The sequence below is a fragment of the Peromyscus eremicus genome, chromosome 4 (assembly GCF_949786415.1).
Source record: "Peromyscus eremicus chromosome 4, PerEre_H2_v1, whole genome shotgun sequence".
In the NCBI taxonomy this organism is placed as follows: Eukaryota; Metazoa; Chordata; class Mammalia; order Rodentia; family Cricetidae; genus Peromyscus; species Peromyscus eremicus.
Genome location: NC_081419.1, coordinates 16,357,106 through 16,429,194, shown reverse-complemented (window position 1 = coordinate 16,429,194; position 72,089 = coordinate 16,357,106). Strand labels below are relative to the sequence as shown.

Sequence of the window (72,089 nt, the reverse complement as noted above, 5' to 3'; positions counted from 1 at the left end):
CAACCTGCTCCCTTCCCCACATAATAATGGAATTGCTTTGCTGGTGCCCCTTAAGTACATCACTGCCACCAGTGTGAGTGCTAGACAGTCTCTAAAGGCACAAACTCCAGGGTCTTATTTAACTGGGAGAGCTTTTCCTGTCAAGAGCCTTCTCTTTTCCCTCATAACAGCATGAACACAAAGCAATGTACTCAGAGTCCTGGTAAAGACCAATTCACCTTTTCCACTGTAACACTCTAGATAAAGTGATGTGTTCATGGGGAGGGTGGTTATTAAGGGAGAGGGCATAGGAGAACACAGGTATATGAAGAAGTAAAGGAGAATGATGGAGAAAATGGGGTTTAGTTAAGGAGATAGATGGGAGAGTGTGGCCTCATAAAGTAGCTCAGCTGTGAGACCAAACTGTTTTTTATAAATCTTTCTTTTAAAACACCTTTGTATTCATTCTGTCTATATGGGTGTTTTGCTTGCATGTATGTCTGTGTCCTACACACAAGCCAGTGCCCACAGAGATAAGAAGAGGGTATCAGATCCCCTAGAGCCAAGGTTACAGATGGTTGTAAGCTATCACATGGGTGCTGGAAACTAAACCCTGGGTCTTCTGCAGGAATAACAAATAATTTTAACTGAGCTATGTCTCCAGCCCTGAGACCAAACTTTAAAATCCAAATCCAGCAAACACAAACATTCTTAAAAGGTATTAAATTTTCTTTTAGTTTTGGAGGTTTGTCATGCTAAGTTTTGTCAACTTCATACAGACCTAGACATACCTGGGAAGAGGGAAACTCAGTTGAGGAAGCATCTTCATTGATTGGCCTGTGGGCATGTCTGAGGGGCAAATCTTGCCTGCTGATTGATGTGGGAGGACCCAGCCTGCTGTGGATGGTGTCATCCCTAGACAGGTGGGCCTGGGCAATATTAGAAAAGTGGTTGGGCAAACCAGCAGAAACAAGCCAGTGAACAGCATTCTTCTGTGGTCACTGCTTCAGCTCCCACATGGATTCCTTCTTTGGCTTCTCTTGACTGTGGACTACAATCTACAATCCAAATAAATCAACTCACCCTAGACATGGAACTCATGTCAGACCAAAGTAGCAACTGCACCCAAGTCCAACTTCATGAACCGCATTTTCAACTGGAGTTATCAACAGGGCTGTGGCTGAGGGGGTACACAAAGAAGAAGGGAAGACTCAAAAACAGCTGCATCACTGAACAGTCACCCCAACACAGTTGAAGACTGCAACCTTGCAGCTCTCTGCATAGCTTGAAGGCACCTGTCAAGTCCTAGAACCTCCTTCTGGCAGCTCAGCTGCTCAGAGTCCCCTGCCTTCACAGAGCACCTGCCTTCACTCTTTCCAGGCTCCATGAGTGTTTGGGAGTCAGGCCCCTGTCCAAAGTCCCCTGGGGGTCCTCACTTCTCAGTTCTCTTCCATTCTGTGCCACACCACTATGTAAATACATTGTCCTGCTGCTGTGTACATGTGTAACTGTGTGTGCCTGTATATACTGAATGTGCCTGTGTGTCTGTGTAGCTGCAGGAGATTACACATGAATATATGTTTATGTGTTAATGTGCACAAATGTCTGTGTGTGCTGGTATTTCTGCCTGCTTGATTGAATTTGTGCCAGTGTGGTGATCTGTAGATAGAGTTTTCTTGTCCTGCCAGCCAGCTCCCAAATAACCACACAGAGACTTAATATTGGTTACAAATGATCAGCCAATAGTTTAGGCTTATTTTTAGCTAATTCTTAAAACTTACATTAACCCATATATTATCCATGGTCTATCCTCTGTGGCATGGTCATAGATTTTCTCATTACAGCATGCTCATCTCCTGCTTCCTCTGTGTCAGGCTGGCAACTCCCAAGACTTGACCCTTCTTCTTCCCAGTGGCCTCCTAGTCTGGCTTTCCTGCCCAATCTCTTTCTGCCCAGTTATAGGCCTGACAGCTCTTTATGAACCAATGAGAGTAATGCATATTTACAGTGTACAAAGATTGTTCCACAGTGTTTTCCCCTTTTTGTCTAATAAAAAGGAAATTTTTAACTTTAAAAAAGCAAAATGTATACAACAAAAACAATTGTCCAGTGAGAATTAAAGTTACAATATCCAGTCCATTTGTATTTGGCAAATTTAAAGAAAATATTCTATTATCTATCTAAATATATCTTTTTAACCTTGAAAACAAACCTAATATGGCTACAAGTTTGATTATTATAATGACTACTAACCTACATTTTTTTTCCAAGAATAAAAGTTCTTTATTGAAGCCGGGCAGTGGTGGCGCACGCCTTTAATCCCAGCACTTGGGAGGCAGAGGCAGGTGGATCTCTGTGAGTTCAAGGCCAGACTGGTCTACAGAGTGAGTTCCAGGAAAGGAGCAAAGCTACACAGAGAAACCCTGTCTCGAAAAACCAAAAAAAAAAAAAAAAGTTCTTTATTGTCTTCAGAGCTGTAGTGATAGGGCTGGGACGCTAGGATTACTTAGGTGGGACTTCCCAGCACCCAACTGTAGAGTTGGATGGCGATTGTAGAGGAGGATGGCCCCTTTGGCTGAAGGGCAGAGTTGTGTCCACATCTCCGTCTCCTGCAGTCTCTGGACCCTCTGTGTCTCCACAAAGATGATTTCTGTAGACTCGTGGGCCTCAGGTCCCCCATTCATGTAGTAACTCCTGATCTCCTCTGAAGTTAGGCTGCATCTCATCACATATCTCCTGTAGGGCACTGGAGAAGAGTTCCTGGACCATCAGTTCCCCAGGGAGGTCCTTGTGTTGGGGGCTGCCACCAGAGCACAGGGCCTGAAGTTCAGGGTGCCCACTGGGCACGTCCACCAGCCCAGGTGCCTTGGCCACCTGCTGAGAGCGGCGCAGGAAGACAAGGAAGTCATCAGCTGTGGCCAATGTGGCACCCACCCCCAGTGGGTCTGCCAGATAGGCTTGCTTGTCACCCCAATCTGTAGCTCCCTGTTGTCGCAGCCAGGAGGCTGAGCTGGACCAGTTGGTGTCCAGGAAGTCCCGGTAGGAAGTTAGACCCAGGTGCAGGAGCAGCTGTGGCCCACGTGAGCTGGATGCCAGTGTGGCTGAGTGAAGGCGGAACTTGGGGGCATCAAAGATCCAGGGTTGGGTCTGTAGCCGGGTCTCCCAGATGGCAGTAATGGTCTTGTCTCCTCCAGGCAGTGGACGACAGTCATGAGCTGGGCTCAGCTCTACTGCTACCTGCTCCTGGGACAGTCCCCCAAGAGGGCACAGCAGCAAGAGGGACACCTCGGGGTCCATACTAACCTACAATTTTAATTATACGTTACATTTTTAATGAGTTACATAGGCACAATACCCCAAACAAGAGTAGAAACATACATTTACTATAGCAAAAATAACTTTAAATTTGTATCAATAAACCAAAATCCATACCAATGTAAAATATTTTTGAGATTAATAGTTGTTTTTTGGATTAAAGCAGATTCAATAATCTACACTTTTTTCTAATCATTCCTATATCATAGCCACCTTTTTTCATTTAGAAAGATCTTTGAATTTAACTCTTTTGTTTAGCTTTTTTCCTGACTATGACCAATAACAACTTGTAACCAATCCCCCTTAAATGATAAGAAACACCCATAACTCATCTTTTGGGAATGTTGGGGTTGTTTTTTCTAGACTGCTTCCAGTTGTCTGTCAGGGAGGGGGGGTGCACTGGCATCTTTGGAAGAGCTTTGAGAAAATCAGGATAACTGTTAAGTACTAGCTAGAGTAGTCTGTGAGACTAGACCATCTCAGCCAGAAACTTTGAAGCTGTTCTGGATGCAGAACTCTGAAGAAACTACAACAAAGGTGCCCTGTGATGTTAGAATATCTGGGCCATCTGTTTTAATTAATGTCTGGACCCCTCGCTCTGAAAATACATAAATTTTTAAAGTTATCAAACATATCTTTATTAATACAAGTATAGACTGTATGTTGTACAGAATTTACCCAAAGATAAATTTTTGTTTTATATTTGAGCAGGTAAAAGATACATTACATGTTCTGTAGTTTTCTAGGCTTATTTCTTTATGTCTATAGCCAGGATTTTCAGAGGGTCTTTCCCAATCAAACCTGACCCATATCAACCTGGAATGAATCCACAGCCTCTCATTTCCTGTGGAAATAAAAGCATAATCTCTTCCCCAAAGCAACACATCTTTTGACTTCCATTTTGAAGTCAAGACATTTTTAAAATATATAGGTTGGTTTAACTAGCAGCTCTTATAATCCAATGTCTCTTAACAGCTATCATTCCTTCATCAGCAGTCAAACTATTCAAAGACAACACAATAACATACAGGACCCAGACTCTCTGTGTATTGCCCATCTTTACATGGCTTGTTATATTTTTTATTACTTTATTTCTTTTTAAGAATTTTACTACATTATATTTTAATTATTTTTTAACCTATGACGGTATATATCCTTTTTCTTTTCTCTCCCAAGCCTATGTACATTTTTAAACACAATGTAACCTGTTCAGAGGTTTCTTTTGTCTGGATCTGTCTTTACTGAGCATCTGTATTGTTCTCTGATCACATGAGATGACTCTTAAACTGCCATGTCAACTGCTGGCACTGTTCAGCTTCGTGTATGGCAGTAGTGAATGGTAGCTGATAATACAATCCTCTACATAAGAGACTTCAGAAACTCCACAAGTAAAGTCTAGGAACTAGTAAACACTTTCACAAAAGCATTAGGTTACAAATTCAATGAATAAAAACCAGCAGCTTTCCACATACCAAGAGGGGTTATATGGAGAGAGAAATCAAGGAAATGCTCCAGTTAGCATTGGCTTCCAAATGATAAATAAAATACCCTGAAATAAACCCAGCTAACAGAGTTAAAGGCCTCAAAAATGAAATTTTCTGTAGAGTGAAGAATGAACATTTTGAATCACAAAGGGAAAACAATTGAAGAAGAAATTGGAATGTGGAGAGCTTCCTTGTACATCGATGGCAAAATTGATACTGGGATAATGTCCGTATTATGAAAGCAATCTACAGGTTCCTTGGAATCTCAATCACAGTTACAGCATCTTTGCTCACCAAAATGAAAAATGCAGTTCTAAACCATAAATAATAAAATTCCAAACAGTCCAATCAACAAATGGACTATGACATGAACAGACAGCTTTCAAGAATAGAAATAATAATGGCAAGTAACCACATTTTAAAGTGCACTGATGAGGAGATTATGGCTTTTATTTTGTTAAATGCAGATGACATGCCTGTCAAATGCCTTTTAAATGCTTCTGTTTATGCCCATAGATCACAGTCTGCTGTCAGCATCACTCTAGTGAGACAGTTATTTGTGATGTGGATGGTGGTTACTACAACTCATAAGTGATCAAACTGCTGAGACTTAGTGTTGGTGTGCTACAGTGGCCCAGTGATCATCAAGAAATGAAAGAAAACCAGATGTCTTTCTCATACCTTCCTGTTCAGTGGATAGTACAGAAGACAGGCCAGAGAGAATGGGAGAGCCTCAGAAAGGGGTGGAGTTCAATGAGCTATTTCCTCTAGAGGGAAATATTCTCTCTCTCTCTCTCTCTCTCTCTCTCTATATATATATATATATATATATATATATATATATATATATATATATGTGTGTGTGTGTGTGTGTGTGTGTGTGTGTGTGTGTGTGTGTATACATATATATATTTAAATATATTTAATATATATTAATAAATATATATTTAATAATATCATTATCTCTTCTAAGCACCTCCCCATCTCCCCTTTGCTGCCCCATCCACCCCTACTCTGTTTCTATTCACAAAGGGAAAGTCTCCCAAGAGTATCAACAAAACATGCCCTATCAAGTTGCAGTAAGACCATGCACCTCCTCTCTTATTAAGGCTGGACAAAGTAACCAAGTATAAGGAATAGTGTCCTAAAAGTCAACAAAAGAGTCAGAGGCAGCCCATGCCATCTGTTAGAAGATCCACAAGAAGACAAAGCAACACAACTGTAATATATATGCAGAGGGCCAAGAACAATCCCCTATAGGATCCCTGGTTGTCCATTGAGTCTCTAATCCCCTATGAGCCCAGGTTAGTTGATTCTGTGGGTTTTCTCATGGTGCTGTTGACCTCTCTGGCTCCTACAATCCTTCCTCTCCCTCTTCCACATGATTCCCCAAGCTCCGCCTAATGTTTGGCTGTGGGTCTCTGAATTTATTTCCATCAATTGCTGGATGAAACCTCTCTGATGACAATTGGGCTAGGCACAAATCTATGAGTAGAGCAGAATGTCTTCAGGCATTGTTATATTGACTTTTTTTTATTTTTTGTGAGTTGTTTTTGGTTCTATCCTAGGTCTCTGGCCATTCAGCTTATGAGTCATGGCTCTTCAAGTAGTGTTAGGGGTGGGCTTATTTTCATGACCTGGGTCTCAGGCTGGCCCAGTCATTGTTTTGCTATCCCTACAATTTTTGCACCACCCTTATACCCCAGCACATTCCAAGGGCAGAACAGACTGTAAGTCAAAGGTTATGTGGCTGAGAGTCACAATCCCTCCACTGGAAGACTTGCCTGGTTACAGAAGATGGCCAGTTTAGGCTACATATCTGATATTGCTAGGAGTCTTAACTGGGGTCATCCTTGTAGATTCCTGGAAATTTCCTTTATACTAGGTTTCTACTTTACCCTGAAATACCTCCCTTTTCCAGTCATCTCTTTCAATATTCTCCCCCTTCATTCCACCCCACATGATCCCTCATGTTCCCCTCCCTACCTACTTCCAGTCCATGTACAAAATCTATTTTATTTCCCCTTACCAGGAAGATCCAAGCAACTCCACCCTTGAGCCCTTCTTGTTAGCTAGCCTCTGTGGGTCTGTGAATTGTAACATCATCATCATTTACTTTGCTGCTAATATCCACTTATGAATGAGTACATACTATATTTGTCTTTCTGGTTCTAGGTTACTTCACTCAGGATGATTTTTTTTCTAGTTCCATCCATTTGACTTCAAATTTCTGATGTCATTGTTTTTAATAGCTGAGTAATACTCCATTGTATAACTGTGCCATAATTTCTTTATCCATTCCTCAGTTGAGGAATATCTAGGTTATATCCAGGTTCTGGCTATTACAAATAAAGTTGCTATGAACATAGTTGACCAAGTGTCCTTGTGGTTTGATTGAGCATCCTTTGGGTATATGTCCAAGAGTGGTATAGCTAGGTCTTGTTGCAGATTTGATTCCAAGTTTTCTGAGAAACCACCACACTGACTTCCAAAGTAGCTATAAAAGTTTGCACTCCCATCAGCAAGGGAGGAGTGTTCCCCTTGCCCCACATCCTCTCTAGCATGAGCTATCACTTGTGTTTGTGATCTTAGCCATTCTGACAAGTGTAAGATGGAATCTCAGAGTCCTTTTGATTTGCATTTCCCTGGAGGCTAAGTATGTTGAACATTTCTTTAACCATTTCTCGGCCATTTGATATTCTTCTGTTGAGAATTCTTTGTTTAGACCTGTGCCCTATTTTTAATTGTATTTTTGATGTCTAGTTTCTTGAGTTCTTTATATATTTTATAAATAAGCCCTCTGTCAGATGTGGGGTTTGTGGAGATCTTTTCCCATTGTGTAAGCTGCTGTTTTGACCTATTGATGGTATCTGTTGCCTTACAGAAGCACTTCACTTGTTTAGTTAGTGTTATCCCAAGGTATTTGATATTATTTGTGGCTATTGTAAAGGGTGATGTTTCTCTGACTTCTTTCTCAGCCCTTTTATCATTTGTATATCGGAGGCTACTTATTTTTTTGAGTTGATCTTTTATCCTGCCACTTTACTGAAGGAGTTTATCAGCTGTAGGAGTTCCCTGGTAGAATTTTTGGGGTCACTTATGTACACTATCATATCATTTGCAAATAGTGAAAGTTTGACTTCTTTCTTTCCAATTTGTATCCCTTTGATCTCCTTTTGTTGTCTTATTGCTCTAGCCAGAACTTCTAGTACTATATTGAATAAATATGGGGAGAGTGGACAGCCTTGTTTTGTTCCTGATTTTAGTGGTATCACTTTGAGTTTCTCTCCATTTAATTTGATGGTGGCTGTTGGCTTGCTGTAAAATGCCTTTATTATGTTTAGGAATGTTCATTGTATTCCTGATCTCTCTAAGATTTTTATCATGAAGGGGTGTTGGATTTTGTCAAAGGCTTTTTCAGCATCTAATGAGATGATCATGTGTTGTTGTTTTTTTCTTTCAGTTGGTTTATATGGTGTATTATATTTACAGATTTTCGTATGTTGAACCATCCTTGCATCCCTGGGATGAATCCTACTTGGTCGTGATGAATAATTTTTTTGATGTATTCTTGGATTCAGTTTGCCAATATTTTGCTGAGTATTTTTGCATCAATGTTCATGAGGGAGATTGGTTTGTAATTCTCTTTCTTTGTTGCATCTTTTTGTGGTTTGGGTATCAGGGTAATTGTAGCCTCATAAAAAGAGTTTGGTAGTGTTCCTTATGTTTCTATTGTGTGGAACAAAATTTGAAGAGTATTGGTATTAGTTCTTCTTTGAAAGTCTGGTAGAATTCTGCACTGAAACCATCTGGTCCTGGGCTTTTTTTGGTTGGGAGACTTTTGATGACTGTTTCTATTTCTTTAGGGGTTATTGGTCTATTTAAATGGTTTATCTGTTCTTGATTTAATTCTGGTATGTGATATTTATCCAGAAAATTGTCCATTTCTTCCAGATTTTCCATTTTTGTGGAGTACAGGTTTTTGAAGTATGATCTGATTATTCTCTGGATTTCCTCATTGTCTGTTGTTATATCTCCCTTTTCATTTCTGATTTTGTTAATTTGGATGCTCTCTCTTTGCCTTTTGGTTAATTTGGCTAGGGGTTTGTCTATCTTGTTGATTTTTTCAAAGAACCAACTCTTTGTTTCATTGATTTTTTTGTATTGTTCTCTTGTTTTCTATTTTGTTGATTTCAGCCCTCAATTTGATTATTTCCTGATGTCTATTTCTCCTGGGTGAGTTTGTTTCTTTTTGTTCTAGAGCTTTCATTTGTACTGTTAGTTCATTGGTATGGGATTTGGCGGTTTGTGTTCCTGGAGTTGTATCCATGCCAGTGGATGTCCACATGCTTCAGAAGAGAATTTGACATTGCTGTTGCTGTTGTTGCTGTTATAGCAGTGGCGGCCACCACTGCTACTTTTTCTGGGATTACCATTTCATAATTGCTTACTACAGCTAGCACAGTGGAGACCCTGACAACAAAAGTAGCTACCACAGTTAGTTAATCTTTCATTTTATTGGGCATGATAAATTTAATTCAATAGTTATATACATTTTGATTGGCTTTGAAAATTATACATTTATAAACTCAAGTTCCATTTGCTTTTGGAATACCATCTTACAAGGACTCCAATTTGCAGTAAGGCTCGTTAAGGAAGGGAATGACTCAAGTGCCTTTAGCCTACTGGCTATGGGTGGGATACGACCTCTGTTGGTCTTTTCTGTGTTGAACACACAGATTGCAAGCCCAGTGCCATTTTGAGATCTTTGGCAGCAGTTAGGTCTGCAGCTCACACATGATTGAGCCTGTAAGATAATGAGTATTCAGAGACGGGTAATGTTTGGGAGGCGCTCACCAACCTAAGACAGAGTGCCTGTGTGGCCTGGGCAAGTGTCTTTATGATGGGTAAGGTGACCTGCTGACATCCCACACAACCTAAGTCAGAAGCTCGTTTTTTAGTAAAAGGGGGACCTGTAGGGTCCTGGCCCCTGTTTTGGGTAACTGTTGCCTTGCTTGCTGACCTTGACATACTCCCTATGCTAATTCCCTGCCAGGTTCCACCTTCCTGAATGGTTAAGGGAAGTTCCTTGTCTGTGTATCCTGCATAATGGACATTAACAGCTTAGATACAAGATTGTAAAACATCGGTAGCGAACTTCTGCCCTCCAGGGTTCTCCCATTGTGCTGTAAGCCTGTATTTAAGACCTCTTCCCTCCTTCAATAAACAACATTCAGAATTAAATAAAAAAAAAGAACTTCAGTTTCACGAGGTCCTATTTATTAGTTGTTGACTTATGCCTGCCATATTGGTGTTCTGTTCAGGAAGTTAGCTCCTGTGCCAGTGTGTTCAGTGGTGTTTCCCACTTTCTCTTCTATCATGTTCAGTGTATTGCATTTATGTTGAGATCTTTGATCCACTTGGACTTGAATTTTGTACAGGATGGTAGATAAGGTTCTGTTCATATTTTTCTATATGCTGACATCCAGTCAGATCAGCACCATTTGTTGAAGATACTTTCTTTTTTCCATTGTATAATTTTGGCTTCTTTGTCAAAAAGCAGATGTCTGTAGATGTATATATTTACTTTTGTTGCTTTGATTGGATTCCATTGATCCACCTGTCTGTTTTTATGTCAACACCATGAAGTTATTATTGCTATAGCTCTGTAGTACTGCTTGAAATCAGGAAGGGTGATACCTCCAGATATTCTTCTATTGTGTAGGATTGTTTCAGCTTTCTGAGTTTTTGTTTGTTTGTTTTTCCATACAAAGTTGAGTAGTGTTTTTTCAAGGTCTGTAAAGAATTGTGTTGGGATTTTAAGGTAAATTGCATTAAGTCTCTAGATGCTCTTGGTAAAATGACCATTTTTACTATGTTAATCCTACAAATCCTTGAGCATGAGAGATCTTTCCATCTTCTGATATCTTCTCCAATTCTTTCCTCAAAGACTTAAAGTTCTTGTCATACAGGTCTTTTGCTTCCTTGGTTGGAGTTACACCAAGATATTTTATATTGTTTGTGGCTATTGTAAAGGGTGTTGTGGGCTATTTTTTTTTTGGATTTTTGGTTTTTTTTGTTTTGTTTTGTTTTGTTTTTTACTCTTTGGGGGCCAGCCACCCAGTTCCCTAAGAAATACACTAAGACTTATTCTTACTTATGAATGCCTGGCTTTAACTTAGCTTGTTTCTAGCCAGCTTTTTCTAACTTAAATTATCCAATTTCTCTTTAACTACATTTTGGCTCTGGTATTTTTACCATATATATATATATATATATATATATATATATATATATATATATATATATGTCTTTTTTTCCTTCTTACTCCAAGGCAGGCTGAATGACTGAGTGGCTGGCCCCTAGTGTCCTCCCTTCTTTCTCCTTTTCTTGCTCATTCCCCTTCTTCTCTAGATTTGTTCTCCTATTTATTTTCTGCCCATCAGTCTCACCTGTTTCTCTCTCCTGCCTGGCTATTGGCCATTTAGCTCTTTATTAGACCAATCAGGTGTTTTGGACAGGCAAAGTAACACAGCTTTACAGAGTTAAACAAATGCAACCTAAAATAATGCAACACATCCTTGCATCATTAAACAAATATTCCACAGCATAAACAAATGTAACACATCTTAAACTAATATCCCTTGGGGTGTTGATTCTCTGCTTTCTTTCTCATCCTATTTATCGTTTGTATGTGGGAGTGCTACTGATTTTTCCCCTTAATCTTATATCCAGCCACTTTGCTGAAGGTGTTTGTCAGCTGTAGGATTTTCCTGGTAGAATCTTTGGGACTATTTATGTATACTCTCATATCATCTATAAACAGCAATATTTTGACTTCTTCTTTTCTACCTTGTATCCTTTTGATCTCTCTTATTGTTCTAGCTAGAACTTCAAGTACTATATTGAATAGGTATGGAGAGAGTGGACAACCTTGTCTTGTTCCTGATTTTAGTAGAATTGGTTTGATTTTTCCCTCCATTTAATTTGATATTGGCTATTGGCTTGCTGTATATTGCCTTTATTATGTTTAGGTATGTCCCTTGTATTCCTGATCTCTCCAAGACTTTTATCAAGAAGGGGTGTTGGATTTTGTCAAAGGCTTTTCAGCATCTAACAAGATGATCATATGTTTTGTTTTATTTCAGTTTGTTTAGATGGTAGATCACATTGACAAATTTATATATGTTGAACCACCCCTGCAGCTCTGAATTAAGCCTACTTGATTATGGTGGATGATCTTGTTAATGTGTTCTTGATGTAGGTTTGTGAACATTTTATTGAGAATTTTTGCATCAATGTTCATGAGTGAAATTGGTCTGTAATTTTCTTTCCTTGTTGAGTCATTACATTTGGGTATCAGGGTGACTGGGGCCTCATAAAATCAATTGTAAATCTCCATCTGTTTCTATTTTGTGGAATAATTTGAAGAGTATTGATATTAGCTCTTCTTTTGAAAGTCTGGTAGAATTCTGCACTGAAACCATTTGGATTTGGGCTTTTTTTGGTTGAGAGACTACTGAAGAATGCTTCTATTTCCTTGGGGGTCATACGTATATTTAAATTATTTATTTGATCCTGATTAAAATTTGGTAGGTCATATTTATAGAGAAAATTGTCCATTCTTTTAGATTTTCCAATTTTATGGAGTACAGGTTTTCTAAATATGACATAATTTTCCTCAGTGTCTGTTGTTATGTGCCCCCTTTCATTTCTAATTTTCTTAATTTGGATAGTCTTTCTCTGCCCTTCAGTTATTTTGGATAAGGGTTTGTCAATCTTGTTGTTTTTCTCAAAGAACCAACTTTGTATTTCATTGATTCATTGTATTGTTCTCTTTGTTTTTAATTTATTGATTTCATCCCTCAGTTTGATTATTTCCTGTTGTCTACTCCTATGGGGTGTATTTGCTTCTCTTTGTTCTAAGTTTTCAAGCATGCTATTAAGTTGCTAGTATGAGATCTCTATGAGGACACTTGGTACTATGAACTTTCCTCCTAGTACTACTTTCATTGTGTCCAATAAGTTTGGGTAGGTTGTGCATTCATTTTCACTGAATTTCAGGAAGTCTTTAACTTATTTCTTATTTCTTTCTTGACTCAGTGGTAACTCAGTAGAGAGTTGTTCAGTTTCCATGAGTTTGTAGGGTTTCTGTTGTTACTGTCATTGTTGAAATCCAGCTTTAATCCATGGTGGTCTGATAGGATGAAGGGGGTTATACATTTTCTTGTATCTGTTGAGACTTGCTTTGTTACCTAGTATGTGGTCAGTTTTGGAGAATGTTCAAAGAGGTGCTGAAAAGAAAGTGTGTGTGTGTGTGTGTGTGTGTGTGTGTGTGTGTGCGTGTGTGTGTGTATGTGTGTGTGTGTTTGGGTGGAATGTTCTGTAGATATCTGTTAGAGCCATATGGTTGGCATCATAACATCTATTGGTGCCAGTTTTTCTCTGTTTAGTATTTGTCTGGATGATCTGTCCATTGGTGAGAATGGGATATTGAAGTCTCCCGCTATCCATGTATGGGGGTCAATGTGTGATTAAAGCTTTAGTAGTGTTTTCTTTGCAAATGTTGGTACCCTTATGTTTGGGGCATAGAAGTTGAGACTTGAGATGTCATCTTGGTGGATCTTTCCTTTGATGAGTATGAAGTGTCTTTCTCCATTTATTTTGATTAACTTTGGTTGGAAGTCTATTTTGTTACATGTTAGAATTCCTACACAAGCTTGCTTCTTGGGTCCATTTACTTGGAAAATAATTTCCCAACCCTTTACTTGAGGTAATGTCTGTCTTTGATGTTGAAGTGTGTTTCTTTTATGCAGCAGAATGAAGGATCCTTTTTTGCATACATTCTGTTAGCCTCTATCTTTTTATTGAGGAATTGAGGCCATTGATATTAAGAGATATTAATGACCAATGATTGCTAATTCCAGTTATTTTGTTGTTGGTGGTGGTAGTAGTGGTAGTGTGTCTTTATGTGTGTGTGTATCTGTCTATCTGTCTGTCTTGGTCTTTATGTGTTTTTCACTTCTTTTGATTTTGCTGATGTAAGACTATTCTTTCCTGTGTATTCATGGGTGTGGTTAACCTCCTTAGGATTGGAGTTTTTCTTCTAATACTTTCTATAGGGCTGGATTTGTGGATAGGTAATGTTTAAATTGACTTTGACATGGAATATTTTGTTTTTCTCCATCTATGATGATTGAAAGTTTTGCTGGGTATAGTAGTCTGAGTTGGCATTTATGGTCTTCATGGGTCCACATAACATCTGCCCAGAATGAATTTAGGGTCTCTACTGAGAAGTTAGGTGAAATCCTAATAGGTGTATATTAATATGTTATTGCCTTTTTCCTTTGCAGCTTTCAATATTCTTTCTTTGTTCTGTCTGTTTAGTGTTTTGATTATTATGTAGTGGTGGGAGGGGACAACTTTCTTTTCTGGTCCAATCTATTTGGTGTTCTGTAAGCTTCTTGTACCTCTATAGGCATTTTTTTTGTTCATTTGTTTTTTGTTTGTTTGTTTGTTTTGTTTTTTTAGGTTGGGAAAATTTTCTTCAATGATTTTAATAAATATATTCTCTGGGATTTTGAGCTGGGATTCTCTTCCTTCTTCTATTCCTATTATTTATAGGTTTGGTCTTTTCATAGAGGCCCAGGTGTTAGGAACTTTTTAAATTAACATTTTCTTTGACTGCTATATCAGCTTCTTCTATCGTATCTCCAATGCCCAAGATTTGCTTTTCTGTATGTTATATTCTGTTGGTGATACTTGAGTCTGTTGTTTCTGGTTGCTTACCTATATTTTCCATCTTCAGGATTCCCTCAGTTTGTGTTTTCTTTATTGTTTCTATTTCCATTTTCAGGTCTTAATGGTTTTATTCGTTTCCTTCACCTGTTTGTGTTTTCTTGGATTTGTTTTTTTTCTTTTTTATCTTCTTTCTTCTTCTTTTCTTTTTCTTTTTTCTTTCTTTTTTTGTTTGTTTTGTTTTGTTTTTTGTTTTTTTGAGGCAGGCTTTCTCTGTGTAACACCTCTGGCTGTCCTGGAATTGGCTTTGGAGACAAGGCTGCCTTGAATAGGAGATCCACCTGCCTCTGCCTCATGAGTACTGGGATTGAAGGTATGCATCACCACTGACAGGTTCCTGGATTTCTTTAATCAATTTGTTCATTCCCTCTTTAATAGCTGCTGTTATCTTCTTAAGATTGAATTTAAGGTCATTTTCTTGTGCTTCCACTGTGTTGTAATATCCAGGGCTCAATCTAATAGGATAGCTGGTTTCTGGTGGTACCACATTGCCCTAGGTGTTGTTGATTGTGTTCTTTTGCTAGCCTCTAGTCATCAGGGTTTGGAGTTATTATCAGGTTAGGTGCTGATTGATAAGTTTATCTTTGTTGGATGGATGCTTGATGAATATTTTCCACATTGCTTTCTGTTTCCTCTTGGGTCTTCTAGTCTGAGTAGCATGTGGTTCTGGTGACCAGCAAGTCTTCATGTCCAGTACTATGTGTCTGCTGGGGTAATCATGGCCTCTTTAGCCTCTGGGATTCTGGGCACTCACTTTTCTTTTGAGGTACTGGGGTTCTGGATACCAGTGTGGTCTCTGCTGTTCCAGGTACCTGGGATTCCTAGGTTCCTAATACCAGTGTGGCCTCCAGTAGAGCTGGAGTCTTCTGCAAGGGGTTGTGGGCAGGATATGGATCCCAAAGGAGGAGGTGCTATTGGCAACTGCTGGGAATGGCTTAACAGGTATTTGTGGGCTGTGGGAGGTGTCTTAACTGGGGTTGCTAGTACTGGCAAGGCCTCCAGGAGAGTCTTCTGCCAGGGGTTGTGGGCTAGGATGGAAATATTCTCTTATGGAGAGAAGAGGGACATACTCACAAAACTCATAAGAAAATTATAAAAACTCACAAGAATTTAGAAAACCCATGGCTCTTTCTGCAAGATCATAGAGCTATAACAATTACTGAAATAGAGGAGACTTCACTGCAGTTATCTTAGTGACACAGACTCCGTGGGACTCATTGGTGCTATAGCGAGTGTACTGAAGATGGAGCTCACTCAGGCACCTGTGCTTGTGAAAGTAGCGTCACAAATTCCTCCAAGAATCTCACTGGTATTGCAAGCTGGACAGGGGTAGTTATTTTTTCAAGTCTGTTATGACTGCCCTGTTAGGGTTAAACAGACATTGTCCACAGGGAAGTCATGCAACAATGAAACAGGCTCAAGAGGCAAAATTGGGGCAGCACAGATCAGTAGTTTAAGGTTTATGGAGAGCATGTCCATAAAGGACAACACAGAGGTTTGGCTGACATAACCATACTGTGTGTTTAGTATGCTAGCAACCTGGGTTAATAGTACATTGAAATTAATATTTTAAAAAATCCATATAAAACTCAAGTGTAGCATATGACTGTTGAAACACAGTCCAAGAACATAATCATGTGAGGAGATTTTTTAGTGCTGGTGAGAAAACTCCAAAAAATGTAGACAATGGTCTTGTGATTTCAGTTTCTTCAAAAACAAGGAATTATTCTTGGATTATGCTTGAGTTCCCTTCCCAGGCATAACATATAGGAATGAGTTTACTTCAGATTATTCATTAAAACTGGATATTGTTATTCGTTTATATGCCTGTGTGGATAAACTTTTTTTTCCATGTGTGGCTTATCCACCACCTGTGGCTTGCCCTTGTGATTATACAATTTACTCATGTGACTCCTTTTAACCTTCAGACTATAAATTGTCGAGTGCTCTAAAAAAAAGTTGACTGTTGCATGAGATTTCAGTCCATCGCATTTATTGGCCCCACTCTTCCAGGTCCTGTTACCTCTAATGCAGTAAACATATCACCACTAAAACTAAAATTAATAATGATTTCTACAGATATCTGTGATACTTCTCATAAACAAATCTGGACTTTGCAACTCAGATTTTTGCCCTATTGCTTCAGTGCTTCATAACCCCTTTACTTTCCTGACATTGTTGAAAGACTTCCACTTCTTTCATTTAAAAAATTAATTGAAATATTACGTCAGTTTCCCTTTCCTACAACTACCTCCATCCCCACATACCCTCTCAAATTGATGGCCTTTGTTATTTGATTATTATCATTACATACACATATGAGGGTGTACATAAATATATAAATACAACTGCTGAGTCTGGTTGGTGTTGCTTTGCTGTATATGATATTGGAGCTGATGGCTTTGTAATGGATAACACAATTGGGAACTCATCTCATGGAAAGACTAATTCATCCTCTCCCAGCTGTCAATAGTTGCCTGAAGTTCTCTGTCTAGGGGTGGGACCCCATGAGATTACCCCCTTCAACATTAGCGTGCCTATTGGTATCATCATTGTTCAAGTGTTGTTTTCTTACATTGTTGTATGAAGATGTTTTCCCCTTCCATATTTTCTGTGATCCTGCAGAGTGGGGTGCTGTGCTTGTTAGTTTTGGTACTGGCTAACCCTTGCCTCCAATGTATCCAACCACCTCAGGCTCCACCAGCCACTTGAAAGGGGTTACTTCCTTTCAGAATGACCTATGGTCTTCAGCAATAATCACATCCAGGTAGAGAGGGATAAGGAAAAGACAATATGTGTATGTGGGAGCTGAAGAGCTCCTGAATTTGGAACAACCAACAGCCTCTCAGGGAAAGATGATGCCATATGCTCATCCTCCAGAAATCTATGTACCATTGAGATGGAAGTTTATAGGTCTGCCTTTATTACTCAAAGTACATGGCCACTCCTCCCTCACTTTAGCCCCCATATCCCCATGAGGCAGTCTCTTCACAGATTTTGTACACTGGACAAATTACATAGAAGGCAAAGTGTGTCAAAGTGACTAGTGGGGCTGTAGCTCATACTGTCTTGCTTATCTTTAGGGGTAATAATGGAGGATCCAGCAATCCTCTTCCCTCCACCCCTCCCCCTGCTCCCAGTCACTAACTGATGGGTCCCAGACAAAATTTGATTAAGTCTCCAACAGAGCAAGATCCCTATGGGAACCTGCACACATATGAAGATGTGATTCTATTTCTCAAGTCCTGCCCAATCCAGTAGCTTGCCAAATTCTCCTGCCCCCTTGTCAGACATCTTTTGAAACCAACTAGGATGGTAGCTTTTCAAATGAACTTCTATAACAATAATTCTAAACCTTCCTAATGTTGTAACCCTTTAATATAGTTCCATGTGTTGAGGAACCATAAATTATTTTCATTGCTACTTCATAATTGTTATTTAGCTACCATTAAAAATTGTAATGTGGCCGGGTGGTGGTGGCATATGCCTTTAATCCCAGTACTCGGGAGGCAGAAGCAAGTGGATCTTTGTGAGTTCAAGGCCAGCCTGGTCTACAGAGCAAGATCCACGAAAGGCACAAAGCTACACAGAGAAACCCTGTCTCGTAAAACCAAAAAAAAAAAAAAAAAAAAAAAAAAAAAAAAAAAAAACATTGTAATGTAAATAACTGTATTTTCTGATGGTTTTAGGTGACTCCTCTGAAAGGGTTTTTTGACCCCCAAATTGGTCACATCCCCCAGGATGCAAACCACTGTTCTAGTACATCCTGTGTCCTACAGGACTGTGAGATACCATAGTTCTTAGGGTCTGACAGCTGCTGGGTCTCAGAGTTCCTCAATCTTGTGCTAGAGCTTTGGGAAGCTTACAGAAGACTTCATGTGCTGATCCAGAATGGCTGCTCACTACTTTACTTGGATTCAGATGGGGTTGGGGTGGGACAGAGGACTCTAACAGGAGGTTGGTCCAGTAGGTAGTACAGATCCAGGATGAGAGGGAGTGTATGTCTCACTGTGGTCTAAGGAGAAGAGTACTCCAAGAAAGACAGTGCTATGTGTTGTTGGCAGAGTAGGCATATAACTTGCAGTTCTGGGGTACAGTTATGACAGAAAGAGAAATAGAACTGCGGGACCCTTCTTTCTATCATGAGAGTAGCACTAGGTGAGTAGCTACATGGGAAACAGATGCCAGTCAGAGAACTTCCTTCCTAGAGTTACGGTGAAGTCACTGCTAGTTCCCAGACACAAACCTGGTCCACCTTGACCAGCAAGATTGTTAAGTATCTTTGGTGGGTGTGTGGGGTTGGTGATGAGCCAAAGTGGAGACCATGGTAGAGGAAGGACTCTGGGGAAAGAAAGGACATACTTCCCAGGTGTTTTGGGAGTTGTGCTTGGGGCCACATCCTGATGTGGATGTTCATGCCTAGACAGGCAGGGACTCTCCAGCCTGGGTAGCAGCCAGGGCCAGAATATTTCTTCCCCATGGGCAGAGGACAGAAAGGTGGAGAGGTCATTAATGTACAGCTCTACAGGGAGCAGTGGCACAAGGACAGGAACACTGCCCAGTATGAGGAGTTTCACCCTGAGGATAGGGTCAAGTCAAGAGAGTAGGAGGAGAAAAAATGAGCATGGATTGAGAAACTGTAGATGAAGATGAGATCTAAAGCATAGTAGCTTACTAGGGCTCTGAGAGGACAGAAAAAGACTGGACAGAGAGGAATTGAGTGTGAGGATGGAACTGAAGCTGTGTAGACAGAAGTTTGTTATAGAGAAATTAAGTAAATGGACATAAAAAAAAAACTAGTGTACATAGATTTTTTTTTTCCTCAGATAACCTCACACTGGATGTAGTGTCTTCCCCAGAACTCTGGGAAGGATTTTTTCAGGGCAGGCCCCTGGGAAAATTCCAATAACAGAGACCTTAGGTTGTCAAAGTCACTGAAGAGTTGAGAGACAGACTAGTGGCCCTAGACTCCAGGATCCTTCCTGCTTAGGGTATGATCCTGATAGATAGATATACTATCTCCTTATACCTGCCTGCATGCTTCTACCTTGTTCCTTTCTCTCTAGCCATGCAACTCTGCCTTACCATCTACAGAAACTCTGCCTTGTTCTCTTCTCCTCTGGCCATGTGACTCTGCCTGACCAGGAATCCTGCCTCCCCTTCACTATCACCTGGATCTGCAAAAACCACTTTGTTCTGAGTCAAATGCTCTGGAATGCCATTTGGCCAGTCTGGGGAAGGAAAGTCTGAGCTTCATTTGCACAAGAAACAAAGCTATGCATCTACAGTCCATCTGTCTCCTAGGCTCTGTAGAGGTGTTACCTAGTAGATCAGCAGTAGGTCTGAGAGGCTTATATTGTTTGCCATTTGGCCTAGTAGTATATGAGTACACAAGAAATTCATAGCAAGAAACAGCTGAATATTAAAAGCTGAATATCATCAATTATTCCTTGATATTTGACTTTCCTCTAGAATTTCCTTGACCCTTCTAGGTATAGCTTTATTATATACAGCTGACTCTCTATTAAAATACTTGTTAGGTCCCAACCATACAAACTGTTATTCATTCAGGACATCTTAGACCCCAGGAAATGGTACTTGGCAGATCACTACTTAGAACCTACATCCTGTGTGGTTGTGCACTGGGAGCCATATCTGCAGTTGTCCCTAACAGTCACTGTCCAGCTGAACCTTCTCCCTCAGATCTTGAACACTGTACAGGCACCACAATGTGTCCAGATCATAGATATCAATCAAATGTACCATGCTAAGTATTATAGTCCCTGGTGACAACATGTAGCTGCTGCATATCCCTCTGGTTTCTGGTAGTGGAGAACATACAGGAAATGGGGTATCTGGGATCCTACATATGAATTCTCCCACATAGACTTTATACTCAAATCATTTGCATTCACTGTAGAAAATGTAGTGGTCCATCACTGGCAGCTCATAGAAGTATATGAGATATGAGCTCCAAACTATAGATGAACAGAGAAAGTGGGTCTGTAGTGTATTGTTCCAGACACATCATTCTGACCACACTAAGACACAGTCTAGAAGATGTCAGCAATGACCCATGAACTTGGGTCAGAGAGGTCACCCAGGAACCTCTCATGAAGATAAGCAGAGCAGAACTGTTCCAATTCCAGGAGTTAGTCTCTGTAAGGTAGGACCACATGAAGCCAACTAGACTCTGACAGCTAAGGTTAAACAGCCTCTTGACAGAAGCACCTGGGAGATGTACCTTTGGCCAATGCCTGGGGTGCATTATCTTGACTATAACAACTGATGTGGAAAGACCCATTTTAACTGTGGTGGAACTATCCACTAGGCAGCCAACTCTGGATTGTGCAAAATGGAGAAAGCCACCTGAGCACTGGCATGCATAAATATCTCATTCTCCTCTTCTGGCTGTAGATGTAATATAACCAGCTGATTCAAGTGCCAGGTGCCTTAAATTCCCTGCTATGATAGACTGTAATGTACCTTGAACAGTGAACTAAAACAAATCTCCTTTCCCTAATCCTTCAAACAAAGTGTTTTATCACAGCAATAGAAAAATTTCAGACAAGGAGAAAAAAGCACTGCATTAGCTAGGCTTCTCTCTTTTCTCCATCAGGAATTCAACCTGGATGTACTCACCATTAAGCCTGCAACACAAGTAACACACCAGAAGCCTTGCAGAGCCCACACCTGTCCTCTACACAGCTTGCATCATAAGTCAGTGACCTCCATATCCCATATCAATGGCAGCTGCGATTTCAAATAGTTGCTGTGATGGTGTCCTTTACATTAAGAATCTGCTTGTCATTAACACTAAGAGCATAGATGAGAGTGAAGGAAAAGCAAGGAAGATTCCTGGTGGTGACATTCACATAGAAATGATCATGACCTCCATGTTTCCCTTTTTCAGGACTCTCACTACAAAAGGGAATTCTTCCATAGGGCTCTTCCACCCTCTGTTGTTTAAGTCATTCACTGGCCTTCCTGTACCAGTTTCCTGAGACCTATAACAAACAGCCCTGAGTACACCCGAATCTAGGCCATGTTCTCCTCCAGGCTCCAGCGCATGGACAGGGGCCTGAATAAAACATTCCGGAGCCCAGACTGCAGCCACTAACATAGACTGGCCCTATTTCTAAGTCCTGTGTTCATTAAAGTGTGCCTGAAAACTCATGTTTCAGTTAGGCAGAAGGTGTATGTTCCAAAAGCCCCCAAAGTCTTTAGTTCTATATCAAGGTATGAAAGTCCATGTTCCAGAGAAGCATTCTGGTTCTTGTGTGTCAGAGCAACCAGATCGCTTCAGTGTTAGAGCTATGCTAGCCAGGAGAGCTCATGCCTGCTGGTAGAACAGCAGAAGAGACAGCAGAGATTTAGAGAGCAGATAAGACTCCAGGTTGAGGTGCAGTGTTTAAGGCCAAACTCAGAGGACGTAACAGCTCATGAGTGCTAGATCCAGCTCTCAGGATCTATACAATACTCAACCCTTCCATCTACCCCTGTCCACTATCCCTATCTCTTTCTTGACCTTGTCTTCTGAAAAGAGGGACAGGTCATCCTGGGCCTGTAGCACAGCTACCAGGATAAACAGTCTGACAGTCAGGAGCAGGCTCTTCATTTTAGTCTCTGTCCTCTAGAGAAGGCACATCATTTGAGTGACATGATGAGGCTATGCTGTTTCCTCAGAGAATGCCCTTTACGGCCACAAATGGCATGACCACACCCCTCCTAGCCAAGTTCATATCCATTGCAGTCTTGGAGATTATTGTCGTTGAGATCTGGTGATTGTTCTGTGCAAACTGCAGATAAAAGACACAATTCCCTGTAATATCTGCACCTTCCAAGGTTACCACAAACAAATAACCCACTACACTTGGTAAAATAATTTGGTACATGAGTAGAGAACAAACATGAGGGATGGGATGGCCACGGCCTCCTTCTGTTACTCTTGCATCCCTGTGTTTGATCTCTAGCTACCCTTGTCTTCCTTGGCCATCTTATCTAGAAGCTGGCTTCTTTTTCATTGAAGCTGAGGAAAGAACTGAGCTTCTTAACCACTTACAATCCTGCCAGTACGCTGAGTGCAAGCTCTGCACTAAGAGCCCACCACATTGCCTTACGCTACTGGCTATGCACCTACTCTTGCCAGGAGTCATAGCCGGGGTCATCGTTGTAGACTCATGGAAGTTTACCTTGTACTGGGCTTCTACTTGACTCTGTAAAGTCCCCTTTCCAGTCACCTTTCTCAGCACTCTCTCCCTCCACCCGTGTCCCCAACCTGATACCTCAAGTTCCCAGTACAACCAGGAGATATCCTCTATTTCTCTGTCCGAAGAGATTCATGCATCCCTTCTTAGGTTTTTCTTTTTAGCTAGCCTCTCTGGGTCTGAGAATTGTAGCATAGTTATCCTTTACTTTATAGTTAATATCCACTTATGAGTGAGTTAATACAATGTTTGTCTTTCTGAGTCTGGGTAACCAAACTCAGAATGATTTTTTTTCTAGTTCTATCTCTTTGCCTTCAAATTTCCTGATGTCATTGTTTTTAACAGCTGGGTAGTACTCCACTGTTTTTCTGTTTCCGTTCTTCTGCTGAGAGACATCTAGGTTGTTTCCAGGTTCCAACCATTCAAATAAAGGTGCTATGAACATAGTTATCCAAGTGTCCTTGTGGTATGATTGAGCATTCTTTGGGCACGTGTCCAAGAGTGGTATCATTGGGTCTTGAAGTAGATTGATTTTTCTGAGAAACCACCATATTGATTTCCCAAGTGGCTTTACAAGTTCTCACTCCCACCATCAATGGAGGAGTGTTCCCTTGCTCCACATACTCTCCAGCATAAACTGTCATTTGTGTTTTTGATCTTAGCCATTCTGACAGTTGTAAGATGGAATCTCAGCATTCTTTTGATTTGCATTTCCCAAATGGCTTAGGATAATGAACATTTCTTTAAGTGTTTCTTAGTCATTTGAGATTCTTCTGTTGAGAATTCTGTTTAGGTCAGTACCACATTTTTAATTTGATTATTTGGCTTTTTGATGTCTATCTTCTTTAGTTATTTACATATTTTAGAGATAAGCCCTCTGTCAGATAGGAGGTTGGTGAAGATCTTTTCCCATTCTGATAGCTGTAAGGCATTTATTTTCATGAACCTCCACTTTTCTGGTGGCAGTTCCTGCAGGGATTCCCAGCTTCACAGTTATAGCCTTCATTGTTTCTGGTCATGCCCTTCACTACCATTGACTTTTAACCTCATCTTGGCCACCCCTTCTCTGTCTTGCTAATTACTATGTACCTCACTGTAGGCTGAAGTTTCTGTCCCACCAGCAGCTGCCAAATAAACGCACAGAGGCTTATATTAATTACAAATGCTCAGCCAATAGCTCAGGCTTGTTACTAGCTAACTCTTACATTTTAAATTAACCCATATTCTTTATCTATGTTACATGGCTTGGTGTCTTTTTCTGTATGGCATGCCCATCTCACTTCTCTCTGCTTCTCTTGTGACTCCAGACTCTCCCCTTCTTCTCCCAGCACCCTCTGTATCTCGCTCTCTGCCCTATACTTCTACCTGTTTGGATTTTGGCTAGTCAGCTCCTTTATTAAACCAATCACAATGTACAAATCTTTACAGTGTACAAAAATATTATTCCACAGCACCTCACTGCAAGGGACAAAGTCTGGACTTCCCCCAGTATTTGCAGATGAAGAGTTTTTTATATCACCTCCTATAGCACCATGCAGAAGCCTGGAATTGAGGTGTGTCCTAGTTTGGTTTCTATTGATGTGGTAAAACACCCTGTCTCAAAGCAACTAGTGAATAAAGGGTTTATTTCAATTTACAGTTCATAATCCATCATCCAGGGAAGTCATGGCATGCAAAGACCATTTAGGAGTGCAGCTTACTGACTTGCTCCTTATAGCTTGCTCATTCTGCTTTCTTAAAGCACCAAGGGCTACTAGTCCAGTGGCAGCATTGCTCACAGTCAGCTGGAGAATTTCACATCAACCACCAATTAAGAAAATACACTACAGGCTTGGCCTTGTCTCAACTGAAGTTCACTCTTCCCAAAAGATTCTAGCTTGTATCAAGTAGATATAAAATTAGCTAAAATGGGATTCATCTAAAACTCCTTGAGGGTAGTAGAGTATGAATATCAATAACACTTGGAAGATAAACTGCATTGTGTGTTCTAGAGATTGTTTTCCTAAACACAATTATTTTAGTCATTTTAGATCCACTAATTTTATGTGTGTGAATCTTTTTCCTATGTGTATTTATGTGTCCCACATGGTTGCCCAGTACATGAGGAAGTCAAAGGAAGGCATCAGATGCCCTTGGAACTGGAGTTAGAGTCAGTTGTGAGCTTCCATATGGGTACTATGAAGGGAGCTGAAGTCCTCTACAAGAGCTAAACATGCTCTTAACAGAAAAGCCATCTCTCTAGCCCCTCACTAATTATTTTAGAAGTTCTGTTTCCATAACTCTGAATGATCAGCTGTAGAATAAACTCATTTTAAAGCCTAAGCTCATCAGTACAAGAAATGCACTGTAGTTGAAGTAGAAGATGACTGACCCTCTTGGGCCTCTTGCACTTGTTGAATATAGTACATGTCACAGTAATCATAGCTCCCACTTCTGGTGCCTGTATCTCTCTTTTCTGTCTTTCCAGTGACACACTTTGGTGAAGCTCAGATGTTCTGTGAATTACTATAGCTAATTAAGGCAGTTCCTAATTAAATAAAAGAAGCTTGGTGTGGAGGAGCACACCAACAATTCCAACACTGGGAGGCAGAGGCAGCAGGATCAGGAGTTCAGTGCCAGCTGCAGATGAATACTATTTTTATGCTATCCTCAGTTACATTGGATTCTGTCTTTAAAAAAAGATCAGTTTAATGATTAAAGCAGAAAAATTCTGAGTCATGTCAAATATTCAGTGCTGGAAAACCATCTGACAAGATTCTGGTTCAGAACTCTTAGAAGAAGAGTCTCTTCCTATGTTGATGAAGAGTTTCTACAAAAGATCTGCAGCCTGTGTCATTCCTTCTGTGCAATACAGCACCCTCTGCAGCCTCTAGGACAAGTGAGTATGTCTACTCTCCCTGTGTACATGTATATCAATGCAAAAAATTCCAACTACAGATTTAGGGTTAAAGAGAGAATAAAAGATATACAGGAAGAAATAAGACCCTATATGTGGATGGTGGGATTGTGTCTGTGGAAGGATCCAATGAGTCTAAAACAGAATTTGAAATGGCAAATGACTTAACCAAGGTTCCCGGAGGTAACACCTTCCCCTCCATGGTGGAACCAGCCACATAGAAGAGATCCCACCCCAAAATGGTTTCTTCCTTTGATTTCCTGCTACCCTCAGTTAGTGTCTCTAGCTCTCCTTACACTCCATTGTTAAGGGTTCATTGTATTCACTATCCCTGCTCAGTCTACTGTGTGCTCCTATCTCCTGATTACTTTAGTATATTTTATTACAAGTATGGCACATGCTACAAGGAACCCCAAATGTAACAAGCTGAACAAGTTGAAAGGTTTTAGATTAAATGGAATGGTCTGAGTTGTTGTGGAATATTATTTTAAGATGTGTTTATAAACATTTGTTTATACTATGGAGAATTTGTTTAATGATCCAAAGATGTGTTAGATTCTTTTATGTTGCATTCATTTAACTCCATGAAGCTGTGTTACTTTGCCTGTGTAAACCATCTGATTGGTCTAATAAAGAGCTGAAAGGTCAATAGCTTAGCAGGGAAGGATAGGTGGGGCTTGCAGGCAGAAAGAATAAAATAAGAGGAGAAATTTGGGCTGCCCCAGTTTCCAGCTAGCAGGGAAGACTGCTGTGGGCAGGTTTCCCCACCAATAATACCCCACATAGGACCCTGCAATCTACGAGGCCCACTCCCTACCCCAAACCCACCCATCACCCTGTGACCTCAATAGCTTCCTGAAACACAGAAACCACCAGCTCTGATTGGACCAAGAAGTGAGTGATTCTTCTCCCACCCAGAGAGTTCTGCCTCTGGGATCTAGGCCCTAGGGTACAACCCATGCCCCAGAACCCCCACCCATTGCTGCCTCAGTTGCCAGCCAGCAGGAGGCTTCCCCACAAACACCCTCCATTGGACCCTGCAATCTATAAGACCCACTCCCTATCCCATATCCACCCATCCCCATACAACTTCAGCAGCTTCCTGAGACACAGAATCTGCCAGCTCCAATTAGACCAAGAGCTACAATTAGACCAATAATGGCCCCCTGAAACACAGACACAGCAAGCACAGATTGGACCAAGAGCAGCTCCCTCAAACACAGACACCTCTGACAAGTACTGGAGGAAGAGATGGGTAGACACCAGTGCAAAAATACATACAACAACATAAAGAGCAATATGGCACCACCAGAACCTAGCAGTTCTTCAATAGTAAGACCTGAACATCACAACATAGAAGAAGTAGAAGAAAGAGACCTTAAAAATAATTTTATGAAGATGATAGAGGCCTTTAAAGAGGAAATGAAAAATCCTCTTAAAGAAATTGTGGAAAAGGTGCCAAAGCTACACAGAGCAACCCTGTCTCGTTTAAAAGAAAGAAAGAAAGAAAGAAAGAAAGAAAGAAAGAAAGAAAGAAAGAAAGAAAGAAAGAAAGAAATTGGGGGGGAGAGCAAAAAATTGGGGAAAAAAATAATTCCCTTAAAGAAAACCAAGAATAAGAGGAGAAGTTTGGGAAGAGAAGTTCAAGGAGCAAGAAAAGCAGAGAGGACACCAGGGGCCAGTCACCCAGCTACACAGCAAGCCATGAAATAGGAAGTAAAGAACGGTGTACAGAATAGAGAAATATAAAAGCCCAGAGGCAAGCCCTGAACCCAGAACCAAAGAAACACACCCTGACCCTGAAACCAGAGTCAGAGAAACACACTTTGTCCCTAGAATCAGAGACAGTGAAAGAAATATACCCTGGTCCTAAAATTAGAGCCAAAAGGCTAAAAAGGACCAATGAAAGAAACACAGTTTGACCCTGAAATCAGAGCCAACTCTGTCCCTCACCAATCCCTGAGCAGGAAAACTAACCAAATTCTGGGCAGAAAATCTTCTCCCTGGAGAAACACTGCCCCTAGGAAGCCCTATATAAGCCCCTCTGCCTGTTCAGTTGTGGATTGTGCTTTCCCTGCCGAAGCAACCACCCTCCTGGACTCCTTCCCAAATAAATCTCTTTCTTAAAAGAGTCTTGGGTGAAGATCTTCATCCCCTGGCACAGAACAGAAAAACATTGCTGAGATGTCCCTTAGGGGAGCTGAGCAAGGCTGAACAGAAAAAGTAACAACTTTTCTGTAGAGCTGGAGGAGATTGCTACATTTCTGCTGGGGTTTCCCCTTCAGCAGAGTGAAGCAGAAGAAGCAACATCTTGGCCTGAGAGAAGAAGCAGCAGAGCTCTCTCTGCTGGGAAGCCCCTTAAGGAAAGTGAGAGGTGGAGCAAAGCTCAGCTGTAACGGCTTTCTCTAGAAGAGCAGGATTGCTATATATCCTGCAGGAAGACCATCTGCCACCCACCACACCCCAGCCTCAGGTATCACCTGACTTTGCGACAAATCAGGATACCTTTTCGACAAATCAGGATACCTTTTCCTCCAGAGATGAGCTGTCTATTGTGGCTACAGCCTCCAGAGCTGTCCTATTGTGGCTCCACCATCCAGAGCTGTCCTATTGAAGCTCTAGGTATACCCTGGCTTCCCAACAAGTCAGGATACCTTTCCTACCAGAGCTGAGCTGTCCTATTGTGGCTCCAGCCTCCAAAGTTGTCATATTGCAGCTCCAGGTAAAGCCTGAGTTCCTGACAAGTCAGTATACCTGTCCCTCCAGAGCTATAACACTTGCACTATGCAGACCACATTTCCCTGCAGCCTACAGATACTAGCAGGCACTGTACCAGGACTATGTGGGTGAGGCTATGACAGGCTCCCTGAGCACTGCCTGCTCTCCCACAGCTCATGCTCTCTCCCCGACTTGTTATGATATATTACTTGGGGACCCTGAGGGTATCCTGTGCTCTTAGGGAACCAAGTTGGTATGCTGGACAGATGCAGCGGCGAGCTGGCAGGTGACCCACTCCATGCGGGCATGGTGGTGGGGTGGTGGGTGGACATTCACAACCCAGACACTATATCCATGCAGAAATGGTTTATTATAACAGAGAGATGAAGAGAAGAAAGAAGAGAGAAAGAGAGAGGGAAAGAGGGAGAGAGGGAGAAAGAGGTGCACACCTCATGGGAATGAAGGGAGAGAGAGAAAAGGGTGGAATTCTTCATTAAGGAGGCTTCTTATTCAGGATGCAGGGCAGCCCCAACGGGAAGGATCAGAATATTAATACCGCTAATCTCCCATTCCCCTCCCTTGGGCTCCCTGATGCTATCTGGGGATGAAATAGCTGGTCTTTAGGTGTCCTGAGTCAGGGAAATGACAGACACTTAGAAATTAGAGACTTCAGACATCAACGGACAAATCTCCCCAACCTCAAAGGAATACACCTAAGTTGCCTTTCCTTCACACCTCCCCCATGGCTTCTAGATGTCTTCCTCACTTCCCCACAGTGCATGATCTCCCTGCCCTGCCTTCTTCCCTTCCTCAAAAGCCATAATGTTGGCTTCCTTGATTTTCCAGGTTGACTGAAATCCCCACTCTTTCTTAACTACCAAAATCTCTAAGGTCAAACAACTCTCCTGCCCTCAAGGAACGTTGTCTACATCCTGTACTTTATCATTTTAGAGATCCTTCAGAAGTTCCAAGAATTTAGAAAATTTACCAACCACAGAAGAAAAGGTAGGACACCACGCTCTACTTTGCATGTTGTTGGAAAATATTTTCAGTGTCTCACTAACACACAAAGAATAAAAGTCAACTTATCAAGGCAATTTCTTTTTGGAAAAGAATGTTCCACCACACACAGAGAGCAAGCACACCAGGCAGGAAGTTCACATGTTTTTGTGGTAACACAGTTCATGACTCTCCCTTATCCCACTGGTGGGAGCCAGACCTTAGAATTGATGTGATTGGCTAATTCACATTTTAGCTAATTCATAATTGCTGAAAAAGGGAAGGGATGATAGGAAGCTGTCTCAGGAGTGTGTCCAGAGCTTGTCAGACAGTAAATACATGAGGTGTCAAGATGGGGGAGGTTTATGGAATATTGGCCATTGGCACTTTATCCACCTCTAGTAGAGGAAAAAAGAATCTTGCCATGTGTATTGACAGACAAAGAACTCATGTGAATCTCCATGAGTTCCAGGACATCCTGGTCTAGTAGCAAATTCCAGTCAAGCCAGGGATACATAGGGATCCTGTCACAGAAAAAACAAAATTCTCATAATGTGAGAAATGGAAAACCAGCTATGCACACAGAAGACTTCAGGACCCAGAAATCATTTTGGAACAAGATAAATGGGGTTTAAAATAATTAAGAACATCAGAGCAAGGTATGGTGACATGCTTGTAATCCCAGCATTCTGGGGGTAGAGGCAGGAGGATAGGAGTTCAAGGCCATCCTTGGCCACATAGTAAGGCTGAAACCAGCTGAAGCTACTAGAGATTCTGCCTCAATAAAAAAAAAAAGCAACAATACACACCAGTACCATCCCCCCCCTCAAAAAAAAAAAAAAACAATGTAAAATTTGAGGCTGGGAACTGAGTTTGATCCCAATATTGAAAAAAAAGTATCAACATTTTTATATTGGAAATTTCAAATGGAAACTAGAGTATAAAAACAATGTAGTGGACCTAACACTCAGCAAGTTCAATCATGTGTCTCTAGGAGAGAACCTGGACTTCAGTTCTGACTTCAGCAACCATGAGGCCCCGAGTTCAATCCTAAGTACCTCAAAAAAGAAAAAAGGAAAGGAAAATGAAAAACCTCCTATATCATCTAGAAATACATTTATTCCCAGAATGGAAAACTAGGTATTCCCAAATGAACCAAAAATGAGCAGAGGTGATGGTCACAGGGTGCTGATCTGCCAATTTGGGCTGAACAGGAGCTAAGTACCTCTGTAGCCTGCAGGCTGTGACTCTCCCTGCCCTCTGCCTATTCCTAAGGGCACTGGCCATCTGTCAAGCCTCCCAGCAGAGGAAGGCACATGCCTGTGTGAGGATGCTCAGGCCTTCAGGTAATTGCATGACAGAGTTTCTCCCATATTCTGAAGGCTCTGGCTACCATTTCCCTGAATAGGAGATTAGGGACACAGTGGGAGCTGAAGGCAGCTGTCACTCCAAGGGCCCAGTGTGTGGTGAGGCAAGTGATACTGGGTGCTGGACTCTGAGTAGGGGAGAGGGTGACACTTCAGAAATGATGTGTCCCTGGATATAGGTCTGGCCTCCCCAGTAGGAATTCAGCTATCGGTTCCTGATTGCTTGATGGTTCTTGGGCACAGCCACATATCTCAGCTTCTTCATGATGGAGGGCCAGCCTAGCAGCTTCTGGTCCCACACATACTCTGGGGACAACACCTTTGTAGGCTTGTGGTATAGCAGGTACTTGTTCAGATGGCTCTCATCATGCCACACGGCCTCAATGCCATTGGCCTTGTCCTGCACCATAGCCTCATGACAGGCCTTGGTGAGATGGTGCACCTCCAACACTGAGCCCCCAAAGAAGCCCCCTGCATAGTAAAAGTCACCCTCATCCCGGGGGATGTAGGCCTGGGACTGTGGCCGGCGCTCATAGGTAAAGGCCTCTCGGCTGCTCCTGTAGAAGCCAGGATGCAGGGTACCAAAGAGTGCTGAGAGAATCTCCACACCCACGTGGTCACTGAACTTCATGTCCACATCTGCACACACCAGGTAATCCACCTCATGCAGAAAGCGCTCCTCTGAGAAGTGGCTGATCATCTCCATTCTGTGCATGGACACATCCTGCCAGCGGGTGTAGTTGCGCACAGTTAGCACCACCAGCTTCCGTCCTGCACCCAGGGGCACCTGCGGCACATCAGCTGGACGGTCAGTGAAGACATAGTAGGTGACCTTGTGTCCCACCATGAAGTGCTGCTCTGCTGTCTCCAGAAAAAGCTTCAGGAACACCACATACCTGTGAGGGAGGACAAAGGGGTATGGAGAGCCTTAGTGCAGCTAGGTCAAGACTTGCCAGGGCAGGTCCAGGCTGCAGAATCCATGGCTACCTGGAGGCTTGAAGCAGCGGCATCCCCCACTGTACCCCTGTCCTGACCAGTCTGCAGGCTGTACCTCACCTCACCCTTCTTTACTGCAGAAGGGTACAACATCAGCACCACATCTTAGCAAGAAATGCTGAGGCAGAGGCCTGGAAGGTTTCAGCCAGGCAGCAGGGCTGACTTCAGATGCCCTGCAGGTATCTCTTGTCTTGGCAGTCCCCTAAGCAGGCCAACTCTCCATGTGTCTGTCGCCCCCCCGCCCCCCAATAATGTCAGCTCCATTCTAAGACATTCCACACCTCACACCCTTGAATTGTCCTGAGCAGAGCCTGTGCTCACAGGGCCCCACTTTCTAAACCCTGGTGGAACTGGATGGATCCTCAAGGGCCTGGTACCTGCACCCCTCCTTTGTGGCACTCTCCAGGGCCTTGTCTCAGGAAGGGAAGGGGTCTCTATATCTCAGACTTTCCTCCTCAGAAGCTTGAAGGTGCTGTGGACAACCACTCAGTAACACAATCATGTCTCTAAGGGTCTTCCCCCATGTACTCCACCAGAGCAAGAATCAGTCTCACAGAGTAGGCAAGGAAGGGGAGACAAGAACCCTAGAAAGAAAGCCAAGCCTAAGCCAAACCCCTAAGCAAAGAGCTTCTGTCTTAGTTACAGTTTTTATTGCTGCGAAGAGACACCATGACCATGGCAACACTTATAAAGGAAAACATTTAATTGAGGTGGCAGCTTACAGTTTCAAGGTTCGGTCCATTATCATCATGGTGAGGAGCATGGCAGGCTGACTTAGTGCTACAGCCAAGAGTCCTACATCTTGCAGGTAACAGGAAGTCAACTGAGACACTTGGTAGTATCCTGATCATAGGAAACCTTAAAGCCTGTCCCCACAGTGACACGTTTTCTCCAACAAGGCCATATCCACTCCAACAAAGCCACACTTCCTAATAGTGCCACTCATTTTGGGGGCCATTTTCTTTCAAACCACCACATTCCACTCCCTGATTCCCAAAGGCTTGTAGCCATATCATAATACAAAAATTCATTCAGTCTAACTTCAAAAATCCCCATACTCTATCACAGTCTCAAACTTGTTTCAAAGTCCAAAGTCTCTTCTGAGACTCACAGCATTCTCTTAACTATAATCTCCTATAAAATCAAAATCAAAAAACAGATCACATACTTCTAATATATAATGGCACAGGATGTCCATTACCATTCCAAAACTTAGGGAAGAGAGCATTGTGAGGAAATACTGGACCAAAGCAAGACCAAAAACAAGCTAGACAAACTCCAAACTCTGCATTTCCATGTCTAATGTCAAAATGCTCTTCAGATCTACAACTAAGTTCAGTTTTGTGAACTGCAACGTATTTCTTTCTCTTGGGCTGGTTCCACTCCCTATTAGAAACTCTCCTCAGCAAGTCTCCTACAACTCTGGTATCTCTAACATCTTGGGTTCTCCAAGGCACTCCAGGCTTCAACTTCACAGCTTCACAAAATGGCCTCTCTACTAGGCCTCCATTCAGGACTGACTCCCTGGGCATATGCCTGGCCACGGTGGCTTTCTTTATGTGCAGAGGCAAATTCCATAATCTCTTTCTCCTATCCTTAACTCTAAAGTCAGAACCAAGTGGCCAAAGCTGCCAACCTCTGCTATTTATTGGGGCTAGAACATGGCCGCCTCATTCAATTACATCTTCACCAGCATTCTGTCCTTCACTGCCTAAACTTGGATGTTCTGAAACTTGCTCTGTAGTCCAAGCTGGCCTCAAACTCAGAGATCCTCCACCCTCTGCCTTCTCAATACTGGTATTAAAGGTATGCACCGCCACAGCTGGTTCTAAGCTTTTCTTTAGTTTCTTTCCACAAGTTGGAAACTTAGCTCAGTGGGATCTTGTCCTTGTTCTTAATCTGTTTATATCCTTGAACAGAGGGATTAGCTCCATTCCACTTCCTGGTACTCTTTTTCTCCAAAAATTGTACATTTTGTATTTTTTCTTGTTCAGCTTGCTTCTTTTCATAATATATCTTCATTATAGTTAACACTAATAACAATACAATAGAGTCTATACTAAGCTGTTTTGAGATTTCTTCTGCCAGTGGAATTGATCCAAAACTCTTCACTTTAGCCTCAGGCAGACTCCTCTGAAAAGCGCAAAAGGCAGCCACTTTCTTCAACAAAATATCACAAGACCAGCCTCTAGTCCACATGCTAATATTCTTCTCCTCTGAAACATCTTGATCCCCAAAGTTTATTAAATCAATTCAGCACCACTGTCTTCTATGCTCCTGATACTTGGGCCCGTTAAGCAGCACTTAAAGCATTCCACTGCTTTCCTAATCCAAACTCCCAAAGTCCATATTACTCCAAACCAAAACATGGTCAGGTCTATCACAATACCACAGTCTCTGATACCAACTTCTGTCTTACAGTTTTTATTGCTAAAAAGAGACACCATGACCATGGCAACACTTTTTTTTAATTAAGAAAATTTTTTCCATTTATTTTACATACCCATCAAAGATCCCCCTCTTCTCTTCTCCTATCCCCAGCCTTCCCCTCCCAACCGACCCCCCAATACTCCCCACAAGAAGGCCAGGGCCTCCCATGGGGAGGCATATCCAATACAGGCAAGTCCAAGACCTTCCCCCTGCCTCAAGGCTGCACGAGGTGTCCCATCATAGGTAGTGGGCTCCAAAAAGCCCATTCATGTACCAGGGATGGATTCTGATCCTACCACCAGGGGGCCCCCCAAGCAGATCAAGCTACACAACTGTCTCCCCACGCAGAGGGCCTAGTCCAGTAGGCCCTAGTCTATGCAGGCTCCACAGCCATTGATCTAACTTTCATGAGTTCCCACTAGTTTGGTTTGGTCATCTCTGCAGGTTTCCTCAACATAATCCTGATGCACTTGCTCATAGAATCCCTCTTCTCTCTCTTTGACTGGACTCCTGGAGCTCTGCCTGGTATTTGGTTGTGGATCTCTGCATCTGCTTCCATCAATCTTAGGAGAAAAGCTCTGTGATGACAGTTATGTTATTCACCCCGGTCTGATCACTGGGGTAAGCCAGTTCAGTTCAGGCACACTCTCCACTATTTCTAGTAGTCCAAGCTGGGGTCATCCTTGGGGATTCCTGGCAACTTCCCTAGCACTGGGTTTCTCTATGTCCATGATATCTCTCTCTATCATGGTATCTCTTTCATTGCTTTCCCACTCCATCACTGTTCCAACTCAACCTTCCCTTTCCATTATTTTCTCATCCTCTATGCCCTACCCTCTATTTCCCTACCCTCATTCCCAGTTTACTGATGGAGACCTCATCTATTTCCCCTTCCCAGGGTGATCCATGCATCCCTCTTTGGGTCTTCCTTATTAGCTAGCTTCTCTGGAGTTGTGGGTTGTTGTCTGGTTATCCTTTGCTTTACATCTAGTATCCACTTAGAGTGAGTACATACCATGTCTGTCCTTCTAAGTCTGGGTTACCTCACACAGGATGATATTTTCTAGTTCTATCCATTTGCCTACAAATTTCATAATGTCATTGTTTTTCTCTGCTGAGTAGTATTCCATTGTGTATATGTGCCACATTTTCTTAATCCATTCTTTAGTTGAGAGACATCTAGGTTGTTTCCAGGTTCTGTTTATTATGAATAATGCTGCTATAAACATAGTTGAGTATGTGTCCCTGTGGTATGATTGAGCATTTCTTGGGTATATGCCCAAGAGTGGTATAGCTGGGTCTTGAGGAAGATTAAGTCCCAATTCTCTGAGAAACCGCCACACTGACACACTGATTTCCAAAGTGGCTGTACAAGTTTGCACTCCCACCAACAGTGGAGGAGTATTCCCCCTTGCTCCACATCCTCTCCAGCATAAGCTGTCTTCAGTGTTTTTGATCTTAGCCATTCTGACAGGTGTAAGATGGTATTTCAGAGTCATTTTGATTTGCATCTCCCTGATGACTAAGGGTGCTGAGCAATTCCTTAAATGTCTTTCGGCCATTTGAATTCTTCCTTTGAGAATTCTGTTTAGCTCTATAGCTCATTTTATAATTGGATTGTTTATTATTTTGATGTCTAGTTTCTTGAGTTCTTTCTACATTTTGGACATCAGCCATCAGATGTGGGGTTGGTGAAAATCTTTTCCCATTCTGTAGGCTGTCATTTTTTCTTATTTACTGTGTCCTTTGGACCATAGCAACACTTTTAAAGGAAAACATTTAACTGAGGTGGCAGCTTACGTTTTCAGAGGTTCAATCCATTACCATCATGCTGGGGAGCATGGCAGGCAGACTTGGTGCTGGAGCCAAGAGTCCTACATCTTGCAGGCAACAGGAAGTCAACTGACACTCTGGGCAGTATCCTGAGCATAGGAAACCTCATAGCCCACCGCCACAGTGACACACTTCCTCCAACAAGGCCATACTCACTCCAACAAAGCTACACCTGCTAATAGTGACACTCACTTTGGGGGCCATTTTCTTTCAAACCACCACAGGTTCTATGTCCTCTCCCAGCCCAAGAAGTTTTCACCTGTTTCAGGGCTGTTCCTCTATTCATGGCCACCATGTGCCCCCACCACGGAAACAAGGATCCCCATCACCTGACACATGTCCCAAGCTTCTCCAATTCAATGTCAGAAACAGGCAAGCAGCTGTTTTCCCTGTGCAAAGGTGACAAGGGGACTCCCAGCTAGTTCCCTCAGAGGCCTTCTTCCCACAGACAGAGCACCTACCCACTCCTGGCAGGGCTCTTGCTCATGTACCCAGCAGCACCCAGACAAGGTAATGTTTGTGTTCTGTTATTGCGAAGTCCTTTATCCCTAGGAACTCCAGGTATTCTCAAGATGCCTAAGATCCCTCCAGCTACGCTCCAAACCTCTCTCAAGTCTGATTGGTACAAAGGCCTCAGAGCTATCCTTGGCTCTGCACCAAGTACCACACCCAGTACGGCAGGGAAAGATAAAGCTCCTCCTTTCTCATATGCAAACAGCACAAATGACATCTCTCAGCCCCCCACAGCCTTCCACACTGTAAATCTTCCCTGTCCTGCTCCCCACAGGCTTTCACAGGGAAAGTTTCTGGTCTGTGGCCTAGAGTCAGCCTGACCCAGAGTCTCAAGGCTTCATGGGTCTGCTACTCCCTGCCCCAGGGCTGAGGTTAAAGGTTTGACCCAACCCTTGCTGTCCACCTGTCCTCCATCTGAGCACACATCTGTTGTGGAATATCACTTTAACTATGCAAATATCTGTTACATTTGTTTATGATGCCTTTGTTCAATTATGTAAGATTTGTTACATGTGTTACCTTGCCTGCCTAAGGCACAGATTGGTCTAATAAAAAGCTGAGCAGCCAATAGCTATGCAGAAGAAGGATAAGTGGAGCTGGTGAGCAGAGAGAATAAATAGGAGAGAATAATAGGAGGAAGAGAGAACTAGGGAGAAAGAGAGGGACATGCCCAGGCCCGGAAGCCAAGCAACAAGAAGTAAGTAAGATATACAGAAACAGAGAGAGAGAGAGAGAGAGAGAGAGAGAGAGAGAGAGAGAGAGAGAGAGAGAAAGGTTAAAAAAAAGACCCAAGAAAAAACATAAAGAGAAACAGATGAAAATAAGAGATAAGCTAAGGTCATGCATTTGAAACTAATAATAAGTGTCCATGTAATGTTTTGAAAGGTGATTGGTGGCCCAAAAGAGAAAGCCTGATACACACATCAGTGGCCACAGCTCTGATGGTATTCTGTCCCTAACTGCCACCATTGGGGATGAGTATACCCACCTGAAGTGTGTGCTGGGGGATAGAAATGGCACATGGCTAAGAGCACAGAGGAAAGGGCAGCTGGCCTAGGGCTCCGGCTGGTGGCAGAGCTGGTTTCATTCACCTGTGAGCCCAGCAGAGATCAGGAAAATAACAGAGTGAACCAACCCCACCCCCACACATATTAAATACAAGAATGGCACTTGGTATGCCTGGCCTCTACCTTGACCATTGTATGTGTGCATAAGTGCATGTGTGAGTGTGCCCATTATATATAGTCATGTTTACTTGTCTGTGTGCCTGTGTGGAAGCCAGAACTTGACTTCAGTTGTCTGCTTCTGTCATTCCTATTTGTTATTTGGATCCACTTGTCTCTCCCCTCCACCCACAGTGCTGGGATGACAGGGGCATGCCACCATGCACAGCCTTTACATGGGTGTTAGGAATCAAACTCAGGTCCTCTGAAGCAAGTGCTTTACCCACTAGCCATCACTCCAGCACCCACTGCTTACTTTTTGATGGCAAACACGGTCAGTCCAACTGTGATGTTGTGAAGCCTGAACTGCTCATTCAGTATGTCGATGTTGAAGGTCCCCTCCCAGATGATGGGAGCCAGCCAAGGAGTCAGGACAAGAACATCTTTCCTACTACATGGGGACAAAGCCACAGTCCACATGTGACCAAACATGCCTGCAGGAACCCTTCGCAGATTCCACACCCTCAGCTGCCCCAGGGCTGCCCACCCTCCCCAGTGGGGCCTGGCCAATCAGCAGCAGCTCTCACTGACTACCCCCACCCCACTCCACCAAGCATTAAAAACAACTGAGTTTACAGCCACTGCAGCCACCACATCTCTGCAAACTGATGACAGAGACAGGAAACAAGAAGCAGACCCCAGATGGGAAATGACAGACAGGAGATGTTCCGGGCTCCAGACCCGAGTCAGACAACCCTCGGACTCTGACAGAGTTGTGAGCTGAGGGCAACGAGAACCACAATCAGGTCTTTGGTTTTTTCTGGGTTTTGTGTTTTCCAGTGCTGGAGACTGGCCCAGGCCTCAGGTGGGCTGCTGAACTATCCCCACTACAAGCAAATCCTCCTTTAGTACCTTTACAGCACTTCCCATGCACTGACTAAATCTACTCACCTGGGTGTTAGCACCTTTGGCTGGGCATAGGCCATCCTGCAAAAAGACAACACCAGAACTCAAGGTGACAGGAAGGTCCCTGGAATGCATGTCACTGGCAGCTCTGCACCAGGCAAACAGACTTGCATGAGCAGTGGCAACCAAGCCACTGTGTACGTCCATGACCCTGGGAGCAGACGATGGGCCGAAGCAGGAAGATCACAGTCTCACTTGACATAAGGTAGGGAGAGGAAATCATGACACCCCTCCCCTTACTTAGGGCTGGGAGATCTAAGGACTACTTTAATTCACAAGCCGGAAGAGAATGAACATGTCTGTCCCTGGTAGATGCCGACCATCCGACCTGGGCCTGCAGCCTGCCTTGGTCCTCTCTTGGCTGGTGGCACAGAGTCCTGGCTCTCTGTCTCAGTCAGAGACCAGTCCCAACATCAGTGTGAAGTTCCCTCAAAAGGTCAGGCCCCAAGGGACAAGAGCCACTTCTGCTAGTAAGCTGCGTTCTAGGATGGCCTGTGGAGCAGAGAGCAGGGCTGGAGAGACGCTCAGTGGTAAGAGCACTGGCTACTCTTGCAGAACAACGGGATTCCATTCCCAGCACCCACATGGAGACCCACAACTGTCTGTGACTCCAGTTCCAGGGGACCTGAGGGCCTTTTCTGGACTCTCTGCGCAAGGCACAAATATGGTATACAGACATACATGTAGGCAAAACACTCATACACATAAAACAAAATAAATATTTTTTTTAAGGCAGTGAATGATCCTTAAAAAGAACACAGAAAATTTCTACACAGGAATGAGGCTTGAAGACACCTCATCACCTTGAGGAGTAAGTCTGGCTAGCCAACATAAAAGAAACCATACAGGACCCCATCCCTGGGAGGCACTACTGCAGAGTGGCCATGCTCAGAGGAACAACACAGAATAGGTAAGGTAACTGCCAGGACCTGCAATACAGCTGGGCAATGGGGGGTCGATGTCTGATGGACTCAGTTTACAAGATGGACTGTTCTGGAGATGGGTGGTGGTAGTGATAGCTGCACCACGGCATGAATGTACCTACTGCACTGAGCTGTTGAAATGGTGAGGATGGTAAACTCATGTGTTTTGCATGTTGCCATGGAAATGGGGTGCACAGCTGCAAACTCAGCTCTGTACCAGATGAGCCAGGCTGGCTCTTTAAAAGCCAAATGACATGTAGTTAGTGAACACAAAGTGTAGGGCTATGTTCTCCACTCTGGGTGCAGGAACAGACTTCCCAGCTGCCCATACTTACACACACACACACACACACACACACACACACACACACAGCCCTCCATCCATGCCCTTGAGCCCAGATCTGTAGACCCCGTGTGAGGACAGGATACCTTGACAGGGCTACAACTCCCCGGTCATCCAGCTCTCCGACAGTTATGCTGTAGAAGGAAACACAGGAGACAGGTTTATACCAGGGATACCAGGGGGTTTAGGGGTCGGGAACACAGAGCCCGGAGGAAGGGGAGTGGTGCCTGAGCATACAGTAAGGTCTGTTACAGTTAAAGAACAGCACCATTGTGATCACCCCATGCACTATGCCAACAACATGAAATCAAGCATTGCCATACCACAGATTCAAAAGTCAAACACTGTGGTCAAGGTTCACTGCCCCACACTGACCAGCCACTCCCTAGTGGAGCCTGAGCAGAAAAGGAGTTCCAGAACACAGAAGATTCCCAGCCCCTTCCATCAAGAAGTGGAGCCTAGCCGGGCGGTGGTGGCGCACGCCTTTAATCCCAGCACTCGGGAGGCAGAGCCAGGCGGATCTCTGTGAGTTCGAGGCCAGCCTGGGCTACCAAGTGAGTTCCAGGAAAGGCGCAAAGCTACACAGAGAAACCCTGTCTCGAAAAAAAAAAAAAAAAAAAAAAAAAAAAAAAAAAAGAAGTGGAGCCTATTCCTGTCCTTGAAGACATAAACTGAGGCAGCAGTGCCTGGATGAATTTGAACCCGGCTTCTGACAAGTTGAACTAACGTGCAATATGGTCACTGGTCTAGAACCGTCCAGCCAGGCATACAGAACCTCAGTCTACACAGGGAGGTCCCAGGGACAGGCACTTCAGCTGAGGGCCACCCTCAACCACCAGAAATGTGAGAGACCTCAAGGGAGACCCACAAAGCTCTGCACAGCAACCCCAGGGAGCTCTGGAGAGAGTCATCAAAGGTGTGACTGCCTCCCAACACAATGAGGGGGAGACAGAGTGCTCTGCAGCAGTGGAAAACTGACACAAGAGGGAACTGGTGGGAACAAAGAGCAGGTGGGGGCAGTGTAGTCTAGTGGGAAGCACAGCATAGACAAAGATCAAGGCCAGCCCCACTCAAGGGCATGCATGACTTGTGCAGGAATGCAGAGGAGGAGGCAGGATCTGATTTCAGAAAGCCTCCTACCTTCTGTGCTAAAGGATCATTAGCTATAGTAAGGAAAAAATGGCTGAGACAAATGGACAAGCATGTGGCTGATACAAGGCTACAGCAGGCCCAGGAAAGCAGAACAAAGCTCCAAAAGGCAGACTGACAGGATCTGGGACTGTGGAGATGGAGGGACCTCCAACTTGCATCTCTAGGTAGAACGCGAAGACCTGGCACTCATTAGGCTGCTGGGGAGGTGGGTGGGGAAGAGAAACTGTTCTTGGGGCTACCCAGGCAGGTACAGAAGGGAGGATGAGGCTGAAGCCAGAGAAGACAACAGTGTTCCCGGAACACACACACCCTTTAGAGACAACAGGCGGCAGCTGAGATTGCTCTGTGTAGCCTAGGGTAGGACTAGACCCATCCATGTAGAGGTACAGGCAGAGGCCACAAGACATCATGAAACAGAATGTTCATCCAACCAGTAACACATCCCCCACACACAGACATACGCACATATGACACCCACACACATTTGACACACAAACATGACACACACACATATACATATATGACATACACACATTTTACACACAAACATATAACACATGCACACACACACACACACATACACACACACACACATACACTCACCTAGTCACAGGTCCTGGGTTTCCCAATTCCTGGCTTCTGTGGCTCATGAACCCATAGCTGTGGGAAGGACATGCATAGGTCAACTGTTCAGGACACAGATCTGAGACTGGCTGGCTGTCCCTCTTCCCAAATGCACCACTGTACACAGTGAACACAGATGTTCCCAGGGGGGATACAGGGCCAGGTGACAGGACTAAGCAAGCTCACCCTGCTGGAAGAAGAGGTGGCAAGAAGAAGGGCCTTGGGGACAAGGCCTGCATCTGGACAGACACCTGAAACACTTACAAACAGCTCCTACTCCATGCCAGTTACCTACAACCCAAGACCACATCTAATATGGGATGTCCTTCTGTACACTGTGAATATGTGTTGCTATCATTGGTTGATAAATATGCTTTGGCCTATGGCAAAGTAGGATAGAGTCATGAGGGAAATCCAACTAGAGATACAGGAGAAGGGCAGAGTCTGGGAGACACCATCCAGCCACCCAAGGAACAACATGTCAGTAGATGGTTAATGCCTCAGCCACATGGCAATATTTAGATTAATAGATATGGGTTAATTTACATATAAGAGCTTGCTAGTAATGGCATACCAACACGGGGCTCTAGAATTTCCATAAGGCCTGAGAAAGCTTAAAAAAAAAAAAAAGGATATGGCTACTTTAAGAGTTTCCCTTGGACAATGAGCCCTTGAGCAGCTAGTACATTAAGTAGGAACAAAAAACTAAGTAAATATGCCTGCCACAGTGCAAGCATAGGCATTCTAGAGCTCTAGGAAGGTTTAATTCAGTTCTTGGTCATGAACCTGCAAGTGGGCTGTGAGCTTTATGCTTGACTTTCATGACCTGAGAAGCAGGCAGAGCCAGCCACCAAAGCTGCAGCAGAGGTCCAAGCCTCTTTGAAGCTTTAAGGTTTGCTCACATGGTTAAAAAAGGCTAAAAGATATACAATAAAAATAGGTCCAGATGGAAAAACCTCCAAATGGGTTACAATGTTTTTGATAAATGCACATAGGCTTGGGAGAGAGAGGAAAAGGGATATAGACAAAAATAGAAAGAAAGAAATAATTTAAAAAAATAAAATCTTTAAAGAGACAGTAAAGCTAGGCAGTAGTGGCGTACACCTTTAATCCCAGCACTCGGGAGGTAGAGCCAGGAGGATCTCTGTGAGTTTGAGGCCAGCCTGGTCTACAGAGCAAGATCCAGGAAAGGCACAAAGCTACACAGAGAAACCCTGTCTCAAAAAAACAAAAAAAAAAGAGAGAAAGAGAGAGAGAGAGACAGTAAAAATAGTATAAAAGAAAAAAGCCATGAAAAGATGGGAAATACACAGGGAGTCTGGATCCTGAAGAGTATTATGTTGATTTTGAATTTTTTGATTGTTGAAAAGCAAAAGACAGCTGCTAAGAAACCTAGAATTGAAAGAAAGACTGATAAAATATACCAACCTAAATATTTTTAAATGCCTTACCTTAAAACAAAAGTCAAAAAATATATTTGTAAAATGGATCTTAAAAGATGAATTGCTTTGGAGAAGTGGCTTTGCTTTTGTTTCCACAAGAAACAGGAGGCTATGGATTCATTCCAGGTTAAGATGGACCAGATTTGAATAAGGGAGACCTCCTGAACCTTTACAGGTTATTTCTATCAACAAAGGTTATAGCTGGTCTTCCCAGGACTTGGCCATTATCTCATATTTTCTCAGGGACCCTAAAGATACTTCATCCACAGAGAGCAGGAAGCAGTTTGAAGAAAATGACTTCAACATTCCCAAGAGATGGGGAGTATGGGTGGTTTTCAGTTATTTGGTGGGTTATGAATGTTTGTTATGTTTAGGGGAATATAGGAATATAGGATAAAAAGACAACTACTAATCTCAGGTATTTTGAATTGGCATGGGTTTTGGTATAGTGATACAAATTTAAAGTTAATTTGGTACACTGTATGTATGTTTCTATTCTTGTTTAAAGGATTTTTGTATATTGATACAAATTTAAGGTTGTTTTAGGTACAACATATTTATATATGTTTCTACCATATATATATTTCTACTCTTATTTAAGGTATTGTACCTATGCAGTTCATTTAAAAACATAATGTGAAATTCTAGTTTTTGAAAGCTATTATCATAAACTATTTAGAATAATCAAGAAACATAGATCAGTAGTCAGTCGTTTATAGCAGTCAAATCTGTAGATATGTTAGACATGTTTCTAGATCATACAGAGATATATTTTAGATAGATAAATGGTCTTCAGATAGTTCAAAGACCTATAGAATATGGCATTTGAAATGTTTTTGTTAACTTAGGGTTTTTCATGACAATGAGATACATCTGCTCCTGGCAGCAACAATAAAAGGATGATGGGCATCGAAGAAACACCATTGGAATTTGCTTTCATTGTGGCAAGATTAGCCATTTGGGCAAGAACTGCTTTTGGCTTGACTGCTTGACTGTATGCTGTATAAACTGGACATGCAGAACACACAGGAAAGTGACTACTGAACTTTGCCAAAACAAGGTGGGATGGTCCTTCAGGGATTCCTGCTTCACAGAAGAAACTGACAGACAATCTGTAGGACACAGAGAAAAGTGACTGATGCACTTTGCCAAAATAGGCAGAACAGTCCTTCAAATTTCCTGCTTCACTAAAATGTCTACCAGATACTCTAGGCCTATAGGCTAAAGATGGATACCCCAACATTGCAGAGGAAATTTGGGTGACTGTCCAAGAAGCCAGATGTCTCTGTCATTTCTAGAGTTTTGAAGGGTGCTTGCAATGCACTTCCTGTTTATTCAGGTAACACTTCTGGGTTCTTTCATGGAATTAAAGACTAGATAGTTATAGTTTTTTTGGTTATGATAAAAGATAAATTAGATATGAAACTTTAGACTCACAAAGATAGGATATATGAGAGTATTTTCATTAATTTTGCAAAATACAAATTGACTAAATATTATAACTGTAATTTTTGCTTGATAACTGTTTTATTATATGTAATTTTACTATGTTAAAGTTAAAACCTTCCTTTTTGGTTAGACAGAAAAGGGGAAATGGTGTAGGATGTCCTTCTGTATGCTGTGAATATGTGTTGCTCTCGTTGGTTAATAAATCTGCTTTGGCCTATGGCAAAACAGAATAGAGCCAGGTGGGAGATCCAAGCAGAGATACAAGAGAAGAAGGGCAAGGTCTGGGAGACACCATTCAGTCACCCAAGGAACAAACTGCAAGCAGACTGGAACACCACAGCCACATGGCAATATTTAGACTAATAGAAATGGGTTAGTTTAAATGTAAGAGCTAGCTAATAATAAACCTGAGCCATCAGCCAAGCATTTATAAGTAATGTTAAGACTCTGACTGATTATTTACAAGCAGCCATGGGACAGGGAAGGACAGAGAAAAACCTTCAGTTACACACATTAGGGAGTATTTCCAAGTTGTGTTTGCAAAAGCCCCAGTAGACATGGCAGTGTCTTTGCTCTGTGAGTGTTCACAAACTGTCTGCATCTAGAGAGGGCTGCAGTCCAGACCCCAGGCCTGCCTTCCTCTCCTTCTTCAGGTCCACCCTCACAGCTAGGGCCAAATGACTGGGCACCCAGCCCCATCCGTGGAATCAGAGGGAGACATCTGTCCTGCAACTGAGCCTGCCCTATAGGGACAAGCAAAAGCTGGACATGCCACTGTGTGAGTGGCCAAGAGCACCCTCGTCACTGCCGTGGTAGTGGGGATGCTCAGGGCTCAGGGTCCTCATCAGGGTCTCAGGAGCTGTTCCTCACCAGCCTGGATTCTTACCCAAAGAACACCAAGACAACCACTATGAGGGGAAGGATTCCGAGGTGAATCGAGTAGCATTTTGGTCTTCCTGAAAAACAGCAGCACAGGATCCAGTTACTCACCCCCTTCCCAGACCAGACTCCCCTCCAGACCTTTCCTAAGATTCAGTGGTTATCCTCAGAACCACAGCCACCACTGTGCCGTATCTCAGGAAGCCCCAATCCAGCTGGAGCTCCAGCCTGCTGAGCACTCAGAGGGGAAAGAAGGTTGGTTAGTTCCAACTTATGACTCCAGCTGCTCTCTTGACCCTCAAGGTCTCCTTGGGCCCCCATGCCCTCATGACACTGAGCACCCCTTCCTGTGGTAAACTGAAATGAACCAAAATGAATACTTCAGGGTCACTGCTCCACCTCTGGCCTCTGTATGCTCACACCCACAGGGACAGCAATTGGTCTGTTCTAGTGACATTTTCTAATGCTGGGATTAAAACCCAGGACTGATGAGTGTTAGGTAAGTGCTCCACCACTGTGTTATGCAGCTAATACCTCAGGTGATTTTCAAGTCTCTAGAAGTTATGTATTCTCATAATCAAGTTCAAATAGTCCTAAAGACACATATCTAAACAGACTCATGTGTGGGCTCTGGAGAAAGAGCTCAGTGGGTAAGGCTTTTGTCACAGCCACACAAGCATGAGGACCTCAGTTCAGATCCCAGAGCCTATGTAAATCCAGACGTGAAATCCCAGCACTCCTGTGAGGAGATGGGAGGGGAAGATGGGGGTCCCTGGAGAGTCACGGACCAGCTAGCCTGCACACAGGGAGGAACAACAGAGAGACCCTGTCTCAACAAGGTGAAAGGCAAGGACTGACACCCACGGTTGTCCTCTGACCTCACATGCACACCCACACTCACACGCTGTGTTCCTAAAGGTTTATATCTAAAAAGGCTTACCTCTCCCTGTCCCAGTCCTTTACTTTCCCCTCTGAACCACATGATCTGGGACTCTGTTTACTTTATTTATTTAGTTAGTTGCATGTGTGTGCACCTGTGCATGCCTCAGAGCACTAACAGAGGTCAGAGGACAACTTGCAGAACTCAGTTCTCTTTCCACAATGTCAGTTCCAGGGATTGAACTCGGGTCATCAGGTTTGGCTGCAAGCACTTTTACCCACCGAGTCATCTCATTTGATACTTCTTAGGTTTTCTCCCAAATCTCCAAATCCTCCCACAATGGAACAACTGATTTCTAAAGGCTTCTAGAGACAAACAACGAGAAAGTGCATTTGAACTGTGTTTGTTCTCAGTATGTTCTCCTGCCCCTTTTGTAGTTTCTAGTTTAGCTCTAGAGAAATCTAACAGAAAATAAAATTTACCCAATTTAGGAATAGTTGCTCCTTTTTAACTTTTAAAAACCACTTCTTTGGGACAGAAGAGATGGCTCACCAAGTAGGAGCACTGACTGCTCTTCCAGAAGATCACCCATACAGCATCTCATAACCATTGTTAACTCCAGTTTCAGGGAATCCAGCATGGTCTCAGGCATTTAACAGTGCCAAGCATACAAGTGGTGCACAGATATGTAGACAGAATGCTCATGTACATAAAAATAAACAATTTTATTTAAAAAAAAAAAGAAAAGAAAACTCGTAGTGTACTGAAAAGGAAAAAGCAAGATATTTTTAAGGCAAAGAGTAATGTGTATTCTTATTCTGTTCTTCTCTTTTTGTTGTTGTTGGTTTTGTTTTGGGGGTTTGTTGGTTGGTTGGTTGGCTGATTGGTTTCTTTGTTTCAAGACAGAATTTTTCTATGTAGCCCCGGCTGTCCTGCAACTTGGTCTGTAGACCATGCTGGCCTTGAACTCAGAGATCCACTTGCTTCTGCCTCTGGGTGCAGGATTAAAGGCATGTGCCATCAATGCCCAGCTAAAAGTCTTCTTTTAAAGTATAATTTATATCTAATAAAATTTGACAATTTTGGACATAGTTTGATAATCTTTAAACAAGGAATCCCCCTTGCTGTGTATGCCCCCACATTCTCCTCCTCATCTACATAGGAGTCAGGAGACACATGTGCCCTCAGTCTGGCTGTTTACATAACACAATGCTGTCAAGAGTCACCACAGGGTCATGTGTATATTCTTCATTTTACTGCTTTTTTTAAAATGCCCCAATAGTTCCAGTCATTTAAGAAAATACATTCTTCCTGTTACATCATTCTAGCATTCATCAAAAATCACATGGTGAGAGCTAGAAAGATTGCTCAGGAATTAAACACACTTGCTGCACAGTCATGAGGATCTGAGTTGGGATCCCAGTATGCATGTAACACAAGCATTCCTGAGTGAAGGCCTGCAATCCTGACTCCAAGTGTGTGTGTGTGTGTGTGTGTGTGTGTGTGTGTGTGTGTGTGTGTGTGTGGTGATGAGGGAAGGTGCCTGGGGTTTGTTGACTTCCAGCCTGACTGAGGAAATTGAGGAACTCAGGTTCAGAGACCCTACCTCAATGGAATAGGTAAAGAGTGATAAAGGAGAATGCCTGCCTGATGCCCTCTTTACTTGCACCCCTGGTGTGCACATATGTGTGTGTGTGTGTGTGTGTGTGTGTGTGTGTGTGTGTGTGAAGAACTATTAAAACTGAAGAAATACAAAAAGGAACATGTGGTAGTGAAGAACCAAAGCACCCCATTTTTCCGATGGTCAAGCCATGGCTTAAGAAGTCTTGGTGATATTTTAGCTTTTGAATATATATATTGGCTGATTCTCACCATGATTTTCTTGTATGCTATGTGTGGTTCCAAGAACTCCTAACAGTGTATTTATCTAAAATACCTATCAAGCATCCAAGGTCAAATGATCTCCTGAGCTAAGGTAACACTTTTATGGAAACAACACTGTCTCCTAGGTCAGGGGGATAGCTTTATTTCTTGTGCAATTTCTTTTTTTATACAGCCTTACTAACATTATAGACTCCTAACTTCTTACCTAACCACTTCTAGGAATGTAGTTTCAGCACACAAATTCCCTTTTTTTCTGATATACTAATCAATCATTAGCTCTCAGTTGACCTCCTCCTTTACCACACCCTTTGGGGTTGTAAAAGAAAGCCTGATGGTCACTGCCTGAGGAAAATTCTTATCTGCCTTTATGACCCTGTAAGAATTCAAGCCTGGTGACCTTACTCTGCCAGAGAATTGCTATTCTTGGATTTATAACTGAATACCTAAGAGACTTGGAGGAATGGAGAGGTATAAGGAAGTATAGAGGAGGATTTGAGATATAGAACTTGAGAATGAGACAAAGAAGAGAAAAGAAAACTGAAGAACTATATGGGTAAGAATTGGAGAGGAATGAACTAGATGGGAAGATCTAGATTGAAGGGCTAGAAGAGAGAACTAGAGGAATGAGATAGAAGATGAGGAAGAGCCAGCTGGGGAAGAACAAGATGAGAAAGAAGGAGATAGAAGAGGAGTTAAGATGGGAAATAACTAGATGGATGAGAACCTGGATGGGGCAGAACTAAGATGAAGGAATTAAGATAGAACTTAAAGTGGACAGCAGATAAATGCAGATAGAAATCAGGCAAGAAAGGAGCTAGACATGAGAGCACAATAAGAGCTTGCAGAGAAAGGACTGACTCAGAAAAATAAAGTGTATGGACTAAAGATTTTCATGTACATAGATTCATTTCATATCATCAAAGAATAAATTATCAGCTGGTTGTAGATTCTTCCTGAACCCTGGGAGGGGACTATCAAGGGGCTGGACCCACATAGTCCCTGATATATTTTGTCACCAGGGAAGTGGGCTTTGAGGTCTCATATATGCTCAAGCCACACCCAGTGTCTCAGACCACTTCCTGCTACCTGTGGGTCAAGATGTAGATCACTCAGCTACTTTTCCAGCACCATGTGTTCCAGCAAGCCACTATGTCACACAATTGTGATAACTGACTAAACCTCTGAAACTGTAATCCTACCCAATTAAATGTTTTTCTAGTATAAGAACTGCAATGGAGCCGGGCGGTGGTGGCGCACGCCTTTAATCCCAGCACTCAGGAGGCAGAGCCAGGCGGATCTCTGTGAGTTCGAGGCCAGCCTGGGCTACCAAGTGAGTTCCAGGAAAGGCGCAAAGCTACACAGAGAAACCCTGTCTCGAAAAACCAAAAAAAAAAAAAAAAAAAAGAACTGCAATGGTGTTGTCTATTCACAGCAACAGAAACCCTAAGACAGGATACTTTAACTTCTTAAAAAGGCAAAAAAGATTATCAGGCATTTTACCAAAGAAACACAAGCTGCTCAAAATTTCTTGCTCTTAGGGGAGCACAAATTAAAACCACAGGAACACCTGGGTTACTGTGAGTTGTAGAGCAGCCAGAGCTGTGCTGTTGTGTTGTTTTGTTTAGGTATTACCAAGCATCAATCACTTCTTCCACATAGAATGAAGAGTTGCTAAGTATTCTGCCAGGCTCTGGACAAGCAAGTCACCTCAGGGCATGATCACTGCCAAGATGTTCAATAAACCATCTTGTCAAGCACTGGGGAGACCCATGGCACAGAGGAAGACACAGCATGCAGGCACTTGCCAGAACTCCTGGCTGGTCAGTTCTCCAGGAGCCAGCACTTTCTAAGAAGCAGTTCCACACAGCAGCCATGCCAGCAAGCTCACCAGCCACCACTGTGTCTAGTCTCCAGGCTTATATTGTTTGGTGGGAGCCCTTTATACCTCCCAACACTCTGTACCAGCTTCTGGGGCTTGACCTCCCCTGCACTAGCTCTTCTCATGACACACTGGTTCCCAGATTTGCACACACCAGGCCTCTCACTTACCTATATGGAGACTCATATCTCCAAGCATACCTCTTAATCTTGCTCATTGTGACAGGCAAACTCCCTAGTACTTGACTTGATGATACCTACCAGTGTTCAACAAATTTCACTGGGTAGATGAACAGAAATTAAACAATATGGGTAACCTAAGAACAGGCACTAATTTGTCAAGTTCCTCAAAAACCCTGAACTTTTTGTTTAATCCTCAAGACATCTGTCAAGTCCAGGCATAGACCAGATCCTAAACTGGGGCCTCAAGGGTATGGACACCCACTGAAGAGTTCCAGGTCCTCTGAGGGTTCCAGAATGAGTGAAATGACTAGTCTCTGACCTGAGGACAACAATGCAGCCCAAGGGCAGAAGGAACTTGGAACTGGCCTGCTCCTTATCTTGACTAGAGACTGTGTCACAGGTGTCGAAGTCATTAGATTGTATACACTGTGTGTTTTACTATATAATAACTGTTAACATTTGTTAGGAAATAAAGGTAACACCAGAAGGACAGTGGTAGGGGGATAAAGAAAGGACAGAGAACATCCCTGAAAAGCATTCCCAATGACAGTAGCAGGGATTACCACACCAACTCCATTAACCCTTCCCACCTTATCTCTCCACACCTGTCTTTCCATAGCAAAAAGAGAGCAACTCACTCGCTCCCAACCCAAGGACTTACTGAGAGATCCGTGAGCCTAAACACAGCCTAGCTGAACACTAATGCTGGGATTGTTGGAATCAGGTGTGTCCTGTTCTGAGTAACTCCATATTTTCCAAAGCAGTTTTTTTCAGCCCATGCTTTGCCCTAAGAGGATCCATCATCTGTCCAGCACCACCCATTCAGCATAGAATGATAGATGACTTATTCCTGGAAATAAAAAGGGAGTTACTCTACATGCTTATGGGTATGAGTTGAGACTATAAGGTCTTATAGGCATATTAAAATCAGACTTACAGGGTTAAAGCTGTAAAACTCTAATCTTTAAATAAAGGCAGTAACTTATAAACTGTGAAGGATAACTAAGACATGCAAGTTAATGCTCAGTCTCCTTATAAATGATCAAATTATTTTATGCTCAGACTATGGTCCCAGGCATGCTAAGTACAAATGTAAGTCATTTACAATGACAAGCTTTATTTAGCTTCCTGTGTAAGTTTTCAAGGTTAAACCTAAAACAAGTAATTAAAAATGAGTGAAGTTTGTCTAAAGTCAGGTATACTTAATGTATGGACCTCAAACTCTTCAGAGATCTGCTGAATATGGCATTTAAAGTGTTTAACAGAAGAAGCTTCCAGTGTAGACAGAAATGCCAGCTTCTGGAGGCTACTCAAAGATTGCCAAAGACAATATGAGGGACAGACGACTCCACCTGTATTCTGGTAACCAGAACCAGTAGGCAAAGAATTATCCCATGCCTGGCTCACAACCAGTACTCTGCCCAAACTGTGGACAATGTGTTGACTGCTGTACTTGGCATCACCAAAATAGGTCAGTTTTTTCAAGTTCCTCATCAAGAGTAAATCTCTCAGAATGTCTAAGTCTGGTAGCCGAAGGCATATGCTGTCCTGTGCAGCACCTAAACATGCAATGCTGTTTTGTCTGACAGTCAAAGACCTATGACCTCTGTCATACAAGAAAGTCATCAAGACCATGAGTGAAGGGACTCTAGCCAGCCTGAGCTTGGCAAACACGGCTCTGGCAGGCCTTGCCCTTCTCCCTCATTCCCTCTGCCTTGATAAAATTCATTAGATTACATTCCTAAAACTACCCATCAAGATCTATTCCCTTACTTGGATACTTCCTCCTCCTGAGACTAACCACCAATGTCCAGCTATCAAAGTATTGAAGTCCAGCAATCTAAAGCCCCCTTTGGCTCACCTAATTAACATATACAATTTAAATTAAACACCCCATCCTAACATGGGTTTCCTCTTTACCTTTATAAGTCACCATTTGCCCATGGGACATGTTCATCTCCTCTCTATCTAGAGGCAGTCTTCCCCACCCCAGAACAAATACCTCTTCCCTCTTTTGTTCCCTTCCCCTTCTCCCTCATGCTTTGTCTCCTGTCTTTGTCTCTTATTTCTGCCCTCTGTCCCTCTGGGACAAATAAATCTCCTTTGTGCTGAGAACTTGGTCTTATGAGTTCTGAATCTGTACAGATCACTTCACATGGTGCTGTGACTTGGGTATCGGCCTACAGGAACCCTGCCCCTCTTAGCCAAGTTCCTGCACATTCAGACCCTCGGCACCGGCCTTCTCCATACAACAGTGTCTAGTTGGTGAGTTTTCCCCCCAATCACACTACATTCCTAGACTTCCCATAAGCACATTCTGTTCAGTTTTCTATGGTTGGCACTTTTGGTGGTTGCACTGCCAAACTCCAGAGCCTTTCCCCCTCTGATAACCCCATGGATAGGGCCAAGATTCTTGTTCAGACACACTGGGGTCACTCTTTTGTGGACAGAGTCTGGGTGATGACCCCCTCTGTAAGCCCCTCAAGGGACAAGAGTGGCCAGACCACTGAGGACCTCCAACAGCCAGGTTCTGCCCAGAAAACACTTTAACTGCCCTAACAGCCAGACCCAGCCCCCACACATCAGAGTAAAAAACCCAAGCTCAAGATTTGAAATCCCACCAATCCCTCCCTGGAAATCACCCTCGAAAGCTCTGCCTCCCAAGAAATGCTAAATAAACCCTGTCCTCTGCTCAGTTCTCTGCTGCTTCTTGACAGAGCAGAGGCAGCCACCGGCCTGGGTTCTTCCCTCCCAATAAATGTGTGAGGCTTGTAGTGCAGTGTGACTCTGGGGTATTGTTTGGCTCTCAACTAACAAGGTATCTTTCCCCTCAGAGCTGTAACACTTATTGACAGGAATTCCAACCACACCCCCATGGGCATGCATGCCCGGAGGGACACTTAATCATTTCCACCTAGTCATTTCTGGGTCATACGTCCTACATAACCCATGCCCCATGGCTGCGTGGTCACATAATCATGTGGATATGACCATGTGATCTATGCGCATGCATGGAATAGCCACGTGGGCCTGTGTGCTCAGGTGTCACCTGGTCTTTATAAGACAGGCCCCATGTTCCCCTGCCCTCTTTCTTACACATGTCCTTCCACAGGCCTGATCACATCTATCTCTTTCTCCTTGTCTTGATAAAACTCTTGTTAGTGGATTCTGTTGTGACTTTTCCTTGGGGGTAAGAACACCGCTAAAAACCATCATTTGGTGCCTAACTCAACAGGCCCTTTCGGGCACTTTGCACCTGGAAAGCTGTACCGGGAGAGTCTGCTCCATCCACAACAGCCCACTATCCATTTGCCTGGCTTCAGGATCCTGCACACACCACCAGCTACTCTGATTGGCGAGTCCCCCACTTTTCAGCCAGCATAAACAGTCTCCTGGATCCGTGGGAATGACCGTTGAGCATCTGGCACCCCACTGGTATCCTTAAAACTGGGGGTACCCCCGACCACAGTCTTCACTGGCTATGGTTGGTCCCTATCACAGGATAAAATTTCTAGCCATCTCCCACATCTGCAGCTTGAAATATATTTATCGTGGTTGGCCCCCCATCTTTGGGTGCATCCTCAGGCTGTGTTAGGCCAACACATTTTTCTGGCTTGATGAAGCAGTAAATGCTGTCAGACTCCTGGGGAGTCCTTGCCTTCACACACCTTAGGCCCCCACCTTATGTCTGATAAGACATCTGGCGGCCTGTGCCTGGTACGGATTTATCCTTGGCTTAGGGACATCTGGGGCCTTGGCTTGGGATCACATTTGTCTTTTAATTTTTTTATTTTTTTGCCTCTCTGCTGCAGAAATAGAAAATAAGGCTTCCAGTCCCATCAGTCCTACCTCTCCCCTAGAATGCCTTCTCGAAGCTTTAAAACCTCTCAGCTTAATGTCTTGCTTAAAGATTCCTAAGCTTGTCCGTCTCTGTACTAAGAGATGGCCCAAATATGCCTTAGACAATAAAAAAAGTGGCTGCCGAGCGGTTCCATAGATCCCGATATTTTACAGGAATTATCTAACTTCTGCCAGAGAACAGGCAAATGGAAAGAGTTGCTCTATATCATAGATTTTTTTTTTCTATCTAAATGCTAAACCATCTCTTCTGGATTCCTTCTCTCCCACCCTTAGCTATGCCTGAACCAGATGATTCCCTGACTCCAGAACCTCTAGCTCTGGATCCTGCAAGGGAACCTCTGTCTATCCGACTTTCCGCTCCCACTCCTGCTCCCAGGCTCCTCCTCTGGCTTCCTCCTCCTCTGCAATGGCGTCCATTTCAAAAGGCCAAGCTCTGGCTCCAACCTTTACACCTCCTGCTACCAGCTCTCACACTGCTAAAGAGTCTGACCCCAGCTATTCAAACCCACCAACCATTCCCTCAATCTTATAGTCTCACCTTTCATGACATATATACGATACTTGATAATAATCTACTTCCTGAGGAGCACAGGTGGGTTTGGGAGCAGGCTAGGACACATGCAGATGAGGTTCACCGAACTAACCCCATACACTCCCCAGGGGATGAGGCAGTTCCTGATCAGGACCCACATTGGGATTATAACACCCAGGGCGGGTCTCTAGCCAGGGATAGATTTATCACCTGCCTCCTGGCAGGCCTCCATAAGGCTGCCCTAAAACCAGTAAAGTATGAAAAACTAAAAATGATAATTCAAGATAAGGACAAAAATCCATCTCACTTCTTAGAATGGCTCACGAAGGCCCTCCTTCAATATACTAGCTTAGATCCTGAAAGCCCGGAGGGGGGGGGAGGGGGGGAAGGCAGGCAGTTCCTTATGACTCACTTTGTCTCACAGAACTTCCCTGACATAAGGGCGAAACTTAAACACTTAGAGAAAGGCCCTCTGACCCCACAGGCAGAGGTGTTAGCAGAGGCATTTAAAGTGTACTGTGGAAAAGATGAAAAAGCCCAAAAAAGAAGCTGCCATATGCTGGCCCATGCTGTCCGTCCGGCACCCTGAAAGCCACCGGGTCCCAATTTCAAGTGTGGGAAAGACGGCCATTGGGCCTGGGCTCGCACTACCGCCCCATGGGGGGGCACCGATAGGGCCTTGCCTAAAATGTTGGCAAAAGGGTCACTGGTCAGCTGACTGTCCTAATACACATAGCTGCATAGGAACACCAGATGAACACCACCCTCCGGCTGACTTTCCAGGCTTGGCTTTCAGCGATGACTGACACTGCCCAGGTCCCACCCCAGCCACTCCCATCTCACACAGGAAACCCAGGGTAGGGATAATAATATCTGGGTGCCCCATCTCCTGACTTCTGGACACAGAGCTACCTATTCTGTCCTGAGAGAGTTTGGGGGGCCTAATTCTCCTTCTCATCTCCCTATTGTTGGGGTAGGGGGAACAGCCTTATCTATTTCACTAGACCCCACCACTTAATTGTATTTTCAGTGGCATCCCCCTTACACACACATTCTTAGTGGTGCCAACCTGCCCTGTGCCTCTAATGGGAAGGGATTTTCTAGCTAAGGTAGGAGCATCCATTTCATTTGCTCCCCATATTTGCCTCACCCCAGACTCACCAGCAGCTCCTCTCCTTCTTCTCCTAGCCACCCAACCTACTAACTCTAACAGTTCATTTCCCTTGCTAGTCTCTCAGGTGGACCCCAAAGTCTGGGACACCCAGAACTCTTCTATCACTAGGCACCATCAGCCTATTACTATCCAGTTACAAGACCCTACCAGATATATTACCCAAGCTTAAGTCCTAAGAGGACTTAAGCCTATCATTTCTGACCTTCTCAGAAAAAAGCTGCTCTGCCCAACCTCTTCACCTTTTAACACCCCCATACTTGCAGTTAAAAAGTCTAATGGAACCTACCACCTGGTTCAAGACCTCTGGCTGATTAATTCTGCAGTAGTCCCCCTCCATCCAGTAGTGCCTAACCCTTATACTCTCCTGTCCACTATCCCTCTAGGAACCTCTCACGTCTCAGTTCTAGATCTCAAAGATGCCTTCTTTTCTATCCCTCTCAGTCCTCAGTCTCAAAAAATCTTTGCTTTCACCTGGACTGACCCTGACACTCACTTGTCCAGACAGCTGACCTGGACTGTTCTGCCACAGGGATTCAGAGACAGCCCATACCTATTTGGTCAGGCTCTGGCCTCTGACCTGCTTTCTCTGTCTCTCCCTGGCTCTAAACTAATACAGTATGTAGATGATATTTTACTCTGTAGCCCGTCCTTACAGGTTAGCCAAACTAACACCTCTGCTCTCCTAAATTTCTTATCCCACTGAGGTTACAGGATATCTCCTTCTAAAGTTCAGCTGTCCACTCCCCAGGTCACCTATTTGGGTCTAACTAGTACTCCAACCCATAAGGCTATTACTGTAGACAGAAAGTGTCTAATCCTGTCTCTTGCAGTCCCTTCTACTAAACAGGAGATCCTGTCTTTCCTAGGAATAGCTGGCTTCCTATGGTCTTGGGTTCCATCTTTATCTCTCCTTGCTCACCCCTTATATGAGGCAGCTCAGGGCTCGCCACATGAGCCCCTCCTCCATCCTGTCACTAAACCTTTCCAAAAGCTCCAACAGGCCCTTCTTCAGGCCCCAGCGCTTTATCTTCCAGACTTAACCCATCCCTTCTCCCTCTATGTAGCAGAGAAGGAGGGATTTGCCCTCGGAATGCTAGGACATCAGCTGGGACCCTCCTTTGCACTTGTAGCCTATCTGTCAAAGAAGCTAGACCTTACCAGTCAGGGATGGGCACCCTGTATTCATGCTTTAGCAGCTGCTGAGCTCCTTATTCGGGAATCAAAGAAGCTGACCTTTGGGTCACCTATTACTGTCTTTTCTCGCCATAACCTGTCCCATCTCTTAACTTATAAAGGCTTACAAACTTTACCTTCTTCCCGGGTTCTTTCTCTCTAGGTAGCATTACTAGAGGATGCCACCCTTACTTTCCAGACCTGTCCACCCGTTAATATTTCAAGCCTCTTCTCTCAACCTAATGCTGACTATTCTCCTTCTCATTCCTGCACTGAAACCTTGGAGGAAATGATACCTCACCCTTCACACATACAGGAGGGCGCATTGCCTCAGGCTACTTATACCTGGTACACAGATGGCAGCTCCTCTTTACATGAGGGGACCTGTAAAGCGGGTTATGCCATAGTGTCAGATACTGAGATAATAGAAGCACAGGCCAGGCATTACCCACACACACCACTAACCAAAAGGCTGAGCTGATAGCTCTCACCTATGCCTTCCATTTGGCATAGGGACAATCTCTAAATGTTTACACAGACTCCAAATATGCTTTTCACATCCTCCTGTCCCATGCTGCCATTTGGAGGGAGTGTGGCCCCCTCACAGCAAAAGGGGGATCCATATCTAACTCAGGCCAAATAATGGCCATGCTAAAGGCTTCTCACCTCCCCAAGGCTATAGAAATTATCCACTGCCAGTCTCATCAGACTGATAGATCCATCAACTCTAACAGAAATAACTGGGCTGACCAGGCAGCCAGGACAGCAGCCCTCCAGGGCCAATATCACACCACCCACCGCAGGGAATCCATATAGTACAGCCTACACCCTCACAGGGAACCCCTGACACTAGGTAAATTCTGTCCTATCTACACCAGCTCTTTCACCCTAATAATCTTGCTCTGTCTCAATTTGTAAAAGCCCACCTGCAGCCCACCTATGAGGACCTACAGTTCTTAAGAACTATTACTGCCTCTTGTGAGATCTGCCAAAAAACAGATCCCAATACCAAGTACAGGAGTCAGCCTTTTCCCACCCACCAGGCTAGAGGTTCCCTTCCAGGGACTGACTGGCAGCTCAATTTTGCCCATATGCCCACCGTCAGGAAAGTTAAACATCTCCTCTTGATGGTGGACTCATTTTCAAATTGGGTGGAAGCATACGCGGTTTCTAATAAGTGGGCTCAGATAGTTGCAGATCTTCTCCAAGAAATTATTCCTTGGTTTAGGATTCCTGCTTCCCTCCAGTCTGACAATGGTCTGGAGTTCCTCCCAGGTTTCCCAGACACTAGCTAAGGCTCTTAACATTCCTTGGCATTTTCATATCCCATACTGTCCTCAATCCTCAGGAAAGGTGGAGCGTACCAACCCATCTTTAACATCTATTCTTACTAAGATGTCACAGGAACTTCACCTGGACTGGGTACGATTATTGCCTCTAGTTCTTCTCAGGCTCAGGGCTCTTCCTAAAAAGCCTCTTTCAATGTCTCCATTTGAACTAATGTGTGGAAGACCGGTTCTAACACTGGGTCTTCTATCTAACCCTCCAACTGTTCCAGATAGCCTGTTAACTCCCCTGCTATGTCACCTAAGATCTATCCTGTGGAACTTCGCAGACCATTCCTTACCTCAGCCATGTAACAGTCCTTGCCTAGCCCCAATCCACATTGGTGATCAGGTTCTTTTTTACCCATGCCCCATGGCTGCATGGTCACATAATTGCATGGATGTGACCATGTGACCTATGCGCATGTGTGGAATAGCCACATGGGCCTGTGTGCACAGGTGCAACCTGGCCTTTATAAGACAAGCCCCATGTTCCCCTTCCCTCTTTCTCACAAGTGTCCTTCCACAGGCCTGAGCACATCTATCTCTTTCTCCTTGTCTTGATAAAACTCTTGCTAATGGATTCTGTCATGTTTCATGACTTTTCCTTGAGGAAAAGAGCTCTGCTAAAAAAAAACATCATTTATACCCTCCTTCTTTGTTCTTGACATTTTGAGAGATGTGAGGACACTCTATCTCTCAACTTTGGTTCACCAGTTTTCACTGGTGATGGCCTTCACTGTTGATGGAAATGCTTTCTTCATACACACACACAAAATCTCATTATTAATGGTGTGATTTAGCACCCAACAGTAACTCTGGTGCCTGAACATGTCTCTGCTTTCCCTTCTGTCTGCTACAAGCCCTCTGTGTGGCTCTTAGACTCTGAACTTTTCCAAACTCTGTTGTGAGCCTTTACTCCATTTCTTGTCCCCTGTTTACCCCTCCACACTGCAGGAATACTGACTGCCAGGCACTCTGTGCCCACCAGCTGCAGCACTGCCCATGCAGCCAGCCATGCCCCCTGCCATACGGCCCATGCTGCTGTGGAGCCCACCTGAGCCTTCAGTTACAGCATGGGCACGGATGCCACAGTCCACGCACCTCAGGCACGAGCTACAGTGGCCACTGTTACAGTCTCCGCTGCCCATAGCTGACAAAGCCTCCCCCTTCCTTTCAGCCCACCTGAGCTCTGGTAAAGCTCCAAGGGCTCCCCTCCTTCTCCTGCCCCTCTTCAGCCCAGCCACACTCACTCCCTTGTTGGCCCTGCCCACTCTGCAAGGCCCAGTCCAACCTGACCTGGTGGGGAGGAGTCTAGGCACAAGTGGCCCCAGCTCAGCCTCTCCAAGCTCCATAACAACCAACAACCCAGAGGAACCAATGTCTTCTCTCCCCTCCCACTAGACCTTCAACCACATCTCTCTCATACACAGAGGGTCCTCTAGCTACTTCTTTCCACACTTTTTTATATGATGACAGCTCCCTCCTGTCAGATGGCCACTAAAGACTGACATCTCTATTTCCAGTAAAGACAATAATTGTACTGACATGACAGCCTGTCAAGTTATCCTTTCACCCCACTTTTATGATTTGTCACACTTTTATGACTCATCCCATTTCACTCTAGGCTACCCTACTATATAACCCAGATAACAACACACCTAAGCCAACACCAGATACTCTCCTAACCCCTGCTTTCCATATTTATTCTCACCCTCTGGTGCCTGTTCTCTCAAGTTCACCCATTCCCCACAAATCTTATCTCTTTTCACATTTCTACTTTTCATCTGCCCAAATAATTGCCAAACATTCAATGCCCACTGACTCCCCTAAATTCATTAACTATCCTGACATCCTCAGACATCAAACACTCTAAATAAACCCTACACTCACAATTACAAGACATAACTAAACCCCAGCCATCTCCTCTCGGACACACACATACTCATAGCGACTCACTTAGGTCAAGGTCACCAACAAACTCTCTCCTCAACTTCACTAACCCCTCCTTCAGTGTCTCCCACTGCTTTCTTTGTGCCTCTCTTCAATGCCCTCCATCAGTCACAGTTCCTCTCCTGCAGATACCCCAGCCCCACCCCACTAACTGCTTGTCTCTTGACAATCCAAGTCCCCCTTTGGGATCCAAAGCCAAGTTCTCTCAACCTTTCCACACCAACCCCAAAACCCTGTCACAGATCGTCCCTCTCACCATTTGTGAAAGCTTCCCCAATCATCAATGTTCCTAAAATATTTCAATTTCAGAACCCACCTAAACACCCCAAGATAGACTATTCTGATGCAACAAAAGCCTCTCAAAGTATGTGCTCCGCAACACAACCAGACCCTACTTTCAGATAACAGTTGTTCCCCAATTAACGTTATATGGCAAATCTAGATTTTCTTGGCTGTGCTCAAGAACTCTCAGACACCAGATAAGTACTCCTGTAAACCAACAGCCTAATTTCCTGCCTATTGCCTATTCCTAAGGGTGGAATCTCTCTCCATTCCCATAGTCCTCTCCTGTTTTCCCTGGTCTGGGGAATTCTCTTCCCAACTACAAGGGCCATGAACCTAAAAGTTTCTAATGTACATCCAAGATAATTTTTTTTCTAAATTCCTTCACTTTACCTCTGTTCCTAGTTTATCTGTCCCAACAGATTTCAAATCAACTACAGACTGCTCCAGAAACTCCAGTGGCAGCCATTTCCTCAGGATCTACATCTTGGTGTAGCCTCACAGACTACACTTCCTGTGCCCCAGATAGACCCACATAATCTCAACATTGAGTTACACAGTCTGTTCCTCCCATCCTTAACCATCAACCAGCTTCCTTGGGTTCCCTAACAACAATGCACAAACGTCAGCAGGAAGTAGCCAGAGAGAATGATGCCCACTTACCCAACACCCAGCAAACCAATAATAAAACAAATAGGTGGGAATGTGGAGCCAGCCTATCATGGCAAACATTGCTCTGGCAGACCTTGCCCTTCTCCCTCATTCCCTCTGCCTTGATAAATACCATTAGATTATTTCCTAAAGCTAGCCATCAAGGTCTCTTCCCTTATTTGGCCACTTCCTTCTCCTGTGGCTGACTACCAAGGTACAGCTAGCAAAGTATTTTAGTCTAGCTATCAAAAGCCCCCTTTGGCTCAACTAATTAACATGCCCAATTAAAATTAAACACTTCATCCTCACACAGAGTTTCCCCTTTTACCTTCCTAAGCCACCACTTGCCTATGGGCCACATTTGTCTCCTCTATCCAGAGGCAGTCAGTGCTTTGTTCCTCTAGGACAAATACCCCTTCTCTCTCTCCCTTGCCCCTTTCCCCCTTCTCCCTCCTCCTCTACCTCCTGTTGTTGTCTCTTATTTCCTGCCATTTGTCCCTCAGGGGTAAAGAAATCTCCTTTGTGCTGAGAACTTGCTTTTAGGGGTCCTGAGCCAATACAGATCCCTTCAGTGGGAACCTAGGGCAACCCAGGTAGCTGTAAAATTCTGTCACTTTAATTGATATAGAATCAATTTGGATTATACTTCCTACTATAATATATTTTTCTCAGATCTCTGATGGTGTTGAAGGTTAACTGTAGATTTGTTAGTTTGGCAGCAGCAAGTAAACAGCTCCATCCCTAAGGCTGCAGCTGCCTTGTCTATTCATTTCATATGTAAAGTCCGGCCTCACTTCTTTGGAGAGCTACTAGGTCTCCAATTGAGAAAGACAGACACATGTTAACCTGCTGGCAGACTTTACTTTAAAAGAGATAAACTCACAAAACGGGTTTCACTGTAACTTTTTACTACTCCTTTATTTAAAGAAATTACAATGACTGTTTTCAGTTATCAGCCACCTGTGTCTCTTGATAAATGACTAGATAGAAGGAAAGGTTTGCAGTTCATGTACATTGTGAGTATCCAATAAAATGTTTTATGGTTTGTAAATGAAACATATAAAGGTCAGAGGATGTAAAAGCTTAAATAAGCTATGAAGATCTAATAAAGTGATGTAAGGTGTATAAATGCAATATATAAAGGTCTAGACAGTGATTTAAAGTGTGTAAAAACTGAAAAATATTTCAGATTTCTTTCCTTCTGACTATGTTGTTATATTAAGACTTCAAATGATCAGAGTTTTAGCATTAATCAGTGGAGTTCTGATAAGATATTAATCTAATCCTAGTAAAGCACTGACTGCTATTATCATAGTCATAAGCTCAAAAATCTAAATTTCCTTTGGTTGTCTTCTAAGTATACCCTTAAAAGTGCTTCTCATCATGCTGAAAACATCTCTGTCCAATCTATAAATCCACCCTGTTAGGATTCCTAGCCACCCCCTAGCTATATGACCACACATGCACTGTCCATCAGTTAGGCAGAACGCTTAGTCATCCCAGGGCCTTGCGTGATCACATAATCTTTGAGCAGCTTGATCACGTAATCTATGTGCATGTGTGGCGTAGCTACATAAGCCCATATGTGCATGCTCAGGGGACCTATAAAAGCATATTCCACGTGTTCCCCTGCCCCTTTTTCTACACCATTCATTTCTAGTAGGCCTATTGAATTATCCTTCTTTATCCTCCCCTAATAAACACTCTTATAGTGGGTTTCATTATACCTCATGTTTTCTCTTGCATGGTAAATAGCACTGTAAATAAATAGCATTGATGCTTCTTGAGAAAGTAGGCTCTCCCAGTGCCCTGCACCCAGGATCCTGTACCAAGGTTTGTTCATCTACAACTGCCCACTTTCCATATGCCTGGCTGCCAGATCACTCTGTACAACACCAACCCCTTGGTGTTTGGTGAGTTCCCCCTTTACCAGCCAGCATAAACAGTCCCTTGGACCCATGGGAACAACCACTGATAGTCCAGCATCCTTCTGATGTTCTTGGGACTGGGGGACCCCCGTCCACGGCCTTCATCAGCTATGGTTGGACCCCCATCACAGGCTAAATCCTCAGCCATTCCCTATGACCATTGTCTGAGATATTCTCGTTCATTTCTTGTCTGTCGGACCCTCGTCCTTGGGCTATTGCCCTGGCCCTCACTCTTCCTGCTTGATGAAGCACTGAGTGACTTGTGCCAATTGACCGATCCTCGCTTGATCTCAGGGATGCCTGAGATTTTAGCCTTTGGATCACATTTATTTTTTTTTCTCTCTGTTGCAGCCATGGAAAACAAGGCTTCCAATCCCATTAGCCCCACATCTCCTCTGGGACGACTTTTAGAAACTCTTAAGCCTCTCAGCTTAATGCCTTACTTATAGACTTCTAAGCTTATCCACCTTTGCACTAAAAAAAAAATTAAATTAAAAAATTAAAAAAATGGCCTAAGCATCCTTTAGATAACAATAAAAAATGGCCATCTAATGGCTTGTTGGACCCCAATATTTTACAGGAATTATCTAATTTCTGCCGGTGAATGGGCAAATGGAAGAAGTTACTTTATATCCAAGCCTTTTCCTATCTCAGCTCCAAACCCTCTCTCCTTGATTCCTATTTACCTCCTAGCTGTGCAACCTGAACCTGAGGAACCTCTTACTACTGCTTTGGACCCTGCTAATGAACCTCTGCCTTTCTGACCTCCCTCTCCTTCTTCTCAAGTAACTGCTCCTTCGGCTCCTGCAGCTCCTTCCTCCCCTCTGATAGACCCCTCTTCCTCTCCAATATCGGGCTGCTCCAACCGCCCAACTCTGGCCCCCATTTTTACTCCTCCTGTCATGAGTTCTCCAGCTGTTAAGGAACCCCAGCCCAGTCAGGCCAACCCAGCAGCCATTCTCCTTTTTGAGAGGTAGCTGGGGTGGATGGACTGGTTAAAGTACATGTCCCTTTCTCACTGGAAGAACTTTCTCAGATAGAGAAAAAACTGGGTTCTTATACCTCTAATTCTACTTCCTTTATTAAACAATTCCAATATATCACCCAATCCTATAGTCTCACCTTTCATAATATATACACGACCCTTGCTAATAACCTACTTCCTGAGGAGCACAGATGAGTTTGGGAGCAGGCTAGAATACATGCAGACGAGGTCCACCAGACTAATGCAGCCTATCCTCCAGGAGAGGAGGCAGTTCATGATCAGGACCCAAAAATGGGATTATAATACCCTATGTGGCTCTCTAGCTAGGGATTGCTTTATGACCTGCCTCCTCACAGGCCTTCGTAAGGCTGCCCTCAAACCAGTAAACTATAAAAAGCTAAAAAACATAATTCAGGATAAGGAGGAAAACTCATCTCATTTTCTAGAACAACTTACAAAGGCTCTCTAGATCCTGAGAGCCCAGAGGACAGACAGCTCCTTATGACCCACTTCATCTCAAAGAGCTTCCCCGACATTAGGGCCAAATTTAAGTGTCTGGAGATGGCCCCTGACTCCACAGGCAGAAGTCTTAGTGGCAGCTTTTAAGGTATACCATGGGAGAGATGAGAAAGCCCACAAACAAGACTTCCAGATGCTGGCACAGGCTATCTAACCATCCACACGAAGGCCTCTAGGTCCCTGTTTTAAATGTGGTAGAGAAAGCCATTGGGCTAGTGCCTGCCCTGCCCAACATGGGCCACCTGGGCCTTGCCCAAAATGCCACCAAGAGGGACACTGGTCAGCTGACTGCCCCTGTTTACCTCATGGCATGGGGACATCAAATGAAGACCACCCTCCAGCCAGTCTCCTAGGCTTGGTGAAAGATGATTGAAGATACCCAGGTCCCGACCTGACAACGGTGATCTCTCGCTGAAAACCTAGGGTAGCTGTTACAGTATCAAGGCGATCCATTTCCTTCCTTTTGGACACTGGAGCCACTTGCTCAATCCTGAGAGAGTTTTGAGGTCCCACCTCTCCCTATTGTTGGGATAGAGGGACAGCTTTTTCTACCTCACCAGACCCCACCACTTAATTGTATTTTCAGGGGTATCCCTCTCACCCACACATTTTTAGTTGTACCAACCTGCTCTGTGCCCCTAGTGGGAGGAGATTTTCTAGCTAAGGTAGGAGCTTCTATTTCATTTGCTCCCCACATTTTCCTGACTTCAGACTCACCAGAAGCTCCTCTCCTCCTCCTCCTCCTCCTCCTAGCCACCCAGCCTACTAGCTCTAACATGTCATTTCCCTTGCCGGCCTCTCAGGTGGACCCCAAAGTCCAGGACACCCAGAACCGTTCTTTTGCTAGGCACCACCCCCTATTGTTATCCAGTTGCAGGACCCTACCTGGTACATCACTCAAACTCAGTACCCTCTCTCACTTCAGAGCCTTAGAGGACTTAAGTCTATCATCTCTGACTTTCTCAGAAAAAAAAGCTACTTCACCCAACTTCTCCTTTTAACACTCCTATACTTGCAGTTAAAAAGCTTAACAAAACCTATTGCCTGGTTCAAGACCTCTGGCTAATTAATTCTGCAGTGGTCCCTCTCCACACTTCTTTCCACTATCCATTCAGGAACCTTCCACTTCTCAGTTCCAGACCTTGAGGATGCATTATTTTCTATTTCTCTCAGCCCTCGGTCTCAAAATATATTTGCCTTCACCTGGACTGACCCTGATACTCACTGGTCTATGCAGCTAACTTGGACTATCTTGCCACAGGGATTCAGGGACAGTCCACACCTATTTGGTCAGGCTCTGGCCTCTGACTTGCTCTCTTTGTCCCTCCCTGGCTCTAAACTAATACAGTCTGTAGATAACATTCTACTCTGCATCCTGCCATTACAAGTTAGCCAAACTCTGCTCTCCTAAATTTTTTTTTTGTCCAGCCAGGGTTATGGAGTCTCACCTTCTGAAGTCCAGCTGTCCACTTCTCGGGTCACCTATTTGGGTCTAACCATTACCCAGGGCCTCCTACCCAAATCTTCACCTCTCCCTGGCCACCTCTACACTATCACCTCTGTTCTCTCCTTTGGAATTTCACTGACCACTCCTTCCCCAGCCATGTGATAATCCATGCTTACCCCCAATCCACATTGGGGATCAGGTCCTTATTTCCCCTGCAGGCCAGTGCCCCTAACCCCTTTACCCTAAATGGCAGGGACTCTTCAAGGTAATTCTTGTAACCCCCACAGCTGCTAAGCTCGAGAGCTTTCCCCACTGGATTCATCTGTCTCACCTGAAGCCTTTTATCCTACCCTCACCCTAGGGAAATTCCTGCTTATACTCAGTGACACAAACAGGGCCCAGTTCTCTTAAGTTCCAGGGGAACACCAGGATTAACTGCCTTGTCACCAATTCCAGAAGAATGAGGTTTCATCCCACAACTGTATTCAACTCCACTAGATTGGGAACCCCATATGTTCTTTCTTCTCCCTGATTCCCTCCCTGAGTTCTACTGTTCTACTGACCATATTCTGTTTCATCAGTTTCCCTCTGTGTCTCTAATAACATATTCAAATTTCTAATTAACTACTCAGCTAATTGTTACAGGACCACCATCAGCCATAGAGCCGGAGGTGCAAGGACCATCAAAATATACTCAGGCAGTAAGAAACAGTAATAGTCCAGAGGTATTCATACCCCCAGACTCAAAAGAGTCTGGACTCTGTTAAAACAGACTTTAATATAACAATCTATTACTGTTAAATGTCCTTAGCAATCGATCACCTTGTGTCTCCTTGATGCCAAAATAAAGGAAATAAGTTTGTCTCACATGAAGATAAAGAGTGTAATTGATATTAATAAAAAATAAAGCATGTTCCAGATCTCTCTCTCTCTCTCTCTCTCTCTCTCTCTCTCTCTCTCTCTCTCTCTCTCTCTCTCTCGTGCATGCACTAATACTAACCAATAAAATTCTGATAGCAGAGTACTAAACATTATAATGTGGCTACCAGCTCAAGATTTTAAGTTCCCTTTGATTTCATCTTAATATATTTAACATTTGTCTCTTTCGTAAACTTAAAAATTCTTCCAAGCTCCAGAGCCAGATTGGATCCACCTAGACAGGTCACATCCACTTCAGCTTGTCAAATCCAAACAGCCAGATCCAAGCGGTGATGGACAACTCCATAGGGCCCAAAGCAGCAGAAGATAATTCAGCTACCTCAGAACATCCGGCTACCTCAATAAAAGCCCCCTTCCCTACCCCCAAAAATTAACCAATGCCCACCAAGGCTGCTGGAAGCAGTTCTGGGAGACACAGCACCCCCATTCCCGTTCACTCACTACCTAGAGGTATTCTGGCTCAATTGATCCCTGTCCCATCATCAAAAATGGGCAAATTTGCCATCTCAACCCCAAAGGTCTGTTATTCCATATACTCACCTAACTTTCATTTCTTGTAGGAAAAGGATCATGAAAATGATCATTTAATTATGGAAACCAAGATTTTATTGTTCTTTTTGATGCCTCCCAAGGTACTTCTTTATAAGCTTTTTGTCTCCCATAGCAAACACAGTTATCCTCTTCTACAGGACAGATCTTACATCATTACCCAGTGATACAATTCCCACAGCATACCTCCTTTGTTGTTCATATGGTTGCTTCCTCCTACCCTCTGCCTGGTGCCCTCACACTTTTTATTTACCTGGGCTACAGCTCAGTGAATGCTGGGTCACTCTGTCTTGCTACATTTGCTGTTATAGGAGTTCTCATATGATCAAAACAAATAAAAAAACCTATGTATAATTCAGAAGCTTTCCGAACTTTCAGAGAATTCCACACAAAAGGGACATTCCTTGCAACCCTGCAGGATAAGTTATTGCCTAACAAATTATTAAAACTACAACTTCAGAAAAACTGGGAAGTAATTCTTCAAACCCTAGTGGTAACAACCTGTTGTTTTAACTTCAGCACAGTGGCTGCGCCTTAACCTGCTGCTATTTTAGCCAGCAACTGTGACTCTGCATTTGCTGGCCTGCTTCTCTGGTAGTAGCCTAGACACTCAGGCTGCAGCCTGGCAGGAATTCTGTTCCTACATGCAGTGGCCCTGTTGCTGCCACTAAAGGTAGCCCTAACTAAATCTCTATTGTTCTATTTACAAATAAGACTCAAAGATTCAAAGGCTAGGGTGAAAGACTGTGAGCTCAGAGAGGTAGAGTAGCAACTAGTTAACCCTCTCTCCTTGCCAGCATCTTTTAAAGAGTGAGTCTTTCTGCTCCACCAAAGCATAAAAAGCCATGCCACTCCAAATCCCTCCTGGCTACTCCATGTGTATCTCTCTAACTCTTCTGGACGCCCTCTGATGCTCTATGATTATTTTCTGTCAACTAGCTGCTAACTCAGCCTCCTGACACAAGATTAATTTTATTTAATGCAAATGCAAACTCCAACAATAACCCTTAATTTTTTTCTATAGGTGATGATGGGTATTCTTCTGTAAAGGCACTGTGCAGGATTTACCTCTCATTCTGACCCTTGTTCACAGGTTCCCTGGCAAGATCCACAGGATGGGACCTATAAAAACACCTCAAGATATTCTCACTTAGGGTGCAGGGTATGCCTGTTAAGTCATGTCTATAACTGTCTTTGTAGTCCAGGGGGAAAATGTCCAATCCTGGTCCAGCAGAGCCTCCCACCGAGGCTGTAAAATATCCTTGAGTGAGTACTCTGCTCCTGGCCTGGAGGCAAGGAAAAGAGAGATCTGATAAAGGGATGCAGGGATTGAGAGATCTGGGCCAGACTTGTCCCCTGCAAATCTGTTTATTGTGATTCTCATCATCAGACCTCAGTGGCCTCTGCTTATAGGCAGACTTATTGGGCAATTATTCCTAAGCACACTGTCCTTCATCCTGTCACTTGGATTTGACGCTCCCCACTATTATTTTAAATAGTACGCATACCTGCCTGGACCCTTACTGACACAGTGCCCACGGATAGATTTCCTTACAACTATATTGGTTTCATGTTCCCCCTCCACTCACTATGTGTTGCTGTTATTAAATTCTTTTCTTATCAAGCAGGATTATAGATCTAGCTGGACTGTGTATCCAAGAAAGATCCAAAGTCCATGCTAAAACTGATAAGAGCTTGAGATTCTGAGCCTGGGATCCCTACCAAGGTTATTATATTCCAATAGACCTTATTGTGCTAATAGTAGGCAATGGGACACCACAGGTGAGCCTTTAAGGTGGTCTGAGTGTATTACTTGTAATAAAACATAGCTAAAAGAGACTGAGGACCACATAGAGAATTGGAGAGTGGAAAAAACTGGATGTTTGGATAGGAACTCACAATGCAATTGAATCACTCTTACCACAAGGTGACTCATTCCAGTAACATCATGAAGTGGGCTACAGGTGGGTTAGCCCCATCCAACACTCTTAGGATGGGATTTGGCCCTATTGTGGGACCATCTCTGAAGGTTGGGGGTGGTAACTGTGGAGATTATCACTAAAATACAACTCAAATGCCACCCATTGAAAAATAACAGAAAATAAGTAATTGTCTGTATCATGTGTGCTTATGCTCTGGAATTGGCCAGTCACATCCATGACTATGTGCAGGTACTGCTAAGTTTTTTGCACTCCAATAAGCCTCTCTGCCGATGCAGCAATCCAAATCAGACCAAATCAGACCGAATAAGAAAAAGCCTTGGTTTAATGGGTAAAGCATTCCCAAGTGATTCTCCCACCCACAAGAGAAGAGACAGGGACGAGAGACCAGAAAACCATGTGTCTGTTTTCTGGGATGCAGTTTAAATACCCTGTGGGAGTGGTCTTGAACATCTCTGGGGAGAAGCTGTGTTTGTCAGGCTTTGAAGGAGCTGGTTTGGGGAAAGAGATGGGGAAGGGGAGTTGAGGTGGATCTTCCAACAGAACATCCCAGATTCTTTGGCTATATGGATGCCAGGGTGCCAGGGGCTAAGGTGGAGCTTCAACCAGAACAGGTACCCTTACTGAAGCCCTAAGCTTAGTTTATTCAGCGAGAGTATTGTTTTGTAAATGGTTCCATCCTCACCTTGCTGCTGTGGGCATCTTTCTCTTTTTCATCCTTGCTATGCTTATTTTAGCTTTTCCCACACCAAGATGCATCAAATAGGTAAAAGGCACTTAGGTACATAAAAGCAGTAGGCAGTGGTGAATGGGGACCCAGAGCAACTAGAGATGTTGGAGCTGAGCAGGATATAAAGCAGGACAGGCAGCAAACCGAGCTCTGTGACAACATATGGTGACATTTTCTCCACCACCTCAGATACCACCCTCCCCCCATCCATGTCTGCCCCTACCATTGTAGAACAACTTGAAAAATCTGCCCAGGTCAGGAGCCCCAGCCTTTCTCCCATCTGCTCATCCCCACTCCCTGCCTCTAACCCAGCTTCCCTGGCACCTGGGCAGCCCTGACCTGGTTCTCTCTTCTGTCCTCCTAAAGTTTCCCCACCAACCACGGCTGACCCAGGGGAGGACAAACTGGCTCCCTTGGGTCTCCAGCCCTCCACACACCCCTGGTTTTGCTGCTCTGGTCACCCCTTTGCACCATCTTTGCTCCACTGTGCCCACAGCACTGCCAGTGCTCTCCTGGGGCACCACCCCATCCCCCTATACCCACCAGGCTGCCCAACCCATGGGCTACAGATCCAAGCATAACTTGTTTTCTCATCCAGTCTCAACCTCATCCCAACTTGAATCCCAGAAACTGAATCATGCTGGGCCATGCTGTGAAGTATGGGTGACCTGTAGCACCCATACCAGACCAGGGTCCCTTACTGTAGGTGAAGGGCAGCATCAAGCTTCCTCCCCATCTCAAATTCACCTTCCCAAATAGAATGTCGTGACGTCCCATTAAGTATAGCTGTGTTTAAAGACACGGAGCTTCGCACTTAAAGTTGCTAAGATTGGCCATTAAGATGCTCAGTAGCTAGAGCCCTTCTGCATAAGCTTGACAACCTGAGTCTGAGCTCTGAAACCCATGAAGTAGAAGAGAAGCATCTCCGCAGAGTTGTCCTCTGACCTCCACACACATGCCCACATGTACATATCACACACAGAGATAAATGTTTTCAAACCCTATCATAATTTTGTTTTATGTATTTTACCACAGGGGAAAAAGAGAGAGTATGAGAAACGAGTTTTTTGGGTTTTTTTCCTATCTAAGGTGGTCAGCCATCAAGGCTCCATAGCCTCCTCCATTTTTTAAAACTCTGGTATACAAGCCTGTTATTTCTATAACACTCTACTCTTTGTGCTGATAAGTAATAATCAGTGGCACCAGATTATAAGGTCCTACTCCCACCAATGAGGTGAGAGAGTCACCTCTTGTGCTATAATAAAAACTAAGTGAACTTTGTGCTCCTACTTCCTTGATTACACGTAGCATGCCACTTGGTCAAAAAGAAATTCCCCTCCTGGGTTAATTTTGCATTATTCATGTGTTTCTTTGTGCAGCACCGAGAATATTCTTTTCCATCAAAATGATCCTGGATTGACCAAGTGTGGCCTGGGAAACCACCCCCACCCTCACTCCCATCACACCTCCTCTCTAGCCCTGAAGGATTGCTGTTCTCAGCCACCTGGAGACTCTCCTTCTTTCCCTCCTCCCCATAGGAGGCCTGGACTCCTCTGAGCCCTGGAAGGCCCGCTTCATGGTCGCTGACCACCACCTCTGTCCTGGAATATCTAGGCAGGTTGAGAAGAGGATGCTCCACAAAAAGACAAACAGGTCACTTTCATTCAATGTCTGCCAAGTCAGATCAGGACTCGCCACTATGATCCCACCTCTGCCCCATTTACCCGCCCCTATGAGTACACATACACAAACACACAGATCCAGGGACCCTCAGGGCTCCTGTCACCCCAGGAAGCCTGG

The 72,089-nt window shown here is 43.7% G+C and overlaps 1 protein-coding gene, 1 long non-coding RNA gene and 1 pseudogene across 2 annotated transcripts; 1 reads left to right on the top strand and 2 right to left on the bottom strand.

Annotated features, from left to right (window-relative positions):
* Window positions 1-2,442: 2,442 nt before the first annotated feature.
* On the bottom strand, window positions 2,443-3,276 carry LOC131908047 (uridine diphosphate glucose pyrophosphatase NUDT22-like; annotated as a pseudogene).
* A 27,219-nt stretch (window positions 3,277-30,495) lies between these two features.
* Window positions 30,496-38,758, bottom strand: LOC131909079 (histo-blood group ABO system transferase 1). Its single transcript, XM_059260363.1, has 3 exons — window positions 38,650-38,758; window positions 38,015-38,149; window positions 30,496-31,659 (listed from the first exon to the last, which is right to left on the bottom strand). Exons 1-3 carry the CDS (start codon window positions 38,682-38,684, stop codon window positions 30,969-30,971), a joined length of 861 nt encoding a protein of 286 aa, XP_059116346.1. The 5' UTR covers window positions 38,685-38,758; the 3' UTR covers window positions 30,496-30,968.
* On the top strand, window positions 38,583-45,034 carry LOC131909081 (uncharacterized). The gene is made up of 2 exons (XR_009378736.1): window positions 38,583-39,574; window positions 43,997-45,034. It is a non-coding gene; the product is annotated as an uncharacterized LOC131909081 (long non-coding RNA).
* The last annotated feature ends 27,055 nt before the right edge of the window (window positions 45,035-72,089 follow it).

What these genes read in the sequence shown, in the direction of transcription:
- LOC131909079 (XM_059260363.1), bottom strand. Translation starts at nt 38,684, where the DNA reads ATGGCCTATGCCCAGCCAAAGGTGCTAACACCCAG. An exon ending in CCAAAGGTGCTAACACCCAG is followed by an intron (nt 38,150 to 38,649) that starts GTGAGTAGATTT and finishes GTCCCCATGTAG; the next exon opens with TAGGAAAGATGTTCTTGTCC. An exon ending in ACCGTGTTTGCCATCAAAAA is followed by an intron (nt 31,660 to 38,014) that starts GTAAGCAGTGGG and finishes CCTCCCTCACAG; the next exon opens with GTATGTGGTGTTCCTGAAGC.